The sequence below is a fragment of the Pristis pectinata genome, chromosome 6 (genome assembly GCF_009764475.1).
Source record: "Pristis pectinata isolate sPriPec2 chromosome 6, sPriPec2.1.pri, whole genome shotgun sequence".
Lineage (NCBI taxonomy): Eukaryota > Metazoa > Chordata > Chondrichthyes > Rhinopristiformes > Pristidae > Pristis > Pristis pectinata.
Window position 1 is genome coordinate 110,007,888 of NC_067410.1, and position 72,089 is coordinate 110,079,976.

The following is a 72,089-nucleotide window of genomic DNA, read 5'->3' on the forward strand; positions in this document are numbered from 1 at the left end:
GTGAAGGAGGCTGAAGGTTGACCTCAGAGGTTTATAAAATCACGAGGGGCGTAGATAGGGTGGATGGTCACAGCTGCTTGGGGTAGGGGGGGTCTAAAACTAGAGGGAGTAGGTTTAAGGTGAGAGGGGAAAGATTTAAAGGGTACCTGATGGGCAATGTTTTCCACACAGAGGGTGGTGGGTATATGGAACGAGCTGCCAACGTATGTGGTAGAGGCGGGTACAATTACAACACTGAAAAGACATTTAGACAGATACGTGGTCAGGAAAGGTTTAGAGGGTATGGGCCAAATGCAGACAAGTGGGACTAGCTCAGGCAGGCAACCTGGTCAGCAAGTAGAAGGGCCTGTTTCTGTGCTGTATAACTCTGACAGGACAGTGTAAAGGCCGATTCTCCTGTCACCAATGGCACTGGCTGCACATTCCAGGGGAGAAGGGGTTCACTTTCAGCTTAACACCATCCACTGCCTCCCAGAATCACTACAAACTAATTCATTTTTGAAAATACTGAAAGTGTTGCCGTTACAAGGAATGAATGCTTTTGTGGTAACCAGTTGCAAGGTCTCTTGGGTCTGACACATAATGCAGCCAAGACACACACGCATCAGGTATCGCATGGTTTACCACCTCTCATTTTGTTGCGACCAGCTCCTTCAGCATGGGTGAAATGCAGACGAGAGCTCCACCTGCATTGTCCCAAACACTCCCACAACAGGTACAACTCGAGATTCAAAGTGAAGATCCCACTCCGTCCAGACACACTCCATCAATCATGCTGTGATTACTCTCAGCAAGCTACAACTTGGCACTGACTGAGAGACGGCTTTGAACTGTGTGCTTACATCCAATAGGTGCTGGACTGAGACAGCTCACACTTAGCTGATACACAACCCTTAGGAGACATCGGTCCCATGAACCTGAGGTGCAGTTTAAGGAGCCCCGTAGGTGGAAGAAGGGTTTCAGGTTTTGAAAGTTTTTCCACAGTGCGCAAATTGACAGTAGCCACCAACAGGCAAGAGACCACGCTCATCCAATTAAAACCTTTCAACCTGATAAAACTCTTTTACTCCTTGCACTTAAAATGATATAACACACTCAACGAGATTTGGGTCAGTTGACCCGAGTGGCCATTTCAGTCAACAGTGATGCCGGAGGTTACGAAGGGTCCGTATGACCCGATTGTCAGTCCTCTCCCCCAGACGATTCTTCCTCTGCCTCTTTCAGCCATACGATGAACCTCTGCACCTAAAGAACAAAGGAGCCAGTATGAAAGGCGATCATGCAAGTCCCACAGTGCACCAATTCCCAACTGTTTCCAGGATGCTTGCTGTACACAATACAGACAGCCTTCCTAGTTCCAGACCAATTCAATCAATGCACGTGGTCACAGAATAAACATCAACTTTGCATATTATCAGCCGGGCACTATTGTTCGAGATCACACTGGGTATTATCTGTCCAAGGCCACAAAATCAGTGGAACTAATGGTTATCCCGACAGCTGCTTCCAAACAGTCCTTAAAACCCAAAGGTCAACTTTATTCCATGGTTGCTTATCCTCTTGAATTTTATTCCGCAAAAGGGGCCAATTCATTGCCCCTTATCCCTGAAGGCAGTGATTTATCCCTGCTACTCCCCTTGTTTCCTCCAGGGTTGCGAATTTCCCTCCTCCCCAACAGCACTGACACGCAGGCAAGCTCGATCCCACCCTTGTGTGATAGTCACCCGCACACAACTGCGGCAGGGATGTGGCTGCACTGGAGAGGGTGCGGAGGAGATTCAACAGGATGCTGCCTGGGGTGGAGAGCTCATGAGAGACTGGATCAGCTGGGATGGATTTCCTTGGCACGGAGGTAGCTGACCAGCAGACTGATAGAGATGCAGAAAATTATGAGGGGCATAGTTAGAGGAAACTTTTTAAAATCTGTCTAAAATCAGAGGGCACAGGTTAGGGGTAAGAGGTTTAGATGGGATTAGAAGAATACTGAGGGGGAACTTCTTCACTCAGAGGGTGGTGCGAGTGTGGAACGAGCTGCCAGTGGAAGTGGTAGGCGCGGGTTCAATTGTAACATTTAAGATAAGTTTGGATAGATACATGGATGGGAGGGGTTTGGAGGGATATGGTCTGGGTGCAGCTAGATAGGACCAGGCAGAAAATCAGGTGGCATGGACTAGATGGGCCGAAGGGCCTGTTTCTGTGCTGTTGAACTATGATTTCTCGCTGCCTCGGTAAAGCAGCCAGCATTATCAAAGACCCCACCCACCTCGGACGTTCTCTCTTCTCCCCCCTCCCATCGGGCAGAAGACACAAAAGCCTGAAAGCACGTACCACCAGGCTCAGGGACAGCTTCTATCCCGCTGTTATAAGACTACTGAACGGTCCCCTGGTACGATAAGATGAACTCTTGTCCTCACAATCTGCCTCGCTATGGCCCTTGCACTTTATTGTCTGCCTGCACTGCACTTTCTCTGTAACTGTAACACTGTATTCTGCATTCTGTTATTGTTTTCCCTTGTACTACCTCAATGCACTGATGTGATGAAATGATCTGTATGGACGGCATGCAAAACAAAGTTTTTCACTGTACCTCAGTACATGTGAAAATAACAAACCAATTTATGAAGCAAAGAATATAAGAACAGGAAGGCAAAGCGGGAATTGGTAGGTTAATTGGTAGAGCAGTGGATGTGGTGTATATGGACTTTAGTAAGGCGTTCGGTAAGGTTCCCCATGATAACTCATTCAGAAGGTTGGGAGGCATGGGATCCAGGGCAACCTCACTGTGTGGATTCAGAATTGGCTTGCCCATAGAAGGCAGAGGGAGGTTGGAGGTGGAGTGTATTCTGTCTGGAGGTCAGTGACCAGTGGTGTTCTGTGCAGGGATCTGCTCTGGGACCCCTGCTCTTTGTGATTTTTATAAATGACTTGGAAGTGGAAGGGTGGGTTAGTAAGTTTACAGATGACGCAAAGGCTGGTGGTGTTGTGAATAGTGTAGAAGGTTGTCGAGGGTTACAACTGGACATTGATAGGATGCAAAGCTGGGCTGAGAAGTGGCAGATGGAGTTCAACCTCGAAAAATGTGAAGTGATTCACTTTGGAAGGTCGAATTTTAAGGCAGAATACAGGGTTAATGGCAGGATTCTCAGCAGTGTGGAGAAACAGAGGGATCTTGGGGTCCACTTCCATTAGATCCCTCAAGGTTGCCATGCAGGTCGATAGGGTTGTTAAGAAGGCGTATGGTGCATTGACCTTCACTAGTCAGGGGATTGAGTTCAAGAGCCGCAAGGTAACGTTGCAGCTCTATAAAACCCTGGTTAGACTACATTTAGAATACTGTGTTCAGTTCTGGTTGCCTCACTATAGGAAGGATGTGGAAGCTTTAGAAAGGGTGCAAAGGAGATTTACCAGGAATCTACCTGGATTGAAGAACATGACTTATGAGGGTAGATTGAGCGAGCGAGGGCTTTTCTCTTTGGAGCGGAGGAGGATGAGAGGTGACCTGATAGAGGTCTACAAATGATAAGAGGAATAGATTGAACGAACAGCCAGAGACTTCTCCCCAGGGCAGAAATGGCTAACATGAGGGGGCATAATTTTAAGATGATTGGAGGATAGCACAGATGGAATATCAGAGGTAAGTTTTTTTTTTACACAGGGAGTGGTGGGTGTGTAGAATGGGATGCTGGTAGAGGCGGATACATTAGGGACAATTAAGAGACTCTTAGATAGGCACATGGATGATTGAATAAATTAGGACTGTTCTCTTTTGAACAGTGGAACTTAGGGGGAGATTTACAGGTGACCTCCATGTTACGGGAGGGTTGCATTCCTAAATAACCAGCTGCATCGTGATTTTTCATAACGTAAAGCCGCATCATCTCCACATGCGTCAAGAAACGAGAGTTTAAAAATTTACTTATTTACTTTTCCTCACATAAATTCTGTGAGGGAATTTCTTTCCACATCTCAAATTTTTGGGTAGTGACTTGTGAATTCTGAAAGGGCAAAATTTCCATTACCCAAGCTGCTGTAACATGGGGGTCACTTGTATTGATGTACATAAAATTATGTATAGTTAGGAAGGACTTGTTTCCCTTGCCAGAGGTGTCAAAGACATACATACATGTAAAGTAATTGGGAGGGTTAGAGGGGTGATGAGGAAAAGGTTTTCACCTAGAGGATGTCAGGAGTCTGGAACTCAGAAGGACTCCCTCCTGAGGGTTTAAGCAGGACATGGATGTGTTCTTGAAGAGCCGTGACCTGCAGGGCTGCAGACCCGGTGCTGGAAGGTGGGATTATGCTGGTACTTTCTCTGGACCGGCTCAGACTCAATGGGCCAAATGGCCTCCTCCCCTGTGCCATATGCTTTCTCCGATTCTGACACAAATTCAGGGACCTTGATAGAACGGGCAAATAGAAATCAGTCCGCAGGCAAGAGGGGAACCAGAGGGTGACAGGACTGTCAAGAAAACTTTACAAAATACTGATTGTTGCAGTCCTGGTCGACAATTAGTCGGAGGGACGTGATTATGCTCGGGGGAAGGATGTGGAGGAGATTCACCGGGGTGTCAGTTGTGGGGAATGGGTGGACTGCGCTTATTTTCTTTGGAGCAAGGGAGGGCCCGGGGCAGGGTTCACCTGATAGAAGTGTGTAAAATTGTGGGAGGCACAGATGGGGCAAATGGTTGAAATCTTTTCCCCCATGATAGGGGTGTTAGGGATGGGGTGGGCTGTGTGTGGTTGGGGGAGGAGTGGGAGTTTGAGGGGAACTTGCGGGCAAGTTTTTCTTCTTTACGCTTGGAGTCGTTGATACCAGGAACAGGCTGCCAGAGAAGTGGATGGTGCAGTCGGATAGAATTATTGCAGTTGGACAGACACTTGAGTAGGCAAGTCTCTGTGTGGGGGGAGTGGGATTAGTGTATACGGGGAATAAGGTCAGCCTGGACATGGTGAACTGAAGGGCCTGTTTCAATGCTGTACGACTGTATCCCTACAAGATCGACCAGGTGGGAAGTGAGATTTTTCTTTCTGAAAGCGGTGTCAGAGGTAGACAGGGTGGTGAAGAAGGCATTTGGCACGCTGGCCTTCATCATTCGGGGCATTGAGTATAGGAGTCGGGAAGTTATGATGCAGTTATACAAGATGTTGGTGAGGCCGCACTTGGGACCACTGTGTACAGATTTGGTCACCCTGTTATAGGAAAGATTTCCCAGGATGTTGCCTGGACTTGGGGGCCTGAGTTACAAGGAGAGGTTGTGTAGACTGGCACTTTATTCCCTGGAATGGAGGAGATTGAGGGGTGACCTGATAGAGGTGTACAAGATCACAGACAGGGTGAAAGCACACAGTCTTTTTCCCATGAAGGGGGTACTAAAAACAAGAGGGCGCTAAAACCAAGAGGGCATAGGTTTAAGATCACAGGCGAGAGATTTAAAAGGGACATCAGGGGCAGCTTCTTCACGCAAATGGTGGTGCGTTTTTGGAATGAGCTGCCAGAATTAGTGGTCGAGGCGGGCACATCAGCAACATTTAAAAGCCATCTAGATAAGTCCATGGATAGGAGAGGTGTAGAGGGCTATAGGCCAAACAACAGATGGAACTAGCTCACTGGGCAACACAGTCAGCATGGACGAGTTGGGCCCAAGAGCCTGTTTCTAAGCTGTATGACCCTATGACTCTAATAGCTTCCCAGCTTGCTGTCATTGGGATCATGTTGACTAAGGGTCATGGAAGCAAATCAAAACAGATCCGGAGGAAGGGGAAGCAATGGGAGCGGGCCAATGGATAATTGTTCAGAGGCAACATAGGCATAACAGGCTGAATAGCCTCTTTGTGCTGCATTTTTCCACAATATAATCTAATTAGAATGCACTTCCATAGAGAGAGTGGTGGGAGCAGAGTTGCCGAGAGCATTAAATATCTAGGTGAGTACTTGAATCGTCTAGGCGTTGGAGGCGATGGGCCAATTGCTGGAAGATGGGATGGATGCAGATGAACGCCCACTGGTCACTGCGGGCTGAATGGCCTGCTTCCCTGCTGTACAACTCTATAACCGCACAGCTCACCAAGGCGCAGTGAAGTGTGACAGTAGTGCACTCACCCCCTGATGCTTTCGAAGTCTTTTCGCCTTCTCTGTGTATGTGGTCTGAGAGAACCAATGGAGAACAGCCTCTTCTGCCAACACTTCCAGCTGATACAGGGTCATCAACACCTGAGCCGCAAACAGAGTAACTTTAGAATAAGTCTTCCTGCTCTGTACTTCGTTGCTCCTACATTTTTTTTGGTCTAGGCTCTTCTGTCTATGTTCTCTCTCTAACTGCTGCCATCACTCATTGGCCAGATAACCTTGGTTGCAGCATATCCCTCACGGTCACCCCATCAGAGACATTGCCCCACCCTCCCTACAGCTTAACAAGCTCCTTCTGTCTTCCCAGTTCCGACGAAGGGTCTTCGACTTGAAATGTTAGCTCTTTCTCCTCCCACAGATGCTGCCTGACCCGCTGAGTATTTACAGCATTTTTGGTTTTCATTTTAGATTTCCAGCATCTGTAATTTTTCTTTTAAGATTTCAACCCAAGAGATTGGGTTAAAGCAATTTGCAAACTATTTTGACTCCCCTAGAGCTTCACTGTCCATGTCTGATCTCATGGCAAATGCCCTTCATGTATCACCTGTGTTGGCCGATTTAAGTTGGAACATCACCTTGATTATAAAATTCTAAAATATAAGAGAGAAACAAAAGACTGCAGATGCTAGAATCTAGATGAAAAACATATACATATAAAATACAAGACTCATTCAGCACAGAAACAGGCCATTCATTCTTGATAATACTTAGAACATAGAACAATACAGCACAGTACAGGCCCTTCAGCCCACAATGTTGTGCCGACATTTTGTCCTGCTCTAAGATCTACCTAACCCTTCCCTTCTACATAGCCCCCTATTTTTCTATCATTCATGTGTCTATCTAAGAGTCTCTTAAATGTCCCTAATGTATCAGCCCCCACAACCTCTGCTGGCAGTGCGTTCCACGCACCCACCACTCTCTGTGTAAAAAACTTACCCCTGACATCCCCCTTATACCTTCCTCCAATCACCTTAAAATTATGTCCCCTTGTGTTAGCCATTGTCGCCCTGGGAAAAAGTCTCTGACTGTCCACTTGATCTATGCCTCTTATCATCTTGTACACCTCTATCAAGTCACCTCTCATCCTCCTTCTCTCCAAAGAGAAAAGCCCGAGCTCACTCAACCTATCCTCATAAGACATGCTCTCCAATCCAGGTAACATCCTGGTAAATCTCCTCTGCACCCTCTCTAAAGCTTCCACATCTTTTCTACAATGAGGCGACCAGAACTGAACACAATACTCCAAGTGTGGTCTGACCAGAGTTCTACAGAGCTGCAATGTTACCTCGTGGCTCTTGTTAGAGAATGTCTTGGGATCCTCCTTAATCCTACTTGCCATGGTCCCTTTTTGCCATCCTATGTTATTTCATACGATCTTTCCTCTGTACTCTATATTCCTAAAGAGACTCCCTCAATTCCACTTGCCTGTACCTAACATGATCTTTTCACCCCTGATCAAACTTTCAACATGCTTTGTCATCCAAGGTTCCCAAATATTGTCATCTTTGCCTTTCATCTTTACTGGAACATGCTGGCTCTGAACTTTTAACCAACTCTCTTTTAAAAGACTCCTACTCATCAGCTGTCGTTTTATCTGCAAGCATCTGCTCGTAGTCTATTTTCGGCAGGTCCTCTCTTCCACAATTGAAATCAGCCTTCCTTCAGTTCAAGACCTTAACTTGAGGAACATCCCTTTCCATAACTTACACAATTATGGTTACTGCACCCAAAATGCACCCCCCCACACTCCCACCACCTGCCCAGTTTCATTTCCCAAGACAAGGTTAAGGATGGCCCCGTCTCCAGAAGGACTCAAAAAAAACTTCCTTGGACACACTTCGACCATAAAACGATAAGATATAGGAGCAGAATTAGGCCATTTGGCCCATCAAGTCTGCTCCACCATTCAATCATGGCTTTTTTTTTAACCCCACTTTCTTGCTTTCTCCCTGTAACCCTTAACCCCCTCACCAATCAAGAACCTATCGATCTCTGCCTTAAATACACACAATGCTTGGCCTCCATGGCCCTCTGTGGCAACGAATTTCACAGATTCACCATCCTCTGGCTGAAGAAATTCCTCCTCAATACAGTTTTAAAAGGATGTCCCTTTATTCCAAGGCTGTGCCCTCAGATCCTAGACTCTCCCACTGATGGAAACATCCTCTCCACGTCCTCTCTATCCAGCCCCATCTAAGCCACTCGCACTAAGGCAGTCCCAGTCAATATAGGGAAAGGTAAAATCTCCTACTACAATTCTTGCTCTTACACCTTTCTGGGACTTGCTTACATATCAGTTCCTCTAAATCCTGCTGATTACTAGAATGCCTCTAATATATCCCCAGAAAAGTGACAGCCCCTCTCCTTTTCCTAGTTTCTAAACATACAGCCTTATTGGTCAATCCCTCAAGGATATCCTCTCTATGTACTGCTGTTACGTTCTCCCTAATCAGTAGTGCAACTCTCACCTTTCCATCAGGTTTGAAACTGTTATATCCCAGAACATTAAGCTGCCAGTCCTGCCCTTCGCTCAACCATGTTCCTGTGATTGCAATATCATAATTCCAAGTGCTGATCCATGTTCTAAGCTCATCGGACTTACCTGTAAGGCTCCTTGCATTAAAATAAATGAAATTGAGCCTGCCAGTCCTCCTGTGCTCCCTAAGCTGCCTGTGTCTCATCTTCCCACTGTTCTGCCTTGACTTATCCTCTACACTTTTCTCCCCAGCTGCTGCACTACTATTACGCTTCCCACCCCCACTGCCAAATGAGTTTAAATATTCCAGGTATCATTTGCTGCAGCTATACAAAACTTTAGTCAGACGGTACTTGGAGTATTGCGTGCAGTTCTGGTTGCCTCATCATAGGAAGGAAGTGGAGAGGGTGCAAGTGAGGTTTGCCAGGTGCTGCCTGGATTAGAGGGTATGAACTGTAAGGAAAGGTTGGACAAACATGGGTTGTTCTCCCTCGGAGCATCAGAGGCTGAGGAGAGACCTGATAGAGATCTTTTAAATTATGAGGAGGCATAGATAGGGTAGGCAGTCAGAAATTTTTTTCCCCAGGGTAAATGTCAAACAACGGAGGACATGCTTTTAACTTTTGGGGGGTGGCGGGGGGGGGAGGGGGGGTAGTGGTGGTGGAGAAAATGGAGTTTAGTGGTGATGTGAGGGTTAAGTTTTTTTTTAAACAGAGAGTGGTAGGTGTCTGGAATGGGTTACCAGGGGTAGTAGTGGAAGCAGGCAGTCTGGTGCAGTTTGAGAAGCATTTAGTTAGATACATGAACATGGAGGGAATGGAGGGGGAGGACATTTAGTATGAATTGGCATCGAGATTGGCACAAAATCATGGGCTGAAATAGCCTGTCCAAGTGCTGTACTGTTCCATGTTCTAATACACTTTGGAGATATCACACAAACACTGATACAGTGTGAAAATCACCATAACTTGTACAAGTCGTTGGTGCAGCCGCACTTGGAGTACTGTGTACAGTTTTGGTCAGCCTGTTATAGGAAAGATGGGGTTAAACTGGAAAGAGTGCAGAAAAGATTTGAGGATATTGCCAGGACTAGAGGTCCTGAGTTATAGGGAGAGGTTGGCCAGGCTGGGTCTTTATTCCTCAGAACATAGGAGAATGGGGGACGACCTTATACAAGTGTTTAAAATTATGAGAGGCATAGATAAGGTGGACAGTAACAGTCTTTTCCCCAGGGTAGGGGAGTCCAAAACGAGGGGGCGTAGGATTAGGGTGAGAGGGGAAAGATTTAAAAAGGGACCTGAGGGGCAACTTTTCCATGCAGAAGGTCGTGAGTATATGGAACGAGCTGCCAGAGGAAGTGGGTGATGCAGGTACAACAGTATCATTTAAGAAGCACTTGGATAGGTACATGGAGGGGTGGGGCTTGGAGGGATATGGGCTAAACGTAGGAAATTGGGACCAGCTGGGTGGACAATGTGGTTGGCATGGACTGGTTGGGCCGAAGGGCCTGTATGTGTGCTGTATTGCTCTTTGACTAAGCTGCTACCACCAGCCATGATGGACTTTAGCCCCAGCATTATTGAGAGAGTATTCTCAACAGGCATAAGCCAAGTTTGAAAGGGCAGAATCTAGAATGCTGAGGCTGAGAATTTCACTGCTGGTGGACACAAGACGGGCTTTCACACACTCGCAGTTAGTTTGTTTTTATGTTTACTTTTCCCCTTTCAACAACTTCCTCTCTCCCCCGAGGCTGCGTCGACTGCTTTACTAAGCTGCTGCTCGGCAGACTCCTTCACCTCTCAAAGATACCACACCCAAGTTTAAATGGTGCGAGGCAGCAGGGTAAGACCAGGAAATTCCAGGCAATTACTCAGAACAGGTCACAGGAAATGGCTGGCTGTCTCATAATCACAGTGCCAGTCTGACTGCTTAAGGTTGCTGATGTGAAACATTAACCATTTCTCCCTCCAAAGATGCTGCTTGGCCTGCTGAGTAATTCCAGAATTTTTTTGACGGACTGACAGCTCCAGGTGTTGACAGTGGTGACACTTTTCACTGCTAAACATGACTTCAACAGTAAACTTCATTTTCTGGATAAATTAGTACAATGCGAGGCAGGTCACAAGCTCTTAAGAGCACTACCAGGTGGCAACAACTAGAAGTGCCAAAGCGAAGAGCAAGCTCGTTCGCCAGACCTGAGGAGGACGTTACAATGGGCCTCAGTGTCCCACAGTTAGGAGTGGGAAATCTGACCAGCATTTGAACCCAATTCATAAATCGGCCATCGTACTTCCTATGGCACAACCGTAAGAATGTACATCGCTGACTGCGAAGCACTTTAGGAGATTGTGAAATAGCTAAAGGCAACATTTAGAAATGTATCTTCTTACTGGGCAGGGGAATCAGAATCAGGTTTATTATCACTGACATATGTCGTGAACTTTGTTGTTTTGCAGCAGAGGTACATCTCAACCACTTGGCAATGGGCTCTACTTCCTTAGGAGTTTGAGCAGATTCAGTATGTCACCAAAGACCCTTACAAATTTCTATAGATGTACGGTGGAGAGCATTCTGATTGGTTGCATCATAGCCTGGTATGGAGGCTCCAATGCACAGGATCGCAAGAGGGTTGTAGACTCAGCCAGCTCCATCACGGGCACAACCCTCCCCACCATCGAGGACATCTTCAAGAGGCGGTGCCGCAAGAATGCGGCATCCATCACTTAAGGACCCTCACCATCTGGGATATGGCCTCTTCTCATTACTACCATCGGGGAGGAGGTACAGGAGCCTGAAGACTCTCAGATTCAAGAACAGCTTCTTCCCCTCTACCATCAGAATTCTGAATGGTCCATGAACACTACCTCGTTATTCCTCCTTTTGCACTGAGCCCAGCTCCCCAATGCTGTTCTCCCATCACCTTCATCTCCAGCCCCCTCCTTTCCCTACCCATCATTTCTTCTATCATGCTTCCCGCTGCTTCTGGTTTCCCCCCCTGCTCCCTCCAGCAGTCCACACCGCAATGGACAACAACTGACAGGCGTCTTGCACACTGTTCGACCAGCCTGCCTCAATGGAGAGTTGAAAGTACACGGTTCCGTTAGCAGGCAAGCAACAGATCGGAAGTCGACCATACCTTGACGATGGCAGGCCAGAGCGCCTCGTGTTCGATGAAGAACTCCTCGATAGCAGCCAGGCAATTCTGATGATCAATGGCCCGCTTGATGTAATTCTTAAACACCTGTGACCACTTCTTCAAAAGCTGAAATGGGGGAAATAAACCAAAAATCACCTGCCTTGCTTGCTTTGTGCATGCAGTTGGTAGCTTGAATTTTAGCTGTTATTACTATACAAACCAGTGATTATCCAGTAGACTTTTTTTTGATCCCATACTCCGGCTGCCTGGGTTTGCAAAGGCAGTCTCCAGAAAATGCAATTGTTACAAAAGATATTCTGATCCAAACTCATTTCACCAATCTACCCCAAACCTGGGAGGCCATTTGGATCATTGCTGAAGCTCTTTCATAATCTGCCCTCAGCCTTTTGGACCAATGGTGTGATGCAACACTGTGCGCCAGGAAGATTCCATGTAGAGAAGCCCACAGTACAACCCGAGGGAACAAACCATCCTTAAACATCAGTCAGCAATCGTTAACAGCTTAAGAAACAACCTTGGAAGACATCACCACCGACCCTACAGATAAAAAGTTAAAGCTTCCTCATCATAGGACAAGATAGGTCCTAATCAGATCCTGGAGTACACTAAACACATGCTCTGGAGGAAATCTGTAGTCAGACTACAACTTATCTATACTGTCACACTGGGAATTCAAACCTGGACATCTCATTTGAATCTCGGCATTCAATTAGTTTTTCTATTGTCGAACAAAAGGAGTTGCGTATTATTTTGTTTTCAGCTAGTATTAGCACCCTCACTCCCATTAAAACCTTGTGCAATGAAAATAGTTAAGTATTGTACGGCCATGTCACCTGGTGTAATTCCCATTGAGAACATATTAAAAATTCTGGTCCTTGACATTATGCACAAGTTAATATCCTCCTGACTAGTTACATCTCCGTCTAAAACTATCCTCAACGAAGACGTGGTTGCAATTTTACTGCCCAGTGGCAAGCCTTCTTAAAGCATTGTAGTACACAGGAAGTTACTCCAACTTTGTCCCAGGATTTTAAACTCAGTATCAAGGGGAATAAATGGTCAAAATAGGTCCAAGTCAGGATGGTACCCAACTAGACAGGATCTCAGGAGGTGATGGTAATTCTATACACTGCTGCCCTTGTTCATCTGGCTGGTGGTGCCTTTGGGCTGGGAGGAGCTGCAATGGTTCTGGCAACTTGCTGCAGTGCATCCTGTAGATAAGAGCAGTCTGCAGGCAGGAAGCACTGGAGGTGAAAGGAAAGTGCTATCAATTGGAAAATTTGCCAGCACTGTACTGACAGAGCTCAGGCATACTGGAGGGGGGGGGGTACAGAATGAATTGATTCCATTTTCTTTCAATGACATCTAAACCCCTTTCTGTCTTCAACAAGCCTTAAATGGAGCTAACACGAGATACACACCTGCTGCTCTATTATCAACTCATTTATCACTGTGCCTTTTTGCAAAGAATCATTCTCCCTTGTTCAAATATTATTCCTTGGAATCGTTATTACAGGAATGTTCAAATCCTTTGTTCCAACTCGCAATCACAGCCCAATACTTAGCTGGCCCAACGAAAACAATTAAGTGAGCTGCAAAAGTCACCGAAAACTACAGAGGCACACTACCCTGTGGTAGGGTAAAGGATATCAGAGGCTCCACACCCAGGTTCACTCTTCCTGATAGTTTTACTGAATCTGTGCGTTAAGATGACAAGCCCAGAGTTTTTTGTAGAAAGCACTCTCTTGTCTCCATGTGCTGGGCACAAGTCTAGTCTCCCTGCCAATGACTATTCTGGTTTGAAAAGCCTACAAAACCCTCTACCACCTGGCAGGACAAGGGCAGCAGGCTCCTGGGAACGCCAACCCAACAAGTTTTGCCCGCCATCCCAATGCAGAAGTGCATCGCTATCTCTTCACGGACACTGGGGCCAAATTCTGGAACTCCCTAACACCATTAGGGGGATATGTTTATTGTACAATCTGCAGATCAAGATGACAATTCTCCATCTTCAAGAGCAATGAACAATGAGCAATAAATGCTGGCCTTGCCAGCAATACCCCTATCCTGCAAATAAGAGCACAAGATGACAAGGTGGCTGTTAGGTAAATTGGCCACGGTAAGTTACCCCTGCGGTTGGTGGGAGTTGATTGAGAGAGAACAGGTTAAAGGGAAATAAAGGGGGAAATGAGTAACTAATAATCTGCTGGAGGAGCTCCGCGGGTCAAACAGCACAGGTGCTGGAATCGGGAGCAACAAACAATCTGCTGGAGGAACCCGGTTTGCTGCTCCCAATTCCAGCACCTGTGGTCTCGTCTCTCCAAAAGGGGAAATGAAATTGCTCCAAGTTGCTAGTCAATGGGTCGAATGCCTTGTGTTGTAGAATGCACGGGAACATTTGCGTCAGTGTGCCTGCTTTGCCATTCAACAAGATTATTATTGATCTCTTACCCGAGCACTAACCCCATATCCCTAAATTCCCGTAATATCTTGTATGTTATAGATTAACTCTTGACCTCACAATCTAGCTTGTTGTGGCTCCTGCAACATTTTCTACCTCCACTGCATTTTCTCTGTAACTGTTAACACTATATTCTGCACTTAGTTATGGCTTTTCCCTTGCACTACCTCCATGTAATTCTGTTTTGAAATGATCTGTATGGATGGCTTGCAAAACTAAGTTTTTCCACTATATCTCAGTACAGGTGACAATAATACCAAAACCCCATCGACACAAGCCTCCACCTCAAAAGTCAGATGATCATAGGTTCAAATCCCACCCCCAGTACAAATAGAACATAGAACACTACAGCACAGTACAGGCCCTTCGGCCCACAATGTTGTGCTGACATTTTATCCTGCTCTAAGATCTATCTAACCCTTCCCTCCCACATAGCCCCCTAGTTTTCTATCATTCATATGTCTATCTAAGAGTCTCTTAAATGTCCCTAATGTATCTGCCCCCACAACCTCTGCCGGCAGTGCGTTCCACGCACCCACCACTCTCTGTGTAAAAAAACTCACCCGTGACGTCCCCCTTATACCTCCCTCCAATCACCTTAAAACTATGTCACCTCGTGTTAGCTATTGTCGCATTGGGAAAAATTCTCTGATATTCCCCGATGGCCACATCCCATCACCACACAACAAAAATGCAGTACGGGTATTAACAGAATACTACCCTCAAGGTGCCGTACTTGAGACAAGTCTTAAACCACTCAGAATCAGTCTGCATGATACACTGCCAACCTGGTTAGGTATAACTCACAATAGGTACTGCACGCATGTGCAGTTCCCAAGGTTAGCTTTCAGTTCTAGCAGTGCCTATCGCACCTCAGTAACAGCAAATGTTATCTTTTCATCTGTTGTTCCTCTACAGACAGGACAATATGCCAACTTCTCACATCTTGCAGCATTTGGCAACTTAGTCTGGCTGTTCCCAGTCAAGTTGAACTCCAGCACCTGTTGTGCTCACTGGAGCCTCTCTTTGCTCCTTGAGTTGAATACCGTGCCTGATACCCTTGTGCCTTCCAAAAGATGTTCTATTTATACTTCAGATTCTCAGCATCCAAAAGCTGTGCAGACAGAAGCAATAAGTCACAGTATGGGATAATTGCATAGGGTTTGAGAAAGGCAATTTGGAACATTGTCTTAACTTTGAGAACTAAGGAGCTGCAAAGCATTTAGGCGTCCAAAAAAATCATCACGGACGCATTATAAAAGGAATCAGAGCCTGATAGAATAATTTCTTCCTGAGGCCAGGCCACATGTCAAGTCCAGCATTCTACTCTGGTACTGCACTCACTGTAGATTTATCTAGACCAATATTACAAAAAAAGGGTTAAATTACGAGGATATAACCTTAGTTTTTGCGTTCCCTTGAGCTTAGAAGCACAAGGGATGCACTGATCAAGGTAGTTCAAGTGATAAACAGATTCAATGCAGTAGAGACAGAGGAACAAGTTCTCCTCATGGGAAACTAAAGAATGACCTTAAATGATCCATGAACCCATGAAAACTATGTTATTCCTTTTTTTACACTTTCAAAGCACAGAGGAAACCTGGAATTCTTGCCTCAAAAGCTGTGGATGGTGAAGTCAACAGTGATTTTCAAAACTGTGGTTGACACAATTTTATTTGGCAAGGATAGGTATCAAGAGCAGCCAAATGAAGTCCAGATCAGCTACGACACAGAAGAGCCTTAAATGTCTGGGTGACCTTCATGCAGAGGGTGGTGCGTATATGGAACCAGCTCCCAGGGGAGGTGGTTGAGGTAGGTACAATAAAGCATTTAAAAGATACTTGTACAGGTACATGGATAGGAAAGGTTTAGAGGGGTATGGGCCAAACACAGGCAAATGGGACTAGCTTAGATGGGCATCTTGGTCAGCATGGACCAGTTGGACTGAAGGGCCTGTTTCCGTGCTGTATTACAACTCTATGACCTACTCTTATCCCTGTGCACTTCCTGAATTCCCTTTAACCACTGCCCCGTTTCCTTAAAGCAGCATTTGAGACCAATTGTGGCTCACTTAATAGGTAATAACATAGGGTGCATCCTTGTTCAATATATGTCCACTTTCGTGTTTCTCTTATGTTCTCTCACCTCCCCCCCCCCCTCAGCAGAAAGTGGGACAAACCACCCATCCCCACCACAACCCTGTCTATGATGGCAGGCAGCACCTTGTGTGGATACACAGAGTGAAGGCCTCAGCTAACAAGACACTGAACCATCCACCACATGCTCCAACAATACTAGCCCTCTGCCAACTGCCAGACATTGTGCACTCTCTGCTCTGCAGCTACCAGCTCCCCCCCACCCCCTCATCACCAATGGTATCAGGGCTCAGTCTGGTAGTTCCACCATCTTGTGGGCCATCCATTCGGCTTGAATACTCACAGAGATGAGAGCGTTGCCGTACTGTGCAGCAGAGATTTCAGGTCCGTGCTGTTGGAGGGGCATCTCCAGGACCACCTTAGTGGTGAGCTGTGTCACATCCTTCATGGTGATGTTGTAGGCGTACCTAGGGAGAGGAACTTACACTTATGCAGAGAAAAGCAAAGAAGATATAGAATGGAAATGTTTTATAAGTCCTAGAAATACTCAGGCAGCATCCGTGGAGACAAACACAGAACAAAGAACACTACAGCACAGTACAGGCCCTTTGGCCCACAATGTTGTACCAACATTTTATCCTGCTCTAAGATCTATCTAACCCTTCCCTCCCACATAGCCCTCCACTTCTCTATCATTCATGTGTCTAAGAGTCTCTTAAATGTCCCTAATGTATCTGCACCTCCCCCACACCCCACACCCCCCAACTTCTGCCAGCAGTGCATTCCACGCACCCACCACTCTGTGTGTGGAAAACTTACCCCTGACATCCCCCTTATACCTTCCTCCAATCGCCTTAAAATTATGTCCCCTCATGTTACCATTGTCACACTGGGAGAAAGTCTCTGACTGTCCACTCGATCTATGCCTCTTATCATCTTGTGCACCTCTATCAAGTCCCCTCTCATCCTCCTTCTCTCCAAAGAGAAAAGCCCTAGCTCGCTCAACCTATCCTCATAAGACATGCTCTCCAATCCAGGCAGCATCCTGGTGAATCTCCTCTGCACCCTCTCTAAAGCTTCCACATCCTTTCTATAATGAGGCGACCAGAACTGAACACAAACAATTAACTTTTCAGGTCAACGACTTTGTTTTAAAAAATTTTGTACACAGGATGTGGACATGACTGGCAAGACCTGCATCCTCGCTCATCCCTGTCTCCTCTGAGCTGGCCAACTAACCAATATCAGAACACAAGTTAGTCACAAAGGTAATATGGAAGAGGCATTCAGCCCCTCAAATCTAAGGTAGCTCCATGCTAGAGCTATCTAGCTCATCAACAGTCACCAACATATTTGTTACCTGGAGTCACCTACAGGCCAGACTAGTTAAGTATGGCAGATTTCCCTTCTCCCGCCCTCATGACCTGCCCATCTATTCCCCACCTCCTTTCCTTTATTCCATGGTGTACTGTCCTCTCCTACCAGATTCCTCCTCCTTCAGCCCTTTGCCTCTTCTATCTATCAGCTCTTAGCTTCTTACATCTCTCCCTTTCATCCCCCCTCCTCTACCCACCTTCCCCCTCTCACCTGGACTCACCTATCACCTGCCAGCCTGTGCTCTTCACCTGACCTCCTTATTCTGGCTTCCTTTCCAGTCCTGATGAAGGGTCTCGACCTGAAACATTGACTGTTTATTTCCCTCCATAGACGCTGCCTGACCCGCTGAGTTCCTCCAGCATTTTGTGTGGGTTGTTAGTGAAGCAGATGGCTTTTTGTGGCAATTGGCAGTTTTGTGGTCATGGTTAACTGCACCAAGTTTAATACTTTACAGAATTAATTACTTGTATTTAAATTCCCTATATGCCATGCTGAGGGCAGGCACAGTAGTGGTTAGCGTAACGCTATTACAGTGCCAACGAGCTGTGTTCAATTCCAGCCACTGTCTGTAAGGAGTTTGTACGTTCTCCCTGTGTCTATGTGGGTTTCCTCCGGGTGCTCTGGTTTCCTCCCACATTCCAAAGACATACAGGTTAGGAAGTTGTGGGCATGCTATGTTGGCGTCGGAAGCGTGGCGACACTTGTGGGCTGCCCCCAGAACACTCTACATAAAAGATGTATTTCACTGTGTGTTTTGATGTACATGTAACTAATAAAGATATCTCATCTTAGATTTGAACTCACGTCTGCAGATCAGTAGTTGAGAGGTCTGGATACTGATAAAGCCAATTAATCACTGTTACCACACCCTATTAAAAACTGACCGTTTCTCCCTCCATATAACCAGCCCAAACAGCATTTATTCATTTTTTATTTTACATTCATACGACACCATTAATGTACTTGGATGATCCAAATAACTTCACAGCAGCAAACAGTCAGGGCCATGTAAAAACGTCATGGCTAATGAGATCACGAGGTAGATTTTGAGGGTTGAAGCACCGGGGTTTAGGGAGGGAATTCCTGACCTTAGGACCTACTGGCTGAAATCCAATGGTGGAACAAGGAAAATCAGGAATGTGCAGGAGGCCAGAATTGGAGTGGAAGGATCTCTGAGGGCTGAGGAGGGAGAGCTTGAGGTCAGAGAAATTTGAATCAAAGGTTGAAATTTTAAAACCCAGGCATTGTCAGATAGGGAAGCAAAGCTGGTAACAATTGAGAGGGGTAATAGCTGATCAGGACTTAAGTTGGAAGTTTACAATAGCCTCAAGGATGGAAAGACAGTAAATGGTGTAGAGATTGTAGAAGAAAGTTAAAATCATGCTTTGGATGACATGCTAGATCAGGGCTCTATTTGCAAGAGCTATCTAGTCAAAAAGATTTTAAAGACCCTCCTGCACTAAATCACAAAGTTGGATTTTCAATGACCTTGGCAGCAAGTTTCTGTCACTCCATAGCGTAAAAGTCTCCTGAACTACCATCCACTTCACAGAGGCAACTTGCTGCACACTAAATGACTTTTCAGTTCACAAATCTACTTACATCGTACAATTCACGTGATAGATGTTTTGGGATGCTATCAAGCAAAGACACTCTTTAAACATGCAGGGTTTGAACACCGAGGGGCTGACAATTACTCACTTGAGAGAGTTGATCTCCAGCACAAGGTGATCACAGGAAATATTTTCCTCCAACCCCCGTTGCAGTGTGCCAAGAACTTCATTCTGAAATACTGTGGGAGGGAAAAAATGTGGAAGATGTCACATGTGAAAGGCACCGCATAACGCAGAATTAAATCACCACACTGCCCTGCCGTTAATACTACAGATTAAAACAAAGCAACTTGGACATTTCAGTAACTGAAGCAGAATGATTTAGCTTTTCTCCTCTCCCTCTAAGTGCAGCAGTCAAACTTCCACCCGGGTAAGGTTCTGCAGATGCTGCTACCCAAATGACCCCGAGGTCAATGTTCCCTTTCCCTAACCCAGGTTAATTATGGAGAAGCCAGGCCTTGACCTCAGTCAGCTGATGGTGACGAGTCAGTATTCTTCTTGTGGAGACACGGGAGACGGCAGATGCTGGAATCTGCAGCAACCCAAAAAGCGCTGGAGGAACTCAGTGGGTCAGGCAGCAGCTATGGAGGGAAATCTGGACCTCAACCTGACACGTCAACTGTTCATTTCCCTGCACAGGTGCTGCCTGACCTGCAGAATTCTTCTAGTCCTCATGGAAGCATTCCTTTTACAGCCATATATAACTGCATTATCTGCTTTAGTTCAGATTATCTGTCATTTATAGGCACCAGAGCCTGCTGTACTCAGCTGAGAACTGTACATATTTTATATAATACCACCGCCTGATTGTGATATGCATGCCCTGACACAGATAACCTCACACACATACACTACAAATTTAAAACATCAAGTTAAAATACTCTTGTTTGGAGACTAGAATGAAGCAGCTCAACTTATTTATCCAGTGAAAAGCCAAGTCACCACGAACAGGAGGTGCCAGACTCTGATCCACGTAATCACAGAAGGCTGATTGGGTGGAGCAGTTTAGATATGCATCTATGGAGAAATAAAATAATTCACTCAACCCTTATACAATCCCATGGCACTTTTTTTGCCCATGTTGTTTTATTTGGAAGCTCCCTTAAAGCAAAATTCACTTCTTATGACAGGACATTTCCAATATTAATCCTCAACCTGGGCCTACTTAATCTACTGGTTTTCGTATATTATTGTCACTTGTACTGAGGTACAGTGAAACACTTGTCTTGCATACCGATCGTACAGGTCAATTTAATCGTAATTTGTGTGGAATTTAATCAAATGCCCTGTTGCCAGGGCATAAGCCAGCAAGGTTGCATTTATTGTCCAGCCTTACATGCCTGAAGTGACACACTCCTCCATCTTGTATTGCAGTGGTATTCACAGTGGTCTAAAAGGAGTGAAATTCCAGGAAAAATGACCCCAAGACAATGAGGAAAGGTCCATGTGTGTCCACGGTGGAAGGTTTGGCTTAAAGGAAGAGCTGCTCGCCCCTTCCCCCCCCCCAACACTGCTGCACTTTTGGTGGTTACTGGGGAAGGGAGGCATATCAGCGATAAACTGTAGAGTGCACCCTATAGTCTGCACACATTGCAGGGTCACTCTGTTGAATAATAGGGGTGGGGGAAGCAGGATTTCAAATCTAGCAGTATTTAATTATTCTCTGGAGCCAAGGGATCCGAACCCTTACAGTTCCATCTTTAGTTAAATCAGCACAGTCTGGGAACAACAACTGATTAGTCAGACTGGATCTAACCTGCCTGTGGTAAGTTGCTAACCAAAGCCAGATCCAGTACATATAGAACATAGAGCAGTACAGCACAATACAGGCCCTTCGGCCCACAATGTTGTGCTGACCTTTAAACCTCGCCCAAGACTATCTAACCCCTTCCTCCCACATATCCCTCTATTTTAAATTCCTCCATATGCCTATCTAGTAATCTCTTGAATTTGACCAATGTACCTGCCTCCATCACCGCCCCAGGCAGCGCATTCCATGCCCCAACCACTCTCTGGGTAAAAGAACCTTCCTCTGATATCTCCCTTGAACTTCCGACCCATTACTTTAAAGCCATGCCCTCTTGTATTGAGCATTGGTGCTCTGGCTGTCCGCTCTGTCTATTCCTCTTTTGTACACCTGTATCATGTCTCCCCTCATCCTCCTTCTCTCCAAAGAGTAAAGCCCTAGCTCCCTTAGTCTCTCCTCATAATGCATACTCTCTAAACCAGGCAGTATCCTGGTAAATCTCCTCGGCACCTTTTCCAACACTTCCACATCCTTCCTATAATGAGGCGACCAGAACTGGACACAAGTACTCTGTGTGGTACCATGTACTTCCACCAGTCCAAGGTTAGCTGTGAGACCTCACCTTTTGCGTCATCCATCTGAGGTGAGATACTTCTGCTCTCTTCCTCTTGTGAGCAGAGACTCATTTCGCTCTCACTCTCGCTCCTCGACTGAGGCTTCAGATTCAGACCTGCATGAGGATTGAAAAGATAAGATTTCTTTAATAGTCACATGTACATCAAAACACACAGTGAAATGCGTCTTTTGCGTAGAGTGTTCTGGGGGCAGCCCGCAAGTGTCGCCGTGCTTCCAGTGCCAACATAGCATGCCCACAACTTCCTAATTTGTACATCTTTGGAAGGTGGGAGGAAACCAGAACACCTGAAGGAAACCCACACAGTCACGGGGAGAACGTACAAACTCCTTACAGACAGTGGCGGGAATTGAACCCGGGTTGCTGGCGCTGTAATAGTGTTACGCCAACCGCTACACTACCGTGCCTCATCACAAACCCTCATCACTTCTGGGAGAAGCGGTGTATAAATTGGACATTTACCTGCTGACGCATCATGAGAGCTGCGATCATGGGCTGCTTGCTGTGGAAAGTCGGAGAAAAACTTCCTAGAGCTCGTTCTGAATTTGGCCCGTTTCCCCTGTTCCCACACTGGGATACTGAGGAAGCACTGATGGGCTAAATGATCTTCTGTCGTCTCACACCACTCTCTGAACCAGTAACACTCAATAAGCCGCCATCCAGCTTAACTGGAGGACTTGGAGGTTGCCTGACCAATGCAACACGAACATGACAAAATTCTCAACAACTTCATAAGAGTAACTCAAGTACAGAAGAAGCCACTTCAGGTCATTGTAACAAAGCCACAGCAAAGCTATTTGTTCCAATCTGCCTCTTTAATATCATTCCTCTGCTATTTAAATGCTGTGATTGACTCAACTTCAATGGTCATACAGTCAAGAGTACCGTAAAACCATAGAACAGTACAGCACAATACAGGCCCTTCGGCCCACACCGTTGTGCTGACCTTTAAACCTCGCGTAAGACTAACTCCTTCCTCCCACATATCCCCCTATTTTAAATTCCTCCATATGCTTATCTAACAATCTCTTGAATTTGACCAACGTACCTGCCTCCACCACCACCCCAGGCAGCGCATTCCATGCCCCAACCACTCTCTGGGTAAAAAACCTTCCTCTGATATCTCCCTTGAACTTCCCACCCATTACTTTAAAGCCATGCCCTCTTGTATTGAGCATTGGTGCCCTGGGAAAGAGGCGCTGGCTGTCCACTCTATCTATTCCTCTTATTATTTTGTACACCTCTATCATGTCTCCTCTCATTCTCCTTCTCGCCAAGGAGTAAAGCCCTAGCTCCCTTTAGTCTCTCCTCATAATACATACTCTCTAAACCAGGCAGCATCCTGGTAAATCTCCCCTGCACCCTTTCCAACGCCTCCACATTCAGAGTCAGGCCCTTCGGCCCACTGACTCTGTTCTGACCATTTACATTAATCCTACACTAGCCCCACTTTTTGTTCTTCTTTTATTCCCCATCAACTCCCCCTACAGATTCTTGTGTGCTTTATACCATACTAACTTCCAGAAATAAAATCTCTCTTAAGCTTGTTCTCTTCCTAAATTCATATCTTCCCTTGCTACTGATATCCATTGACTAGTGAAAATAACCTTTCATTATTTAGTCTCACAAATCCTTTGATAATTTTAAATAGTTTGATAGTCTCTGCTCCAGTGAACACAGCACAAGCTTTGCAAGTCTCTCATTATAATCCATAATCCTCTTAACCCCAGAGTCATCACATTGAATTGACAGCATTGGACGCAGCTTTGGGTTACAGAGTAAAAATGTTTCTCTTTCATTTTGTTTCACAGCTCATTCGTGTAACGGAGCCCCTCCTGTACCTTGGGAGGCACAAGAGACTGCAGACACTGGAATCTGGAGCAACAAACAATCTGCTGGAGGAACTCAGCGGGTCGAGCAGCGTCTGTGAGGGGAAAGGAATTGTTGATGTTTTGGGTCAAAACCCTGCATCAGGACTTGTCGAAGAGCCGGAGGGTCCTTTGCAGGGTTTCGTCCTGAAATATCGAGAATTCCTCTGCTCCCACAGATGCTGCTTGACCTGCTGAGTTCCTCCAGCAGATTGTTTGTTGCTCCTTCCTGTATATTACTTAAGTCTGCTGAAACCCTTACGCGAAAACAAAATACTGGAAATACTCAGCAGGTCAGGCAGCACCTATGGAGGGAAATAAACAGTCGAAGTTTCGGGTCGAGACCCTTCATCAGGACCATAGATGCTGCCTGACCAGATTTCCTCCAGCATTTTGTGTGTTTTTTTTTAAAAAGCAATGATGCTTGTCGGGCAAATATTGGACAGGACTGTGAGAATTTATTTTTAAAGGTTGACAGACACAGCATAAATTCCAAAGGTTATTGAACTCCCCTTTTCTTTTTCAACACAGTTGCATCAAATTCTGAAAGCACAGATGGTCTCATTTTTTAATGTCTCATCCCAACAATGGCAGTTTTTTTAAAAAAAAGGCTACATAAGATCATGTTCCAGATAAAATCGTGCATGTTTCTGGAAAGATTAGAGGAACTTTAATTAAGCTAATCTAATTGAAGGATTCAAATCCACAACCATTGAGACGATAAAATGGGAATGAGAGTGTCTCTGTATGTGAAATAATCACATTGATGAAACCAGACAGAGAATGAAGGTAATTGGCACAAGAACAGAAAAGGTCACACAAGGAAAAACTCTTTGGACAGAGAGTGTTTAGCATCTGGAATATACTGCCAGGGAATGTTAAAAGGGGACGGAAAAGTACTCGAACAGAAGAAAACACAGGCCCCACAGGGAGTGGGCAGGGAGCATGCTTAGCTGGATTGTTCTTGCTGAGCCAGCATAGGCTCAGTGGTCCAAATGGCTTCTGTCCATGCTGAGACCTTTTGCGAGTGTTGAAAAAGTGGAGTCAATCTCGAAATTTTTTGACCTTGCTCATTTGCAAACTCTTACGCCTAGCAAGAGGCTCCTTACCCCACATATCTCGCACCGGTTCATCCTCTTCATCCTCTTGCTCAGCAGGGACCTTCCATATATACCCCACACCCTCCGATCCCACTTCGTCTGAGTTGTAGCCTGTGTAACAAAAGGCAGAATCAGTACTATTTGATTTATTGTGAGATGTATTACAATGTAGTTCTCCAATGCACAGGATCGCAAGAGGCTGCAAAGGGTTAAGATAAGATTTCTTTATTAGTCACATGTACATCAAAACACACAGTGAAATGCATCTTTGCATAGAATATTCTGGGGATAGCCCGCAAGCGTCGCCACGCTTCTGGCGCCAACATAGCATGCCCACAACTTCCTAACTCGTATGTTTTTGGATTGTGGGAGGAAACCGGAGCACCCGGAGGAAACCCATGCAGTCACTGGGAGAACGTACAAACTCCTTACAGACAGCAGCCGGAATTGAACCCAGGTTGCTGGTGCTGTAATAGCGTTATGCTAACCGCTACACTACTGTGCCTGCCCCCGGTTGTAGACTCAGCCAGCTTCACCGCCTGGTATGGAGGCTCCAATGCACAGGACTGCAAGAGGCTGCATAGGGTTGTAGACTCAGCCAGCTCCATCACAGGCACAACCCTCCCCACCATCGAGGACATCTTCAAGAGGTGGTGCCTCAGAAGGCAGCATCCATCACTAAGGACCCTCACTATCTGGGACATGTCCTCTTCTCATTACTACCATCGGGGAGGAGGTACAGGAGCCTGAAGACCCACACTCACCGATTCAGGAACAGCTTCTTCCCCTCTGCCTTTGGATTTCTGAACAGTCCATGAACCCATGAACACCACCTTTTTATTCCTTTTGTTTTGCACAATTTATTTTTGTAATTTACAGTAATTTTATGTCTTTGCACTGTACTGCTGCCGCAAAACAACAAATTTCATGTCATCTAAGTCAGTGATAATAAGTCTGATTCTGATTCCTATAGCAGGGATTTAAAGATAAAACTCGAGAGCTAGAGTTTGTAATAGGTGCGGCTATTTTGGGAGTCAGCTGACAAAAACTCCAGCAGCTAGCTTAAGTCCTGATAGCTGCTGGATGCAGAAGCTCAAGTGACCCTTTGTTCTGACCGCAATGTATCTGAAAATCAGAGGATGTGTGAGATAACGTAATTAGAACAGAGGGCCAGAGAAATCTGAAAACAAAGTTGAGGATTTTAAAACATTCTCAGACTGGGCCAAGTACGGAGAGAGGGATGGAGCCTGCCTCATCTGGTCTGATGCATAAATGGGATCGGAGTGAGAGGAGTATCAGGGTGTAAAATAACGTGCAACTAAACCAAGCCTCAGCTTCCCCCCATCCTCATTTTATCCGCCCATCATCCTTCCCTTCTTACCTTCCAGCCTCAATCTCTACCTTCCCCCATCCAGCTCCACCTGCCCATTGTCCCCCTCCTCAACTGGTTCCACCTATCACCCTTCAGCCCCCATGTCATCCCTCCCTCTCACCTCAGTCCTGACGCACTGTCTTGACCCAAAACGTCAACCACTCCTTTGTGTCTGCAAATGCTACTCAACCGGCTAAGATCCCCCAGCAGTTTGCTTTTTGCTCCGGATTCCAGCATCTGCCGTCTCCAGCTCAGTATCTCTGACTGGGGCTTGCTAACATGACATGTTTCCAGACTGACCCCTGGATCTCCAAGACCTGATCAAAGGGCCAGGAGTATTAATGGGAAAAACAGGACACAGGTCTACATTTCTTGTTCTGTCTACCCTTGTCACTGCCTTGGTAAAGCAGCCAACATAATCGAAGACCCCACCCACCCCGGGCATTCTCTCTTCTCCCCCCTCCCATCGGGTAGAAGATATGAAAGCCTGAAAGCCTATTCCACTGTTATAAGACTAATGAATGGTCCTCTTGTCCGATAAATGGACCCTTGACCTCACAATCTACCTCATCGTGTCCCTGCACCTTATTGTCTGCCTGCACTTCACTCTCTCTGTAACTAACACTTCATTCTGCATTCTGTCATTGTTTTCCCTTGTACTACCTCAATGCACTGTGTAATGAAATGATGTGTATGGACGGTATGCAAGACAGGTTTTTCACTATACCTCAGTGCATGTGACAATAATTAACCAATTTACCAGGTGGAGGACATCCAAGGACAATAATGTAAAAAACAAGAGCCTGTCAACTCCTGGTTTTGTTTTTACATTCAGCATCTGTTTTACTGAATCTATTCATGGGTATTAGCAATTAGAATATTCAATGCCAGAAATTCTCACCTCTCCCCAGCTATCCAGACATTAGCACTTCTGTATTTGATAATGGCACACAATATACCATCCCCTCTTTCTTTTGGTCAGTCTTACAACTTTTATCTTTCACCTCTGTTTGGGCACTGCTAGATTATAATACTACCTAGGCAAGAGACTACAAGTAATTCCTTGACAGGTGCCGACAACAATTGGACTGACTACTGTTTAATATTCAGCAACAGAAACATTACCACAGCTAAATCAATGCTGAAAATCTCAGGGACTTTCCAAAGAAAACTCTTCACTGCCTCCTATATTCACACCCCCCTCTCCCCCAACTTGCTCCATCTGTATTTTTTCTTTTTGCTCTCTCCTTGTCTGTCTCTATCATTCACCTCTCAGTCTTCCAACTCCACCCCCACTCACCTCCCCGACCTGCCTGTCATCTTACACCCTTCCTCAGTCCACCAATTGCCTCAGACTCCTTTCTTGCTACCCCCCTTTCTCCTCTCTGTGCTGGCCATCTCATCTCTCCACTCTCAGTCCTCATGCAGGGTTTCGACCCAAAACGCTGACAGTTCCTTCCCTCCCAGAGATGCTGCTCGACCCGCTGAGTTCCTCCAGCACATTGTTTGTTGCACTTCCAAGATAGAGCCTCACAATCATACGACCCCAACCAACGGGAACCGCAGAGTATCCACAGCATTGAGAATGGCACCACAATGAGCACCTGTGAAGAGCCTCTTAGCTTCTCCAATAGAATACGGAAGGTACAAATAGCCTCAGCCCTTCAGTAGGGTTAGAGGAATGATTTCCTCACACTCTGCTTGCCTTTCCCCTATGTGAACCTGGCTAGTGAGTGCCAGTAAGATGATACACTTGGGGTCTGTAGTGGCGCAGCAAGTGCAGCTTAGAACTGATGCAGGGTTTCGACCCGAAACATTGACAATTCCTCCACCGCCCTCCCCCCCCCAACAGATGCTGCTCGACCCTCTGAGCTTACAGATTGTTTATTGCAACTACTGTAAGCTGCTGCCTAAAAGCTCCAGTGATAGAGTTCAGTCCTAAACTCCGGTGTTGTCTGTGTGAGGTTTGCACGTTCTCCCTTTGACCGCGTGGTTTTCTCCAGGGACTTGCACATCCCAATGACGTGCTGGTTGGTAGGTTAATTGTCCCCTCTTGGGGAAGCTGATGGAAATATGGGGAGAATTAAAACAGAATTAGTGTAAATGGGTGTTTGTTAGTCAGCATGGACTAAATGGACCAAAGGACTATGATTCTGTGACTCTATAACTCCTGGCCTTCCTTCTACTCTCCATGAATTTGTCACTAAATGCCTAGCCACTACATTCTACCTACACCAGATCCCATTCAGCCACCATCCCAGAGTTTACAACACTGGCACCCAGTTCAACAATACATCGATTTTCACCCTTCTTTTCATTTTCCCTAAACATCCTCTCTTCCCAATTCCAAAACCTCCGTACTCTTGCTCATTCTGGAACTTGGTCACATCATCGGCAGCTGTGCCTTCAACTGCCAAGGCCCTAACCTCTGGAATCCCCTCCCTAGCCCTCTCCACCATTTTACCTCATCTCCTCCATTCATGGTGCTTGAAGCCCATCCCTGACCAGTCTTTTGATAATCTGCCCTAATAATCTCATGCAGCTTGCAATCAACTTTTGTTTGAACAGAGATGTGGAGGAATTTCTTCAGCCAGGGGGTGGTGAATCTGTGGAATTCATTGCCACAGAGAGTTGTGGAGGCCAAGTCATTGCGTGTATTTAAAGCGGAGGTTGACAGGTTCTTGATTAGTAAGGGCATCAAGGTTACAGGGAGAAGGCAGGAGAATGGGGTTGAGAGGGAAAACTAAATCAGGTCTATACTTCTTGCTGCCTCAGTAAAGCAGCCAGCATAATCAAAGACCCCACTCACCCAGGACACCCTCTCTCTTCTCCCCTCTCCCATCAGGCAGAAGACAGAAAAGCCTGAAAGCACGTACCACCAGGCTCAAGGACAGCTTCTATCCCGCTCTTATTAGACTATTGAACAGTGAGTATTGAATGGTTCCCTAGTACGATAAGATGGACTCTTGACCTCACAATCTACCTTATTATGACCTTGCACTTTATTGTCTCCCTGCACTGCACCTTCTCTGTAGCTGTGACACTTTACTCTGCATTCTGTATTGTTTTACCCTGTACTACATCAATGCACTGTGTAATGAATTGATCTGTACAAATGGTATGTAAGATAAATTCTTCACTGTACCTCGGTACGTGACAATAATAAACCAAGCCAAGATTGAATGGCGGAGCAGACTTAATGGGCCAAATGGCCTAATTCTGCTCCTATGTTTATGGTCTAACCCTACTACAAAGCATTCAGGTCATTTTGCTCCATTAAAGTTATCTTCAAGCGCCTGCCTGGCTTTCTGACTTGGGTGAAAATAAGCCAAACTGATACAAGCCTACTTGGAACCACCAGCACTCACTCACCTTTCACCTTTGCTTTCAGTGGTGCATGGTTCACTCCTGCATCATCGCTGAACTCATCCTCATCTTCCTCTTCATCTGGCAGGTGCATCGAGACGACAGTTCCCTCAGGAAGGGATATATTCGGCCCCACAATCACCTTAGAAAGAGATTACATTGGCTATTGGTCAATCACTGATGGTGAAGCTCAGCTGTAAGATGGGAATTGTTCAATGAAAGCACAACGGTAGCATCATCCGACTCAAGCACCAGCCACGGCGGGAAACAGGAAACCGATGGAAGAATTTTCAGGTTATTCCTGCATAGAAGAGGCTAATGGAGAACACGCTGGGCAAGTCCCCCCTCCCCCCCCCAACACCCCACTCCCACCGCTCCACCCCCACCCCCCCGAGGAATGGAACGAGTTGCCAGAGGAAGCGGTAGACGCAGGTACAATTACAACATTTAAAAGACATAGAACCATAGAACACTACAGCACAGAAACAGGCCATTTGGCCCTTCTAGTCTGTGCCAAAACTTTATTCTGCTAGTCCCATTTACCTGCACCCAGTCCAAAACCCTCCAGACCTCTCCCATCCATGTATCTATCCAATTTATTCTTAAAACTTAAGAGTGAGCCCACATTTACCACGTCAGATGGCAGCTCGTTCCACACTCCCACCACTCTCTGAGTGAAGAAGTTCCCCCTAAACCTTTCCCCTTTCACCCTAAAGCCATGTCCTCTCGTACTTATCTCTCCTAATCTAGGTGGAAAGAGCCTACTCGCGTTTACTCTGTCTATACCCCTCATAATTTTGTAAACCTCTATCATATCTCCCCTCATTCTTCTATGCTCCAAGGAATAAAATCCTAACCTGTTCAATCTTTCCCTGTAACTCAACTCCTGAAGACCCGGCAACATTCTAGTAAATCTTCTCTGTACTCTTTCAATCTTACTGATATCCTTCCTATAGTTAGGTGACCAGAACTGCGCACAATACTCCAAATTTGGCCTCACCAATGTCTTATACAACCTCACCATAACACCTCAACTCCTATACTCAATACTTTGATTTATGAATGCCAGGATGCCAAAAGCCTTCTTTACAACCCTGTCTACCTGTGACGCCACTGTCAGGGAATTATGTATCTGAACTCCCAGATCCCTTTGTTCCTCCACATTTGGACAGGTACACGTGTAGGAAAGGTTTAATGGGATATGGGCAAATGGGACTAGCTCAGGTAGGCACCTTGGTTGGCAATGGACGAGTTGGGTCAAAGAGCCCGTTTCTGTGTTGTGTAACTGTATCCAAGCTCCTTTCAATAGTCAATTGTACTTACATTAAATGCTAAAACACAGTGCGCATTGAGTTTGACTCCAGGCTTAACTTCCACCTGGCTGCACACAACTGATCTGCAGATTTCCACTCCATTTCCGATAGAGATGTTATTCCATATATAGGCTTGGTCGAGTTTCACGTTATCTCCTACAGGGAAGTGGACAAACACGGTTCATTTGCACCCCAGTGAGGCTTTCACACGTTTTTCCCCATCCCCATCCTCTCAAATTGTCCAGCAGCTCAAACTGTCAGCTCTGATGAAATGTCTCAGATGTGAAACGTTAACTGTTCGTTTCCACAGACGCTGCTGGCCTGGCTGAGTGTTTCAAGCATTGTCCTGTTTTTAGAGAAACAAAGAGCTGCAGATGCTGCGATTTAGATGAAAAACACGATGATGCTGGAGGAACTCAGCAGGCCAGGCAGCATCCGTGGAGAAAAGCAGGCGGTCAACGTTTTGGGTCAGGACCCTTCTCCAGGACTGAAGATAGGAAAAGGGGAAGCCCAATATATAGGAGGGAAAAGCAGAGCAGTGATAGGGTGGCAAAAGAGGGGAGGTGGGGTGGGCACAAGGTGGTGATAGGTAGATGCAGGTAAGAGAAAGTGATAGGCAGGTGTGGGGGAGGAGGGGAGAGCAGATCCACCGGGGGATGGGTCAAAGGTAAGGAGAGAGAGGGAAAAAAGGTAGAAATAAAGAGGTTAGGAAAGGGAAGAAGAGAAGAAGCTTGGTGGGGGAAAGGGTTGAGGATTACTTAAAGTGGGAGAATTCAATGTTCATGCCGTTAGGCTGCAAGGTTCCAAGATGGAAAATGAAGTGCTGTTCTGTCCTGTCATGTTTTTATTCATAATTGCCCAATGCTTGGTTCCCAGCCAGTAGTTCGGCCAAGATGCTGCTACTGACGGGAGTGTGGACAGCAAGACCAAGCGCAGGGAAGGAAAAATGCTCGTGTCCATCACCGATCCAAAACAGCAACCTGTCACTGTGCAAAAGGTGTGACTGGATACTGAGAGAGAATGGTAGCAGATGCTCTGCTCTTTAGCCAGTGCCCTCAGGATGTCTCGAAACATTTCACAGTCAATTAGGTTCTTTTCAAGTGTAATCACCATTGTTATTCAGGGAAAGGTCATTCTGAATACACTCAAAAGTGCCTACTCATAGCAACATGATATTCTGATTTTATTAAAAAATGGAGGTATTAGTTCAGGGATAACTACTGGCCAGAACATCATAAAGAACTCCCTGTTCTGTGGAATATTTTATGTCCACCTAAGGAAGCTGGGCTCTCAGTTAAACGTCTCCCTTGAAAGATACAACTCACTGAACGTACAGTACTCCTTCAGTACTGACATGGAGTGTCACCCTACTGCTCAAGTCTCTGGAGTGGAAACCACAACTTCTCCGATTCAGAAGAGAAAGTGCTACCTACACCCCAGATACAACTGCTTTTCGGCAAGGTCTCTGATACAAACTGTGACACTAGCTACAACACAGTAGAAACCATCACCCAAAAATATTGCACTGGCTTTAAAAGCCTTCATGTTTTGAGATTAGGTATGTAGCTAATTATCCTTGTTGCTAACGCTTTTGTGACTTTGGCCCGGCACTGCTGTTTCATCGATTTCAATTCCCATCTGTAGATGGTGTTATGACTTGGACATCAGCTGCATCCTGCATCGTCAGCGGCTGGCCCTAGCTCCACCTTAGAGTTTGTATTCTCAAATTATCTTCATGCTTCTCAAAATCTTTAAACATACAAGTGACTGAAGCACTTGCATCTTGCTTGATGGAGGTGCCTCACAACTGAATGAATCAACTAGCATTACCACTATGTACCACTATTACCACTGTGATAAGACTATTGAACAGTTCCCTTATACAATGACATGGACTATGACCTATGACCTCATGACCTCACGATCTACCTTGTTGTGACCTTGCACCTTATTGCACTGCACTTTCTCTGTAGCTGTGACACTTTACTCTGTACTGTTACTGTTTTTACCTGTACTACCTCAATGCACTCTGTACTAACTCAATGTAACTGCACTGTGTAATGAATTGACCTGTACGATCGGTTTGTAAGGCAAGTTTTTCACTGTACCTCAGTAGAAGTGACAATAATAAACCAATACCAATACCAATGAAGGTAAAAAAAAACACCTGCAGGTGCTGGAAATTTGAAATAAAAACAAAATGCTAGAAACACTCAGCAGGTCAGGCAGCACCAATGGAAGGGGAAACAGTTAATGTTATAGGTCTGGGACTTTGTCAAGTATGTTTGTTTTGCCATTACTATGAATATTGTTTTTCATGTTCCCAATAGTGCATTTAAAATAGAAATAAATGGCACGGATCAGCTGCTCGAATCTGAACATCCACCTCCTCCTGCCCACAACTCTCATTGGACATGCTCAGACATGAACACATTAGAGACCACTCAGATATACAATTAAAACCTAATGTCTGCCAACCAGAACCTGCATTCAGCCCTGCCCATCACCATAAATACAACATTCTGAAACAAGGTCAGGAAGGGTCCTGACCTGAAACGTTGACCACCTGCTTTTCTCCACAGATGCTGCCTGGCCTGCTGGGTTCCTCAAGCATCATTGTGTTTTTCAACTAGGTTCCAGCATCTGCAGTCCTTTGTTTCTCGGGACATAGAGGGATGTGGGCCAAATGCAGGAAATTGGGACTAGCTGGGTGGGGCTCTGTGGTGAGCATGCATCCGTACTGTGTTGCTCTACGATTCTATCACATTGCTCTTTGTGGGGGCTTGCTCTGTATAATTACTGAAGTATTATCTATTTATAATGCACAGGTACGTAATTGGGTATAAAGGGATGGGAATATCTCAGTAAATGTAAGTGTTTTGTTTTTTATTCCTTTTTTGCATGGAAGGGTGAGAGAAATATGGAACCCTCTTCTCAACTCCTCCTCCTTACCCCAAAAACCAGGAGGCAATTATTTTTTTAAACTCAGATCCATAGAATAGGTGGGTGTGGAAATTGCAGATAAAGAAGGTTAAGTATAATTCAATGGCAGAATAGGCTTGAGGGGCTTAATGGTCTTTTTTTTCATTGTACTAACTGGTACATTCTTTTCTATAAATGCTCATTAACACCTTTGATGATAATTTTAAAGTACTTCTATTCACAATTCTACTGCAATAGTCTATTGAATCTCATGTGGTGGGTATAGACACTCAGGCAATCTTGTTTAACTTCTATATATTATCAGCATTTCCCAACGTCATTCCTGAAGGGAATGCCTAATGTGTCTCATTAACCTGAAAAAAGATGTAGTAATATTAGAGGCAGTGAAAAGGGGATTCACCAGGCTCATACATTCTTCCGTGTCTGCGCGGGTTTCCTCCAGGTGCTCCAGTTTCCTCCCACATTTCAAAGATGTATGGGTAGGTTAATATGGGGGTTTAAAATGGGCCGCGCGGACTCGTTGGGCCAGAAGGGCCTGTTACCACGCTGTAAATAAAATTTTTTTAAAAATTCCTGCGATAAGAGTTGTGCTACCAGAGGCTTAATAGTTTGGCTCCATGTTCCTTGTTGTTTAGAGGAACGGGGGGGGGGGGCGGGGAAACATGACCTTATTCAAATACACAAGGGGCTTGAAGTCCTACACCACCAGGTTCAAGAACAGCTGCTACCCTTCAATCATTCTGTTCTTGAACCAACTAGCAAAACCCTAATCACTACAGTTTAGCAACACCATGACCACTTTGATCACTTTGCACTAAAATGGACCTTTTTTTATTCTAATTGTATTCTTTCTTGTAAAAATTGTGTATGATTTATGTTTACGTTTCTCTTGTGAATGACGCTATGTGCCTGTGATGCTGCTGCAAGTAAATTTTTCACTGCACCTGTGCATACATGCACATGCATATTAGGAGATTACAGTCAGTGCAGATCAGTAACAACATCCCCTTGATGACAGTCAACACAAGCGCACCTCAAGGATGTGTGCTTAGCCCACTATTCTACTCTCTCTACACTCATGACTGTGGGTCAAAGCACAGCTCAAATGCCATCCATAAATTTGCCGATGTACCAACAGTGGTGTCAATCTCAGATGGCGGAGGCGGCGTACAGGAGTGTGATAGATCAGCTGGTTGAGTGGTGTCCCAACAACAACCTCACACTCAACGTCAGCAAGACCAAGGAATTGACTGTGGACTTCAGGAAGGTGAAATCAGGGGAACACACACCAGTCCTCATTGAAGGGTTAGCAGTGGAAAAGGTGAGCAGCTTCAAGTTCCTGGGCGTCAAAATTTCGGAGGATGTATCCTGGGTCCAACACATTGATGCAATCACGAAGAAGGCACGCCAGTGGCTCTACTTCGTTAGGAGTTTGGGGAGATTTGGTATGTCACCAAAGACTCTTGCAAGTTTCTATAGGTGTCCAGTGGAGAGCATTCTGACTGGTTGCATCATAGCCTGGTGTGGAGGCTCCAATGCACAGGATCACAAGAGGCTGAGGAGGGTTGTAGACTCAGCCAGCTCCATCACAGGCACAATCCTTCTCACCACTGAGGACATCTTCAAGAGGCAGTGCCTCAAGGCGGTGGAACCCGTCATCATCCGGGACATGCCCTCTTCTCGGGGAGGAGGTCCAGGAGCCCGAAGACCCACACTCAACGATTCAGGAACAGCTTCTTCCCCTCCGCCATCAGATTTCGGAACAGTCCATGAACACTACCTCATTATTCCTTTTTTTCTACACTATTTTGTAATTTATAGTAATTTTATGTCTTTGCACCGTAGTTGCAAAACAACAAATTCCACAACATCCAAGTCAGTGATAATAAACCCGATTCTGATATGACTTGGACTTCTTAGAGTAGATGCTGGGATGTCTTCCCTGGAGGGAGAATCTTAAACAAGGGAACATAACCACATTACAAGGGGCTGGTCATTTTAAAGTGACGTACATGGGAATTTCTTCTTGCTGAAGCTGCCAAATCTCTGGAATTCTCTGCCCAGGCGGGTGGTGGAAGCTGGATCAAGTGTTTAGGGTGAGGTGGATATATGTTTGATAGCTCACGTAATAGAGGGGTGTGGAGAAATGGCACAGAAGAGAAGTGGAGGCGTGCATAGATCAGCTATGATCATATTAAATGGCAGGGCAGACGACGGACTACCCATGAAACCATAAGGCATAGGGGCAGAGTTAGGCCATTCGGCCCTTCGAATCTGCTCTGCCATTCGATCATGGCTGATTTATTTTTCCCTCTCAAAGCCATTCCCCTGCCTTCTCCCCATAACCTTTGACGCCCTCACTAATCAAGAACCTATCAACCTCCGCTTTAAATACACCCAATGACTTGGCTTCCACAGCCGTCTGTGGCAATGAATTCCACAGATTCACCACCCTCTGGCTAAAGAAATTCCTCTTTTGCATAGAAATACTCCGCTTCTATTTTTTTGTGCTCGAGTCTCCTAGCCCTCAATGCCAAAAACAGTTGTAAAAGATTCCTTCATCTACCCTTGCTGTAGGAGATCAGCTGGGAGGGCATTGACAGAATAAATCATTATCAAAGCAGTACTTCCTCAGTACTGGTACTGCAGAGTATTGGCCTCTACATTGCCGACTCCAGCACAAGCTCCAAACGGACAGCTGCCAACTGTGCTGTGCTGGAACACGTAGAATCATACAGAAAGTGGAAAGGCTCTTGTCTGAGGTTTAATGAAAACACAAAATACCCAGAGGAACGCCCTGGCAGACAGGGTGGTGAAGGTGGCTTTTGGCACACTGGCCTTCATTCAGTCGGGGCATCGAGAATTGAATTTGGGACGTTACGTTGCAGTTGTAGAAGACGTTGGTGAGGCCACATATTGGAATATTGTGTTCAGTTTTTGCACCCTGCTATAGGAAAGATGCCATTAAGCTGGAAAAAAAGTGCAGAAAAGATTTATGAGAATGTTGCCAAGACTTGAGGGACAAAGTTATAAAACAGTTGAAAAAGGTTCCTTCTTCTCCCCTTACCGTAGGAGATCAGCTGGGAGGGCACTGTCAGAATAAATTATTAAGATTATCAAAGCAGTACCTCCTCAGTACTGGTACTGCAGAGTATTAGCCTCCACATTGCCGACTCCAGCACGAGTGCCAACTGTGCTGTGCTTGAGGTCGAGCAGGCTAGGACTTTATTCATTGGCATGTAGGAGAATGAAGGGTGATCTTATACAGGTGTATAAAATCATGAGGGACACAAGGTGAATGCACACTGTCTTTTCCCCCTCATGGTTGGGGAATCAAGAACTAGAGGGCACAGGTTTAAGGTGAGAGGGGAGAGATTTAATAGGAACCCGAGGGGCAGCATTTTCTCCCAGAGGGTGATCCATATATGAAATGAGCTGCCCGAGGAAGTGGTTAAGACAGATACATTAACGACATTAAAAACAGAGACAAGACACTGCAGATGCTGGAACCTGGCACAACAACAAACCTGCTGGAAGAATTCAGCGGGTCGAGGAGTATCTGCGGGAGACGAGGAAAGAGGAGGACCTTGGGTCCTGATGCAAAACGTCGACAATTCCTTTCCTCCCACAGATGCTGCTCGACCCGCTGAGATCTTCCAGCAAATTATTTGTTGCTCAACATTTAAAAGGTATTTGGACAGGTACACAGATATGAAAGGTTTAGAGGGATATGGGCCAAATGCAGGCAAATGGGACCAGCTTAGTCAGCATGGTCCAAAGGGCCCATTTCCATGTATGACTCTATAATAGCGACAAACAGACAAGCCCATAACTAACTTCACCCCAATGAATTAAGCAGGTAAAAAATGATGATGCCTGAAGAACTCAGCAGGCCAGGCAGCATCCGTGGAGAAAAGCAGGCGGTCAACATTTTGGGTCAGGACCCTTCTTCAGGACTGAAGGTAGGAAAAGGGGAAGCCCAATATGTAGGAGGGAAAAGCAGAGCAGTGATAAGCAGGCAAAAGAGATCAGTGATAGTATGGTAGGGGGAGTTGAAGTGACCTATCCACCTATCACTGCTCTGCTTTTCCCTCCTATATACTGCGCTTCCCCCTTTCCTATCTTCAGTCCTGAAGAAGGGTCCCTGACCTGAAACGTTGACCGCCTGCTTTTCTCCACAGATGCTGCCTGGCCTGCTGAGTTCCTCCAGCATCATCGAGTTTTTCATCTAGATTCCAGCATCTGCAGTCCTTTGTTTCTCTAGAATTAAGCAGGTAACCTGACTGCTCTGAATATGAAGAGGAATCATATACCAAGTGGTGCACAGCCCACTGAAATCATAAACTGCAGAATGACCTACCTATAACGCAGTTGTGACCAATGGTGGTGTTTGTAATAAAGCAGTTCCTTCCGATGACAGTGCCTTTGCCGATGACGACATTCTCTTCCACCACACTGCCCTGACCCAGGCTGACTTCTGAGCCCCGGTAGACGTTGTGCCGCAGATGGACACTGAAACCTCTCTCGTCGTCTGTGAAGTTCATCTCTGGGGTTAAGGGGTAGACCCAGCGGCGAATGACATCAGAACACACTGCTTCATACGTGAGTAGGTTGGAGACCCTCACCCCATATTCATCCGCTGTCACGTTCATATGAATCTGATTGCCTAATATCTAAAATACATGTCAATACATCTCAGCATACAAGTCAGATCAAACAAAAAGCAACAGTGGAAAGATATATTCAGAGAATCTAAACATATGACAGTGGGTGAAGGGTCCCCATAATGGTAAACTAGGTAACGAGTGTCAAAATACCAGCCTGGCTTGGCATGGAATTGAATTTCATCATAGATCATAGAACAGTACAGCACAATACAGGCCCTTCAGCCCACAATGTTGTGCCGACCTGTAAACCTCGTCTAAGACATCTAAGCCCCTCCTCCCACATATCCCTCTATTTTAGATTCCTCTAAAATATGGTATGCTTATCTAGCAATCTCTTGAATTTGACCAATGTCCTGCCTCCACCACCGCCCCAGGTAGCGCATTCCACGCCCCAACCTCTCTCTGGGTAAAAAACCTTCCTCTGATATCTCCCTTGAACTTCCCACCCATTACTTTAAAGCCATGCCCTCTTGTATTGAGCACTAGTGCCCTGGGAAAGAGGCACTGGCTGTCTGCTCTATCTATTCCTCTTAATATTTTGTACACCTATCTATTCCTCTTAATATTTTCATACACCTCTAACCGTTGGACAGATACCATCAGGGAAAAAAAAGCACACAAAAGATCAACAGAAAATGGGATACTTTCTAAAACTGAGCGCTGTTATGTTAAGAGTGCATCTTGTGAAAGGACAATGCAAACGCAGTCAATCATAACATTCAAAGAACTGGATAAATACTTGAAGGGTAAACATTTGCAGGGGCTGTGGGGGAAGAGAGCACAGGAATGGGATTAATTCAAGAGCACTCGTGAAGACCAAACACAGAGACGATGGACCGGAAAATCTCTCTCCATGCTGCAAGGTTCCACGATATACTGAGTGGTGCACTGTCCACTTCTGACACAATATTGACCAGAGCCAGGCATGTTGATTTGCCAACAATACCCTTGCCACTCACAGCCTGATAACCTGTGCTGACGAAGAGCCTTCCCACAAAAAAAGCTGCTGCATTGCAAGAGGGAAAAGAGGCAAAAGAACTGCAGAAAATGCAATTCAGATGTCTAAAACTACTGCTACAGGAGGGGTAGAAATATTAGAGTTGGACCCAAACTTGAAAAAGACTCAAGACTAAACAAAACAGAAAACCCACCTCTTCGTTTACAAGAATCCCCCGCACAAAGTCATCTCTGGTTTGATAATCGAAGTTATCTGTGAACAGTTCTGCAACCTGAAAATTAAACAAAATTAACTGTGAACAGCTCTGCAACTTGGAAATCCACATGAGAGACAGAAAACTGGCCAGGTGAACTATCCAAACACAAGTCTTGAACAGAGAACTGAACTCAAGTTGAAACAAAAAAATTATCTCTTTTCAATGACAAATCTGCTGAGATTTGGTGACATGGTGTAAGGAGTTTGTACGTTCTCCCCGTGCATCTGCGTGGGTTTCCTCCGGGTGCTCTGGTTTCCTCCCACATTCCAAAGATATGCAGGTTAGGAGCTGTGGGTGTGCTATGTCGGTGCCAGAAGAGTAGTGACACTTGTGGGCTGCCCCCAGCACATTCGCAGTAACACAAAAAGACTCATTTCACTGTGTGTTTCGATGTACATGTGACTAATAACTAGATATCTTATCTTGTTTCCTTTATTGTCTGTATTTTCTTATCCAGGTCCCTATCCAAATTACCCACTAGTATATGAAAAATATTTTTAAAAATGCAGATGCTGGAAGTCTGAAATAAAACAGAACTTGCTGGAAAGATTCAGCAGGCCAGGAAACATCTGTGGAAAGAGAAACAGAGTTAATGTTTCAAAGCAAAGTTAACTGTGTTTCTCTTTCCACAGATGGTGCCTGACCTGGTGAGCATTTTCAGCAACTTTTGATTTTGTTACTCACTATCCTGATTAAGTAATTTCCTGTCTTCATTTTGATTGGGTCAAAATGCCAGAACTTGCTGCCTGAGATCACTGTGGGAACACCTTCACGACATGGATAATATCTCCTCCTCACTTGTCATCAACACAGGTGCACCTCAAGGCTGCGTGCTTAGCCCCCTGCTCTGCTCTCCTAACACCCACGACTGTGTGGCTAAGTACAGCTCCAATACCATCTACAAATTCGCCAATGACACCACTGTTGCTGGCCAGATCAGGGGTGGTGATGAGTCAGTGGACAGGAGTGAGACAAAACATCTGGTTGAGTGGTGCAACAATGACAACCTCATGCTCAACGTCAACAGAACCAAGGAGCTAATCCTTGACAAAGGAAAATGGGAGATCGTGTGCCAGTTCTCACTGGTGGGTCAGAGGTTCAGAGAGTCAGCAGCTTCAAATTCCTGGACGTGAACATCTTGGACGTCCTGTCCTGGGCCCAGCACACAGATGCAATCACAAAGAGGGCACATTAATGCCTCTGTACTTTCTCAGAATCTTCAGATTTGGTATGTCACCAGATACTCCAACAATCCTCTACAGATGCACTGTTGGAAGTATCGTGACTGGTTGCATCATGGCCTGGTACAGTAATTCCAATGCACAGGAATACAAGAGTCTGCAGAGAGAAGTGCACACAGCGCAGTCCATCACGGGCACAGCCCTCCCCACCACTGACATCACACACAAGATGCATTGCCTCAAGAAGGCAGCATCTATCATCAAGGATCCCTAACATCCAGGTTGTCCTCTTCTCCCCAGTGCCATCAGGCAGGAGGTACAGAAGCCTGAAGTCCCACACCACCAGGTTCAGGAACGGCTACTTTCCTGCAACCATCAGGTTCTTGAACTAACCCAAACAACCCTAACCGTATCTCAGCGATGAAACACTATGAACCACCTCTTGCACCACAATGGACTTGTCTGATTGTGTCTTTATTTTTGTACTAATGATTTTGCAATTTTTCCTGCTCTTTCGTATCTTTTATAATTTATGTACTATTTATAATCTGTGTGTTGTCTGTACCTACGTGCTCGTGATGCTGCTGCAAGTTTTTCATTGTACCTGTACCTCACCACACTGTTACACATGACAATAAACTCAACTTGAGAGCAGTAGTTTAAAATGGCAGCTCACCAGCAAGGTTCAAAAAGGTGGCTATGGAGATGGTGTTCTTGTGTGTGGAACGGTTCAAAATGAAGGAAGATACATAAGAGATTATTGTTAATAAATTTAAATAGAGCAAGCAGGAAGAACATCTTTCCCCAAGAGGGCGATGAGCTTATAAGACTCACTCCTACAGGAAGCAAATGCATTGATAGACCTATTACTGTGCTGTAAATAGTAACAGATTTAAATGCAAGTCTTTCTGTACCGATGAGCTAAGAATGCAAAATACAAGCTTTACGGGAACCACGGTGGAGAAACAGGATGTCACTGAACCTTTCTTGTGAAATAATCTTACTGACCTGTGGGGAACAGATGCTGATGTGACAGTCAAGCAGATCATGCCGGATTTCAATCTCGTCATTGTTACTGTGGAAGACGTGCTGGGGAAAACAATGAGGAGCATTTAGGCAAATCTTGTTACATTAAAAGCCATGGATAGTTTCTGGCTCTGCTGCCTCACTAGTGGATGAAGCTGACTACCAAGAGTATCAGCAGCCAAAGATGAAAAGAAATTATTTAGCCACTGATACAATACCACAAACATTCAGTTAAGAAAACACATCATAATAGTAAAAAGCCCAATGACGATTAAACTAGAATCTCAATGAAGTACAACCTCAATAAAATACAATTATTGGGCTCAATTCCATCATTTGAGGGTCTCAGTAAAGAACATTATGTGTCGAGGATTTCAGGAATGCTAGTTTCATTTCAGAATAATGCTTCTAAAGCCTTGTCTGGTTAACAGATCCCTGTGCTCCATTCCAGGAGTGAACATTCAGTGCCTGAATCATCTCTATGGCCTCTGTTCTGGCTAAAAGGAAGCACTTGGGAAACAGAAATGGAGCACAGCAGCAATGGATGGAAGTTGGTGGCAGTACAAAGCTGGATACAGGTCTGCATTTTAAAGGGAAGAGTATTCATGAGCACAAGTCTGTCATGATCCGAGATGTTAGTCTTTAAATCAAGTTGGTTAAAATAATCCACGAGATCATGGAGTCCACAGAAGTTGGCTCACCATCATCTCAAAGGCAAGCTGGGATGGGCAATAAATACTCAAATTGCCAGTGACATCCACATCCCATGAATAAATAAGTTATGTGATTCATCAGTGACATAATTTTGTATTTCCAGCTTTTTTTTTAAAAACATATTAACGATACTTTTAGCTGGCAAAACTCTATCAATTACAGACTTGAAGTCTATTGCTGTGTGGACAAAACTTTCCCCACTTTTTCCAGTCTCTGCATGCAGAAGCGTTTCCGAATTTCATTCTCAAAAGGTCCGGCTTGATTTTTCGATCATTCCCACTCATCCCAGGCTGTACCAGCAGCAGAAATACTTCTTCCCTACTTACACTGTCATTTCCCATTAATTGCCCTGAAAACATCAATCAAGTCATCCTTTATCCTTCTCAATTCAAGGGAGTATCATCCTAGTTTGTGCAACAGTGCTTAATTATCGAGAACACATAGCATTTTGGTAAGGATACTTCTCATTCCCTCCAAGGTAGGTGCCCAGAACTGCTCAGATGTCAAGGAGTGGTCTAACCCTAGGTCTTCCCCAGATCACAAATGCCTGACTTATGGATAGCCCGTAGTTACGGATGAGTGTTTGGAGACCAGATTTGCCTGCTACTGCAGGCATCTTCTGCCGAATGGGAATAGGGCATTTTCACCTGCCTTCTCTCCCCAACCATTGAGCCAAGCAGAGCTGGGGGCGCTGAGCAGACTCACTAGCTAAGTTGGTGTTGTCGGCAGGCGGCCACTCTTCCCGCGCCTGCTCACTCTCCCGTCACAGCTGTTTCTGTTCATCTCTGACTTGGGAACAGTTTGGGTTATGAACATTCCTCAGCAACAGAACCCTGTGTAACCTGGGGACTTCCTGCATTGTACAATTGTATTCTTTATTATATTAATTAATAGACAACTTAAAAGCTCCCTCGTTTTAAAGGGATGTGAGCTTCCCAGGCTGAGCCAGCATTTAATTCCACCCCCAATTCCCCTTGAGGTGGTGGAGAGGTGCCTTCTTGAACTGCCACAGTCCTCAAGGTGTGGGTAGATCCACAACGCTGTTGGGGAGAGTTCCAGGATTTTGACCCAGTGACAGTGAAGGAATGGCGGTGTACTTCCAAGTCAGGATGGTGTGTGCCTTGGAGGGCACCTTCCAGGGGGTGGTGTTCCCCGTGCTTTTGCTGCTCTTCTAGCCGGTGGAGGTAGTGGGTTTGGAAGGTGCTGTCTACAGAGTGTTGCCAAGTTGCTGCAGTACATCCTGTAGAGGATACAAACTGCTGTTACGGTGCATCGGTGGAGTTAGTGAATCACTCTGGATGGGATGCCTATAAAGTGGGCTGTTGTGTCCTGTATGGTGTTGAGCTGCTTGAGTGTTATTGAAATTGCGAGTGGAGAGTATTCTGACATGAGCCTGGTAGATGGCGGGCAGGTTTTGGGGAGATAGGAGGCGAGGTACTCGCCACAGGGTTCCTAGCCTCTTACCTGCTCTTGTGGCCACATTGAACTGGAGTAGTCATAAAAACAATTTCTGGACAATGATAACTCCCAGGATGAATTTTGTACAATCCAACTGCCTCCCTCAGTTGTTAACAGTAAACCTCCATCAGCTGCTCAACCTGTTCACAATTACCTGCAATAACTCACAGAAGCTTCCAACATCAGGCAGCTCTTCATATTTTGGATTTAATCACCCCACATGCAGTGAAGAGTTGTACCCACGATAGGTAACAGGGACCACAGAGTACAGGGGAAATGTTTCTGCGAATGGGGATTAATTACAGCATTATTCCAATACAAGGGATCGTACCATAGGAAATCGGAACTTCTTCAGCTTGCGGGCTTTCTGATAGTGCAGCAGGCGGCTGGTCTTGCTGTTCACGGCTGCAATGATGTCATCCTCCTGACTCCTTGTCCTGTGACCTGGTGATGACTGCTTGAAAATCATTGTCATGACAGACACGTTCTTCTCCAACTTCCGTCGAGCCCTACGAAACAGAGTGTCAGAAGGTCACAAGATGAGCAATAGTGGGTGAAGACGATTCGTCTGACTGCCCAGTGGATTCTACCCCCGAGGTTGGGACGTCAGAATGGATAAGGGCAATACAATTTAGGCATTGTATAATACTTTTTTAATACAACCTGAGGCATCTAGAGATAGGCACTAACAAACTGTTGAGTGAGTATCTAGAAATATACACTTAAATTCTGTCTCAGCTAAGCCCCTTGCAGTAAGGCAATGCCAGTCAATACTGGGAAAGTTCAAATCTCCCACTACTATTACTTTATTGCTCTTACATCTTTCTGCGATTTGCTTCGATATCTGCTTCTCTAATTCCTGCTGGACTATTGGGAGGCTTACAGTATAACCCCAGCAAAGTGACTGCCCTTCTCTTATTACTAATTTCTACCCACATGGCCTCATTGGAAAAAAAAATCGCTCCAGGATATCATCTCCAAGTACTGGCATTATCTTCTCCCTAATCAGTAGTGTCTTATATCTTTTGCATCCCCCTGTCACGCCCAAAACTTCTTTACCCTGGAACATTTAGCTGCCCGTTCTGCCCTTCCTGTGACAATTTACTCTACTGTTATTGTTTTTACCATCAATGCACTCTGTACTGACTCAATGTAACTGCACTGTGTGATGGATTGACCTGTACGATCGGTTTGTAAGACGAGCTTTTCACTATACCTCGGTACAAGTGACAATAATAAACCAATCCCACATTCCCAAGGGCTGATCCATGCTCTCAGCTCACCTGCAAGGCTCCTTGAATTAAAGTAAATGCAGTTCAGCCCCACCAGCCTTCCAGTGCTCCCTCACCTGCCTCTGCCCACTGGACTTGCTTGATTTATCCTCCGCATTTTTCTCCCCAGCTGCCACACTGCTACTCCGCTTCCAACCCAAGAAAGTAGATGAAGGTTTGCTCGGGAGGGAGTTTAAATCCTCCTGAGTAAACCTTCCCCTCATGATATTGGTTCCCCTTCAACCCACTCTTCTTGCACCCACACTGAAGCAATACCAATGATCCAAGTACCTACAGCCCTCCCTCTGGCACTAGCTCTTCAGCCACACATATCTGTCCTATCCCCCGATCTCTATCCTCTCTAGCATGTGGCATAGGGAGTAATCCTGAGATCACGATCCTAGAGGTCCCGCTTTTTAGCCTTCTGCCTAACTCCCCTAAACTCACTTTACAGGACCTCATCCCACTTTCCACCATTTGTCATTAGCACCAATGCGTACTATGACTTCTGGCTGTTCTCTCGTTTTCATTTTTTTTGCACTAATTTATTTATTTTGTAATTTATAGTAATTTTATGTTTTTGCACTGTACCGCTGCCACAAAACAACAAGTTTCACATATACCAGACAGTGATAATAAACCTGATTCTGATTCTCCCTCTCCCTTCGGAATGTTCTGTACCTTTGTATTTTATGGTTATTAAGGAAAAGTATAACTGTACATAAATGTACAAGGTCAAAAAGCCTACCTGGACTCCATTACTAGGCAAAATAATTTTCATCCTTTGTAAGCTTAAATTCAGCTGCCTGGGCCACAAGCCCAGGAATTCCTTCTCTAATCCTCGCCTGACTCCTTTAAGATGAACCATAGAACACTACAGCACAGAAAACAGGCCATTTGGCCCTTCTGGTCTGTGCCGAAACTTTATTCCGCTAGTCCCATTGACCTGCACCCAGTTCATAACTCTCCAGACTTCTCCCCTCCATGTATCTACCCAATTTATTCTTAAAACTTAAGAGTGTGCCCACATTTACCACATCAGATGGCAGCTTGTTCCACTCTCCCACCACTCTCTGAGTGAAGAAGTTCCCCTTAAAACTTTCCCCTTTCACCCTAAAGCCATGTCCTCTCGTACTTATCTCTCCTTCTAAACCTATTCTTTAACTTCTAAACCTATTTCTTTGACCATTCCCCCTCCTGACTCCTCATGTGGCTCAGTGGCAAATTACTCTCCTCTGAGAGTGGGTATCCTGGATGCCTAACTACGCTAAAGGTGCTGTGTAAATGCAAGTTATTGTGGGCACCGAGTAAGCATGGGACACTCCGCACTGCCGGCAAGGAAAGCATATTTAAAGCTCAAATAATGAAATCGACTTTGTGGAAGATAATAGCCTTTTGTAGAGCAAAAATCAACAGAAGGATACCAGAGTCAGCTGAAATATAATGCAGTCCAACAGGATTTATGCAGTAGGAAATTAATGAACATAAGTGAACGAGTAGGCCACAATATTCAACACACAAGGTATAACTCACTTGTGTTCCTCCAACGCTTTGGTCACATTGATATTGGATACAACATCTCCATAAATTAATATGAAATCTGAGCGGACAAGCGACTTTGCATCTACGTCCCTTAACACGTCCCCCAAAGACCGATAGGACTCGGAACTCATGACATGGATGGTATTTGGAGAGGTGGGACGGTTCCACTTTGATTTCCTGAAGAAGAATGAACAAGGAGATAACGAACGACTTGCGTTTATATAGAGACCATTGCAACGTTCTACGTAGAACACTGGACTAGGCCATTCAGCTCACGATGTTGTGCTGATCTTGATGCCAATTTATACCAAATGTCCTCTTTCTATGTATCATCCATATCCCTCCATCGAGGCATAGACAGACAGGTGGTATCTTTTTCCCCAAGGTTGAAATGTCTAATACTAGAGGGCATACATTTAAGGTGAGAGGGGGTAAGTTCAAAGGAGATGTATGGGGCAAGTTATTTCTCCCCCCCACAGAGTGGCAGGTGTCTGGAATGCGCTGCCAGGGGTGGTGGTAGAAGCAATTAGGATAAGAGGGGTTTACAAGGCTCTTCGACAGGCACATGAATGTGGAGAGAATGGAGGGATATGGACATTGTGTAGGCAGAAGGGATTAGTTTCGTTAGGCATTTAACTACTAGTTTATTTAGTTCGGCACAACATTGTGGGCCAAAGGGCCTGTTCCTGTGCTGTTCTGTTCTAACATTTATTATATACACATCCTTTTTCAGGTGTCACCTCTGCTGGCCAGAAGGTGCAACTGCAGATGGCAAGCATATACAAGCTTTGCATTACACAAATGCACAGAAGTTTTCAAAATAAAACAATACCCCTGTTACCAAGACAAGGATTGTCTTGTAAAGACAGCTTTAGGGATAGGATATCTTGCCCTTCCTGCATGTCAGAGGTGCTCCCCAGCCAATGGATTACTTCTGAGCACTCACCACGAACGACTTCATCTATAAAACTCCTGGGCGTGTTTATGCTTATAGTGCAGGGATTCAAGGTTGTTAAGGTGGGCAGATGAGATTTTCCAAGTATCAACCTTGGCCCAGGGCTACCATACTTGCTTCGAAAGATCAGCCCCATAATCAAGACTGACAGCCTGAGTGCTCTAATTGAGAGTGCACTGCCCTTTAGGATAAAACACCCGCTCTCAAAGGTAAAGGAATACATTGGTTCACCGTAGAGTCACAGAGCAATACGGCACGGATACAGGCCCTTCGGCCCAACCAGTCCATGTCGACCAAGGAGCCCATCCAGCTGGTCCCAATTTCCAGCATTCGGCCCATAGCCTTCCAAACTCCGCCCCTCCACGTACCTATCCAAGTGCTTCTTAAATGATACTATTGTACCTGCCTCACCCACTTCCTCTGACAGCTCGTTCCATATACTCACCACACTGTGTGAAAAAGTTGCCCTTCAGATCCCTTTTAAATCTTTCCCCCTCACCCGAAATCTGTGCCCCCAAGTTTTGGACTCCCCTACCCTGGGGAAAAGACTTACCATCCACCTTATCTGTGCCTCTCATAATTTTAAACACCTCTATAAGGTCGCCCCTCATTCTCTTGCGCTCCAAACCTTGCACCTCATTTCACTGCACTTTCTCTGTAGCTGTGACACTTTACTCTGTACTGTTATTGTTTTTACCTGTACTACATCAATGCACTCTGTCCTAGCTCACTGTAACTGCACTGCGTAATGAATTGACCAGTATGAACGGTTTGTAAGACGAGATTTTTACTGTACCTTGGTACAAGTGACAATAATAAACCAATACCAATACAGACCTAGCCTGGCCAACCTCTCCCTATAACTGGTCCTGGCAACATCCTCTTAAGTCTTTTCTGTACTCGTTCCAGTTTAACCACACCTTTCCTATAAAAGGGTGACCAAAACCATACACAGTCTTCCCAGTGCAGTCTCATGGACGACTTATACAACTGCAACATAATGTTCCAGCTCCTATACTCAATGCCCTGACTGATGACCAGTGGCTTGTGAATTTTCTCCCTGAATTTGAGTGTAATAGGGAACACTGAAGACAACAGTAAATAAAAATATTTTAAAAACTGCGTAAATTTGAATCTGAATATAAAACAAAAATATTGTAAATACTCAGGAGGTCATACAGTATATGTAGAAAGAGAAGAGATAACATTTCAGTCTGAATACCCTTCATCAGAATGGATCAACAACTAGAATCAATGTGTTATCCAACTTGATTCTAAGTTGGAAAAGCAGCAAACTGTTCCGATAAGAGGTCAATCTTAAATGTTATCTGAAATCTCCACGGCTGATGCCTAATCAGGTGAATATTTTCAGCAGTCTGTGTTTTCATTCTAAGTTCAGTGCAGGGTATCTTCTGCAGGGTAATGGGGAAAAGGTGGTGCGAGTAGCTTTCTGAGAGGACGTATGTGCACAAGGGATCCTTTCTGTGGTACAAGATTCAGTGTTACAACATACAGATGTTTGATTGCCTTGCAATGGCATAGTTCATTATGTAAGCCCCAAGAAACAATTCTTTAAATCATCATTACTGAATGTGCTCCTTGATTTTCTGGGCCATCCAACAGCAGAAAACGAAGGTTTCTTGGACACCAGTCGCTGTTAGAAACTCCAAGCTGTAATCGATCAGCGCTACATTAGCGAGGGGGAGCAGAGCCTGCAGCAGAACAGAGAGCAGTTACAATGAGCCCAGTGTGAGCATCACAGCCAACTCTACCTGTGGGCAAATGCAACATTAACAAGCCAAATACAGGCGCTCCCTGGGTTATGCAAGGCTGCTGTTCCCAAGAACAGTAAACCGATTTTTTTTTCTTAAGCTGGAAACTAACATTTTCTCAGTAACGGAAAATAAGTAGGCAACAGGAATAACAACAGAAGTTCGCTCATTTGTAGCTAGTCACCGCAGGTACAGTCAGTAAACAGCCAGAGCTCAAGCAGAGGCAACAAAATTCCAACAGTAATCAAGCCACAGTTGGATGTTTGCCCATACAGACATTTTTGGCATAAATTATTCAATGTCATTTTAAATTTTGAAGACTCTATGACAAACATCCATGATCAGGTACAACTGACAAGTTTGTTTATACGGATTTAGAGATCTATGGGAGAATTTGAATGAAGTCAGGTCTTGCATAACCCATGGAGCCCCTGGTACCAGTAAAGCCACACACAACCCAGGACAAATGTTTGGAATACCAGCATGGTTAGACCACAAGACTCTTAAAGCTGGCTCTGACATTCTGTAAGACAATGGCCGATGCTTGACTTTAAATCCACTATTCTGTCCATGCCTCCTAAACCCAGTTATACAAGATGTTGACTAGATGTACAAGACTACCTCAATGCACTGTGTAATGAATTGATCTGTACGATCGGTATGCAAGACAAGTTTTTCACTGTACCTCGGTACAAGTGACAATAACAAACCAATACCAATTCCACGTTGGTGAGGCCACATTTGGAATACTGAGTTCAGTTTTGGCCACCCTGCTATAGGAAAGTTGCCATTAAGCTGGAAACTGAGGAGATTTACGAGCATGTTGCCAGAGCTCGAGGGACTGAGTTATGGAGAGAGGTTGAACAGGTTGCGACTTTTCTCGTTGCAATGTAGGAGAGTGAGGGATGATCTTATAGAGGTGTACAAAATTTGAGGGGCACAGATAGGGTGAATACACACAGTCTTTTTCCCAGGATTGGGGAATCAAGACCTAGAGGATATAGGTTTAAGGTGAGAGGGGATAGATTTAATAGGAACCTGAGCGGTCAGTATATGGAACGAGCTGCCAGAGGAAGTGGTTGAGGCAGGTACATTAACAACATTCAAAAGGTACTTGGACAGGTACATGGATAGGAAAGGTTTAGAGGGATATGGGCCAAACGTGGGCAAAGGGGACTAGCTTGGATGGGAATTTTGGTCAGCATGGACCAGTTGGGCCAAAGGTCCTGTTTCCATGCTCTATTACTGTATGACCTTGAATATCCTTTTTGCCCAAGAATCCTATTGATACTTGTCTTGAATGTACTCAATGACTGAGGTAATTCACAAGACCATGTGAAGAAATTCCTCTTCATCTCAATCCTAAACTGCTGGTCCCTTATTTTGAGAGCAAGCCATGTGGTGGACAATCAAGGAAACTTACTCTCAACAGCTACTGCCTTAGAACAGAACCTTATCCTTCAACGAGATCACCTCTCATTCTTCTAAACTCCAGTGCGTGTTGGACACGCTGTTGAAAAAATTCCAAGTTCTATCAGAAAGGTGGTGATAGGACTAATAATTGGCATTAGCACACCTTCCTGTGTTAGAACAGTAACACCAGCCAGAGCTCCTGTTGACTATGACCCTTGTTAGAAGCCATTGTTAGAGGGTTTGGGAAGAGAATTAAGTTTCACAGTGGTGTGATTCTTGCTGCAGGTGAATACAATGCCAATAGTTGCTAGGCTCACACTCAAATTACCACTCAGTTACTTGGAAGGAAATGAACGACCAGCTTCTAACAATGAATCATCCCTTTAGAAAAAGAGAGAAAGAAACCAAAGCATCCATAACAGGACTGAGGATTTGCTACAAGCTTAGTAAACTGGAAACATGAACTGGGCAAGGGGGAGCGAGGAAGGGTAGGGTATGGGAGGCGAGGGGGTGATGAGGTGAGGGAGGGGGGATGGGGGAGGTGAGGGAGGGGGATGGGGTGAGGGAGGGGGATGGGGAGGGGATGGGCTGAGGGAGGGGATGATGAGGGGAGGGGAGGGCAAGGGGAGGGTGAGAGGGGTGATCGGGTGAGGGAGGTGAGGGAGGGGAGGGGTGAGGGAGGGGACGGGCTGAGGGAGGGTGGGGGAGGAGGGTGAGGGGAGGAGGGTGAGGGGAGGAGGGTGAGGGGAGGAGGGTGAGGGTGGGGATGCGCTGAGGGGAGGGTGAGGGTGGGTGAGGGAGGGTGAGGGAGGAGATCGGGTAAGGGGAGGAGGGTGAGGGAGGGTGAGGGAGGGGATGTGCTGAGGGGAGGGTGAGGGTGGGTGAGGGAGGGGATGCGCTGAGGGGAGGGTGAGGGTGGGGGTGAGAGTGAGGGAGGGTGAAGGTGAGGAGGGTGAGGGAGGGGATACGCTGAGGGGAGGGTGAGGGAGGGGGAGGGTGAGAGAGGGTGAAGCTGAGGAGGGTGTGGGAGTGTGAGGGAGGGGATGCGCTGAGGGGAGGGTGAGGGTGGGTGAGGGAGGGGGTGCGCTGAGGGGACGGTGAGGGTGAGGAGGGTGAGGGGAGGGTGTGAGGGTGAGGAGGGTGAGGGTGAGGGGACGGTGAGGGGAGGGTGAGGGTGAGGAGGGTGAGGGGAGGGTGTGAGGGTGAGGAGGGTGAGGGTGAGGGGACGGTGAATGTGAAGGGAGGGTGAGGGGAGGGTGCGAGGGTGTGAGGAGGGTGAGGGTGAGGAGGGTGAGGGTGAGCAGGATGAGAGTGAGGGTGAGGAGAGTGAGGGGAGGGTGTGAGGGTGAGGAGGGTGAGGGTGAGGAGGGTGAGGGTGAGGAGGGTGAGGGTGGGGTGAGGGTGAGGAGGGTGAGGGTGGGGTGAGGGTGAGGGGAGGGTGAGGGTGGGGTGAGGGTGAGGGGAGGGTGAGGGGGGTGAGGGTGAGGAGGGTGAGGGGAGGGTGAGGGTGAGGGGAGGGTGAGGGGAGGGTGAGGGGGAGGGGAGGGGGAGGGGAGGGGGAGGGTGAGGAAGGTGAAGGGAGGGTGAAAGTGGAGAGGGTGAGGGTGAGTGCGAGGGTGAGTGCGAGGGTGAGTGCGAGGGTGAGTGCGAGGAGGGTGAGGGGAGGGGGAAGGTGAGGGGGGTGAGGGGAGGGTGAGGAGGGTGAGGGTGAGGAGGGTGAGGGTGAGGAGGGTGAGGAGGGTGAGGGGAGGCTGAGGGTGAGGAGGGTGAGGGGAGGGTGAGGGGAGGTTGAGGGTGAGGAGGAGGGTGAGGGGAGCGGGAAGGTGAGGAGGGTGAGGAGAAGGTGAGGGGTGGGTTAGGGGAGGGTGAGGGTGAGGGGGAAGGGGAGGGGGAGGGGAGGGGGAGGGGAGGGGGAGAGGGAGAGAGGGAGGGGGAGAGGGAGAGAGGGAGGGGAAGGGGAGGGGGAGGGGAGGGGAAGGGGAGGGGAGGGGGAGGGGAGAGGGAGGGGGAGGGGGAGGAGGGGGAGGGGAGGGGGAGGTGGGGGAGGGGAGGGGAGGGGGAGGTAGGGGGGGAGGTGGGGGAGGGGAGGGGGAGGAGGAGGAGGGGAGGAGGAGGAGGGGAGGGGAGGGGAGGGGAGGGGGAGGGGGAGGGGAGGGGGAGGGGGGGAGGGGAGGGGGGAGGGGAGGAGGAGGGGAGGGGGGAGGGGAGGAGGAGGGGAGGGGGGAGGGGAGGGGGAGGGGAGGAGGGGAGGGGAGGGGGAGGGGAGGAGGGGAGGGGGGAGGGGAGGGGGAGGGGAGGGGGGGAGGGGGGGAGTGGGGGGGGAGGGGGAGGGGGGGAGGAGGGGGAGGGGGAGGGAGGAGGGGGAGGGGGGGGAGGGGGAGGGGGAGGGGAGGGGGAGGGGGAGGGAGGAGGGGGGAGGGGAGGGGGGGGAGGGGGGGGAGTGGGGGGGGAGGGGGAGGGGGGAGGAGGGGGAGGGGGAGGGGGGGAGGGGGAGGGGGAGGGAGGAGGGGGAGGGGAGGGGGGAGGGGGAGGGGGGAGGAGGGGGAGGGGGAGGGAGGAGGGGGAGGGGGGGAGGGGGAGGAGGGGGGGGAGGGGGAGGGGGAGGGGAGGGGGAGGGGGGAGGGGGAGGGGGGGGAGGGGGAGGGGGAGGGGGAGGGGGGAGGAGGGGGAGGGGGAGGGGGGGGAGGGGGAGGGGGAGGGGGGAGGAGGGGGAGGGGGAGGGCGGAGGGGGAGGGGGGGGAGGGGGGGAGGGGGGAGGGGGGGAGGGGGAGGAGGGGAGGAGGGGGGGGAGGGGGAGGGGGAGTGGGAGGGGGAGGGGAGGGGGAGGGGGAGGGGGAGGGGGGGGAGGGGGAGGGGGAGGGGGGAGGAGGGGGAGGGGGAGGGAGGAGGGGGAGGGGGGGGAGGGGGGAGGGGGGGAGGGGGAGGGAGGAGGGGGAGGGGGGGAGGGGGAGGGGGGAGGGGGGGGAGGGGGGGGGAGGGGAGGGGGGAGAGGGGAGGGGGGGAGTGGGGGGGAGGGGGAGGGGGGAGTGGGGGGGGAGGGGGAGGGGGGAGGGGGAGGGGGGGAGGGGGAGGAGGGGGGGAGGGGGAGGGGGAGGGGGAGGAGGGGGGGGACGGGGAGGGAGGAGGGGGACGGGGAGGGGGGACGGGGAGGGAGGAGGGGGACGGGGAGGGGGGACGGGGAGGGAGGAGGGGGACGGGGAGGGGGGAGGGGGACGGGGAGGGGGGACGGGGAGGGGGGGGGAGGGGGAGGGGGAGGGGGAGGAGGGGGGGAGGAGGGGGGGGGGAGGGGAGGGGGAGGGGGAGGGGGAGGGAGGAGGGGGAGGGGGAGGGGGAGGGGGGGGAGGAGGGGGAGGAGGGGGGGGAGGGGGAGGGGGAGGGAGGAGGGGGAGGGGGGAGGGGGAGGGGGAGGGGGAGGGGGAGGGAGGAGGGGGAGGGGGGGGGAGGGGGAGGGGGAGGGGGAGGGGGAGGGGGAGGAGGGGGGAGGAGGGGGGGGGGAGGGGGAGGGGGAGGGGGAGGGGGAGGGGGAGGGGGAGGGGGAGGAGGGGGGGGGGAGGGGGAGGGGGAGGGGGAGGGGGAGGGGGAGGGGGGGGGGGGGGGGGAGGGGGAGGGGGGGGGAGGGGGGGGGGGAGGGGGAGGGGGAGGGGGAGGAGGGGGGGAGGAGGGGAGGGGGAGGGGGAGGGGGGAGGAGGGGGAGGGGGAGGGAGGAGGGGGAGGGGGGGGAGGGGGAGGAGGGGGGGGAGGGGGAGGGGGAGGGGGAGGGGGAGGGGGAGGGACGAGTTGAGACCCAACGGCCGGCGGCTGGACCCGCAGCCTCTGCCCTGCCGGCCGCCGCTCACCCGCGGCTGGTCCTTGGTGATGGGGAAGAACCTCCGGTTGAAGCTGTCCGCCACCAGCACCGCCTGCAGCGGCACCGACTGCTCGGCCTCCTCGGCGGCCGCCCGGCCCGTCGCCGCCGTTCCCGCCGCCCGCCGGCCCCCTCGCTGCTTCGACGCCATCTTTGTGAGGGCGAGAGTGACGTGCCGGACTCCAGCCCCGCCCCCTCGCACTTCCGCGGGCCTGCGCGCCGCCATCTTGGTAAGGGCGCACATTCAGCCTGGACCCGTGACCCTGCTGCATTTGCCCAGTACTCCTCCGCCATCTTTGTGAGGACAAACATGACGCGAGATACGTTGGTCTCCCCCCCCACCTCGGTCCTCTCCGGGTCCCATCTTGGTAAGGGCAGATGGACGGTACCTCACAAGGTGTCAATGAGACCGCGGTACCATTTCAAAACATGTCATTTAAGCCAAATGTGATGCAGTGCCCAGAGCTCGGATACAAGTCCAGCTACAACAGAAACACAACCTGCTGGAAACATATAACAGCTTTACGCAGAACTAACCCCAGCTTTCTGATTGCTGAACTTTTCGTCATTTGTGATGGGCTCTCGATAGACGACTGCTCATTGGATTGACACCCAAATTGCTAGAGTAACTCAGCGGGTCAGGCAGCATCTATGGAGGGAAATGGACAGTTGATGTTTCAGGTTGAGACCCTTCACCCAGGGCAGATTGAGGGGCCAGGTGGCCTACTCCTGCTCTTATTTGCTGGTGTTCTCGATGCAGAGGTCGGATCAGCCATGATTTTATTGAAAGGCGGAGCAAGCTCGAGGTAGATCATCCTACCCCAGCTTCTATCTATTACAATTGTCTCAAATCACCTCTCAGTCTTCTAAACTCTAGAGAGTATTGGGGCAGTCTCCCCCATCTCTACTTACACATTAACCCCTTCATCCTGGGAAGCAATGGGTGAACCTTCTCTGCATTGCCTCCAATGAAAGTATATCCTTCCTTAAGTAAGGAGACCAAAACATATGCAATACTCCAAAGCTGAGTTTATTGTCATCTGCACAAGTCCATGTGTGCACAGGTGCAATGAAAAACTTACTTGCAGCAGCATCACAGGCACATGGCATCAGATAAGCAGCATTCACAAGAAAAACATACATCAAACACAATTTTTACAAGAAAACATAATTTGAACAAAAAAACAAAGTCCATTTTAGTGCAAAGTGATCAAAGTGGTCACAGTGTTGCTAAATTCTAGTGATTAGGGCTGTGCTTGTTGGTTCAAGAACTGAATGGTTAAAGGGAAGTAGCTGTTCCTGAACCTGGTGGTGTGGGACTTCAGGCTTCTGTACTCCCTGCCCGATGGTAACTGTGAGAAGATCCATCGAGTCTGCTCCAAGGAAAAGGGAAAAAGAAATGAGAAATGGGGAATGGGAAAAAAAACCCTATTCTAATCCCAATTTCCGGCCTTATCCCCATATCCTTTGATATCCTGACTATTTAGATATCCACCTATCTCCTCCTTGAACGCCCCCACTGATCTGGCCTCCACTGCTGTACGTGGCAAGGAGTTCCACAAATTCACCACCCTCTGGGTAAAGAAATTTCTCCTCATCTCTGTTTTGAAACTGTACCCTCTAATTCTAAGATTGTGCCCTCTGGTCCTGGACTCACCCACCAAGGGAAACAGCCTAGCCACATGTACTCTGTCCTTTCCTATCAACATTTTAACTGTCTCTATGAGGTCCCCTCTCATTCTTCTGTACTCCAGTGAGTACAGTCCAAGAGCCGACAAACGCTCATCATACGTAAGCCCTTTCATTCCTGGAATCATCCTCGTAAATCTCCTCTGAACCCTCTCCAACGTCAGCACCTCCTTCCTAAGATGTGGGGCCCAAAACTGCGCACAATATTCCAAATGAGGCCTCACTAGTGCCCCGTAGAGCCTCATCAACACTTCCTTACTTTTATACACTATACCTCTCGAAACGAATGCCAACATAACATTCGCTTTCTTTACTACCGATCCGACCTGGTGGTTAACCTTTAAGGTATCCTGCACGAGTACCCCCAAGTCCCTTTGTACTTCCGTACTTTGAATTTTCTCTTCTTCTAGATAATAATCTGCCCATTTATTTCTGCTTCCAAAGTGTACAACTGCACATTTCTCAACATTGAATCTCATCTGCCATTTCCTTGCCCATTCTCCTAAACTGTCTAGGTCCCTCTGCAACCTTCCTATCTCCTCAATACTCCCTACTCCTCCACCTCTCTTGGTGTCATCTGCAAACTTAGCCACAAAACCATTTATTCCATTATCTAAATCGTTAATGTACAAGGTAAAAAGGTGCGGTCCCAACACCGACCCCTGCGGCACACCGCTAGTAACTGGTAACCAACCAGAACGAGATCCTTTTATTTCCACTCTTTGCTTCCTGCCAACCAGCCAATGCTCCACCCATTCTGTTATCCTACCTGTAATTCCATGACCTCTCATCTTATTAATCAGTCTCTTGTGAGGCAACTTATCAAAGGCCTTTTGAAAGTCTAAATACACAACATCTACCGCCTCTCCCTTATCCACCCTACCTGTGATTTCTTCAGAAAACTCCAATAGGTTGGTCAGGCAGGATCTTCCCTTCACAAAACCATGTTGGCTAGGACCTATCTTGCCTTGCGCCTCTAGGTATTCCGTAACCCCATCCTTGAGGATAGATTCCAATAATTTTCCCACCACTGACATCAGACTAATAGGTCTGTAATTTCCTTTACGCTGCCTCCCACCTCTCTTATACAATGGAACTACATTTGCGACCCTCCAGTCCTCCGGAACCATGCCGGAATCTATCGATTCCTGGAAAATTATCACCAATGCTTCCGCTATCTCTAAAGCCACCTCCTTCAGAACCTGGGGATGCATCTCATCCAGTCCGGGAGACTTATCAGTCTTTAGCCCATTTAGTTTTCCTAGCACCTTCTCCCTAGTATTCTTAACTGAACTCAGTTCCATTTTGTGAGACTCCTGACTAACCGGCACATTGCTGATGTCCTCCACGGTGAAGACCGATGCAAAATATTCATTCAATTCCTCTGCAATCTCTCTATCATCCATTATAATATCTCCTGCACCGTTATCAATTGGTCCTATATCAACCCGTGTCTCTCTTTTACTCCTTATGTATTTAAAAAAACTCTTAGTATCCTTTCGAATGTTATCCGCCAACTTCCTTTCATAATTCATCTTTTCTTTCCTAATGACCTTCTTAGTTTCTCTCTGCAAGTTTTTAAAAGCTTCCCAGTCTTCTGTTTTCCCACTAATTTTTGCTTCTTTGTACGCCGCCCCTTTTGCTTTTATTTTAGCCTTCACCTCTCTTGTTATCCACATTTGTGCCTTTTTTCCATTCAAAACCTTCTTTTTTCTATCCTACATTTTCATATCCTACATACGTAGGATATCTATCCTACATTTTCCTTATTTCCTGTAGAAATTCCTTCCATTTCTCCTCCGCCGTCCCTCCAGCTAGCTTACTCTTCCAATCAATTTGGGCCAACTCTTCTCTCATACCATTGTAATTTCCTTTGTTTCACTGAAATATCGATACACCAGTTATCAGTTTCTCCTTCTCAAACTTGAAACTGAACTCAATCATATTGTGATCACTGGTTCCCAGTGGTTCCTTTACCTTTAGTTCCCTAATCACCTCCAGTTCGTTACACAGCACCCAATCCAAAACAGCCAATCCCCTGGTGGGCTCATCAACAAGTTGCTCTAGAAAAACATCCCTTAGACATTCCACAAACTCACTATCCTGAGTTCTACCGCCTTGCTGGATTTCCCAGTCCACCTTCATGTTAAAATCCCCCATAATTATCTTCACATTGTCATTCTGGCATACTTTTTCTATCTCAAACTGCAACTTATCGTCCACTTGCTGACTGCTATTAGGGGGCCTATATATGACTGCTACTATTGTCCTTTTACTCTTGCTATTTCTTAGCTCCACCCATAAGGATTCCACCTCCTCTGACCCAATGTCCTTCCTTTCTATTGATTTTATATCACTACTAACCATCATGGCCACACCTCCCCCTCTGCCTACCCGCCTGTCCTTCCTATACACTGTGTACCCCTGGACATTCAGTTCCCAATCACATCCATCATAAAGCCATGACTCGGTGATTGCCACAATGTTGTATTTATTAACCTGTAGTTGTGCCACTAGGTCATCTACTTTATTCCTAATGCTACGTGCATTTAAATATAGTACGTTTAGTCCGGTATCTGCTATTGATTTTGTTGTACTTCTATTGTTCAGCAGATTATCCTGACTTTCCACCTGTCTATCCTTCTTACCATCTTCACTACATACTATCTTAGACATGTTCCTATATACCTCATCCCCTATCCTAACATCCTGTATCCTAACATCCTGATTTGTTGTACTTCTTTTATTCAGCAAATTATCCTGACTTCTCACCTGCCTGTCCTTCTTGCCATCCTCATTGGACTTGTTTCTATAAACTTCCTCCCTTACCTTAGCATCTTGTAACCTAACATCCTGGTTTCCATCCCCTTGCCAGATCAGTTTAAACCCTCCCCTACAACTAAATTAAACATTCCCGCCAGGATATTGGACCCTTTGGAGCTTAGGTGCAACCCATCCTTAGTGAATAGGTCATGCCTCCCCCAAAAAAGGTCCCAATTATCCAAAAATCTGAAGCCCTGCCCCCTGCACCAGTCACTCAGCCACACATTCATCTGCCAGAGCTTTCTATTCTTCCTATCATTGACATGTGGCACAGGTAGTAATCCTGAGATTACTACCCTTGAGGTCCTACTTCTCAACCTTCTCCCTAATGCCTTGTATTCCTCCTTCAGGACCTCTTCTCTTTTTCTACCTATGTCATTGGTACCTACATGTACCAAGACTTCTGGCTGCTCACCCTGTCCCCTCAGAATATTCTGGACCCGGTCCGTGATATCCCGTACCCTGGCACCAGGGAGGCAACACACCATCCGAGACTCATTGTCGGTATCGCAGAATCTGCTATCCGTACCCCTTACTATAGAATCCCCAATAACCACTGCATTTTGCTTCCTCCGCTGGACCACAGTACCAGGCATGGTGCCACGGTCCCGGTTGCTGAGGTCTTCCTCTATCAGGTCATCCTCTCCAACCGAATCTAAAATGAGATATCGGTTTTTGACGGGGACCGCCACAGAGGTGCTGTCTACAAACTCTTTATAACTCCTGTCTATCTCCTGCTCACTCTCCCTAACCAACCGGTCATCGAACTGCAGCTCCAGACTCTCAATACGTGCCTTGAGGAGCTGCATCTCGGTGCACTTTGCGCAGATGTAGTTATCGGGGGAGTCTGGTAGTCTCCCAGGGTCCCCACGTCTGACACTCCAAACATAAGACCAACCCCAGATGCATCTTGCTGAATACCACTGAGTTCAACAAATAAACTAATAACTTACCCCTCTCTATTAGTCTCACCTCTTTCCCACTCTCACCGAAGCCCGTTGAGCCAAAGCCCAACCCACTCTGCTCCCTCTCACTCAGCTGCCCGCTCCGACGCTGCCCGCTGGATATGGTGGTCTGCCTTTTAAATCGCCCGCGCGCTTCCGAGTGACGTCACGCGCCTGCACAGTCACTTGCCGCTATCCCGAACGCTAGAAAGAAAAAAAAACTCGCTCCTCGTTAATTTCCGGCACTCTCCGCTCTCTGGTCGCTGGAAAGAAAACTGAAGGTAAACCTCCGACTTTTAAATCACCCGCGCGCTTCCGAGTGACATCACGCGCCTGCATGGCCCGGATGGTGGGGACCTTTGATGATGGATGTTGCCTTCTTGAGGCAGCGCCTCCTGTAGATGCTCCCGGTGACGATGTGCTTTCACCAATGTTTCGTAAATTTGAATGCAAAATTCCCCACTTTTATACTCTGTACGTCTTACAAAAAAGAGCAAAATTTCATTAGCCTTCCCAATTACGTGCTGTACCTGGACACCAGCACTTTGTGCTTCCTGTACTTGAATCCCCAATTCCTTTGAACAGCAACATTTTGCAGTCCCACTCAAACAATAATTTTCTTTTTCAGTCATCTTTCCCAAGTGAATAACTTCAAATTTCCCACATTATACTCCACCTGTCAACTTCTTGCCCATTCACGACCTATATGGCTCCTTGAGTCTCCTACACAACCTGCTAACCTATACGTCACTGTATCATCCATCAGTAAGTTTAGCTACAGTACCTTCATTCAAATCATTAATGTAAATTGTAAATAGCTGAGGCCCCAGCACTGATCCCTGTGTCACCCACCAATTACTGATTACTGATCTGAAAATGACCCAGTTATCCCACCTCTATTTTTTCTAATATTTAGTGAACCCTTAGGTCCCTACGTCCCCTGACTTTATTATCTTTTGCAGTAATCTTGGATGTTTAGCGATTAGTGCTAAACTAATCCCAACCGCTTGCACATGGTCTCTATCCCTCCATTCTCTGCCTGTTCATGTGCCTGTCTAAATGCCTCTTAAATGTTCCTCCTGTATCTGCTTCTACCACCCCTGGCAGCCCGCTCCAGGCACCCACCAATCTCAGTATAAAAAAAATTGCCTCATAAATCTCCTTTAAACTTTCCCCCTCTCACCTTAAACCTATGCCCTCTAGTATTTTACATTTCCATCGTGGGAAAAAGACTCCAACTATCCACCAAATCTATGCTGCTCATATACTTCTACCTACTGCCTCAGCCTCCGACGCTCCAGAGAAAACAATCCAAGTTTGTCCGACCTCTCCTTATAGCTAGTACTCTCTAATTCAGGCAGCATCCTGGTGAACCTCTTCTGCACCCTCTCCAAAGCCTCCACACACTTCCTGTAATGCAATGACCAGAACCTGCACACAATGCTCCAAATGTGGCCTAACCACAGTTTTCTACAGCTGCAATATGACTTCCTGACTTCTGTACTCACTGCCCCAACCAATGAAGGTAAGGATGCCATACGCCTTCTTTACGTTTGATTCTGACCTCTGGCACTGGCCGTCTGACATTTGCACATTCTCCCTATGACCGAGTGCATTCCCCCACATCACTGAGATATGCTGGGAGGTTAGTTAGCCCTTAGTGTAAGTTACAGAGTCATACAGCATGGAAACAGGTCCTTCAACCCATTGAATCTACACTGACCATCTCATGTCCCAGTGCTCCAGCTATTCTACAAACCAACTTAATTCTCTGGAGTGTAAAATCTCCAAATCCACTGGAAAAATGAGCAAAGCTACGTCAGTGTCCTCTCCAAAGCCAAACATTCCCACCACTGAAGCCCTAATTGGTATTGGTATTGGTTTATTATTGTCACGGGGAAGGGACTGATTCAGGTGTCTACCTCAGGTGAACATTGAGGCCACGAGCAAACAATAGCAGGATCTCAGCGCTTCCCAAACAAACCCACCCATTCACCCCATCGAACACCATCTGCAAATCCCACAGAGGAAGCTACAACCACCTCCGAACGCAGAGAACGGGAGCAAGGTTTAGTCACCCTCCACCCCTGAGGGACTGCCTGAGAAGAAACACTGAAAACCACTCCCAGCCACTCTGGACTTCCATCCGCGAATCATTCAACTGAAGGATGTGATTAAGCTAGAGAGGGTGCAGAAGTGATTCACAAGGACGTTGCTGGGACTGGAGGGCTTGAGTTATGTGGAGAGACGGAACAGGCTGGGACAGTTCTCCCTGGAGCGAAGGAGGGTGAGGGGCGACCTTATAGAGGTTTATAAAATTGGTGGACATAGATACCACAGATAGCCAGTCTTTTTCCCAAGGTAGGAGTTTAAAACTAGAAGACATAGGTGCAACGGGAAAGGTTTAAAGGGGACCTACCTGATGGGCAATTTTTTCCACACAGAGGGTGAGACAGGGGACTGCAGGTGCTGAAACCTGGAGCAACACACAAAGCACTGGAGGAACCCAGCAGGTCAGGCAGCATCTGTGGCGGGAAATGGACAGTTGACATTTTGGGTCGAGACCCTTCATCTGGACTGGAAAGAAAGAGGGGAGATAGTGAGTATAAAAAGGTGGGAGGAAGGGGTGGAGCAAGAGCTGGCAGGTGATGGGTGGATCCAGGTGAGGAGGGGTGATGGGCAGGTGAGGGCGGGAATAATGTCAGAAGTTGGGAGGTGTACCCACCCACAGAGGGTGGTGGGGATGTGGAACGAGCTGCCAGAGGAAGTGGTTGAGGCAGGTACAAAAGACACTTGGACAGGTACATGGATAGGAAGGGTTTGGAGGGATGTACTGGTATTGGTTTATTATTGTCACTTGTACCGAGGTACAGTGAAAAACTTGTCTTACAAACCGATCTTATAGGTCAATTCATTACACAGTGCAGTTACGTCAAATTAGTACAGAGTGCATTGATGTAGTACAGGTAAATACAATAACAGTGCAGAGTAAAGTGTCACAGCTACAGAGAAAGTGCAGTGCAATAAGGTGCAAGGTCACAACAAGGTAGATCGTGAGGTCAGAGTCCATCTCATTGTATAAGGGAACTGTTCAATAGTCTTTATCACAGTGGGGTAGAAGCTGTCCTTGAGCCTGGTGGTACGTGCCCTCAGGCACCTACCCGATGGAAGAGGAGAGAAGAGAAATGTCCCGGGTGGGTGGGGTCATTGATTATGCTGGCTGCTTCACTAAGACAACGACAACGATGTGGGCCAAATGCGGGCAAATGGGACTAGCTTGGATGGGAATCTTGGTCGGCATGGACCAGCTGGGCCGAAGGGCCTGTTTCCGTGCTGTATAAATCTATAACTCTGTTTCTGAACAGGCATAAGCCAAGTTTGAAAGGGCGGAATCTAGAATGCTGCGGCTGAGAATTTCACTGCTGGTGGACACAAGACGGGCTTTCACACACTCGCAGTTAGTTTGTTTTCATGTTTACTTTTCCCCTTTTAACAACTTCCTCTCCTCCCCCAAGGCTGCGTCGACTGCTTTACCGAGCTGCTGCTTAGCAGACTCCTTCACCTCTCAAAGATACCACACCCAAGTTTAAATGGTGCGAGGCAGCAGGGTAAGACCAGGAAATTCCAGGCAATTGCTTAGAACAGGTCACAGGAAATGGCGAGTGTCTGTTGGTCAGGATGCAAATCTGTCTGCTTACAACTCTTCTACTTTTTGAATAATATCTTTATTAGTCACATGCACATCGAAACACACAGTGAAGTACATCTTTTTGCGTAGAGTTGTCTGGGGGCAGCCCGCAAGTGTCACCAAGCTTCCGGCACCAACATAGCATGCTCACAACTTCCTAACCCGTACGTCTTTGGAACGTGGGAGGAAACCGGAGCACCTGGAGGAAACCCACGCAGACACGGGGAGAACGTACAAACTCCTTACAGACAGCGGCCGGATTTGGACCCAGGTCGCTGCCTCTGTAAAGCGTTACGCTAACCGCTACACTACCGTGCCTGCCCTAACATAGAGCCACAGAGTAATACAGCACGGAAACAGGCCCTTTGGCCCAACTTGTCCGTGTCGACCAAAGTGCCCATCTAAACTAGTCCCATTTGAACACATTTGGCCCACATCCCTCGAATCCCTTCCTCTCCATGCGCCTGTCCAAATATTGTTATTGTACCTGCCTCATTGACTTTCTCTGGCAGCTTATTCCACACACCCACCACCCTCTGTGTGAAGAAGTAGCCCCTCAGGTCCCTTTTAAATCTTTCCCCTCTCACCATAAGCCTATGCCCTCTAGTTTTTAGTTCCCCTTCCCTGGGAAAAAGACTGTGTGCATTCACCCTATCTATGCCCCCCCTCATTGTTTTATGCACCTCTACAAGGTCACTTCTCAGTCTCCTCCACTCCGAGGAATAAAGTACTAGCCTGTCTAGCCTCTTCCAGTAGGATAAGATATCTTTATTAGTCATATGTACATTGAGACACACAGTGAAGTGCATCAAGCTCAGGCCCTCGAGTCCTGGCAGCATCCTCGTAAATCTTTTCTGCACTCATTCCCGTGACCTTCTTAGAACAGGGTGACTAAAACTGAACACAATCTTGCAAGTGCCATCTCACCAACGTCATGTACAACTGCAACATAACATCCCAACTTCTGTACTCAATGACCTGACTGACGAAGGTGAGCATGCCAAACGCATTCTTCACCACGAAGTCTATCTATGATGCTGCTTTCGGTGAACTATGTATTTGTACTCCAAGGTCCCTCTATTCCACAGCACTCCCCAGGGCCCTACCATTCACTATGTAAGTGCTACCCTAGTTTGACTTTCTGGAATACAACACCTCCCATTTATCAGGATTGAAAGCCATTTGCCATTCCTTGGCCCACTGAGCCAGCCGATAAAGATTCCCCTATCAGTCTTCCCATTGAAAGCGATGGAGCACAGCTGTACTGGACCGTAAGTCAGCATGGACGAGTTGGGCTGAAGGGCCTGTTTCTGTGCTGTATAACGATGACTCATTCAACAAGTAGACAGTGTAGATGGTAAGAAACCTTTCCCTGTGGCAGAGGTGTCTAAGTCCAGAGGGCATCGGTTTAAAGCAAGGACTAAGTGATTTACAGAGGATCTGAGGAGGAAGATCTTCCACTCAAGAGGGTGGTTGCAATCTGGAACGCACTGCCTGAGGGGCTTTTGGAAGCTTTTGGACGAGCACTGTTCTGCTGCCACAAAACAATAAATTTCATGTCATCCAAGTCAGTGATAATAAATCCGATTCTGATTCTGAATTGGTATTGGAATTGGTTTATTATTGTCACTTGTACCGAGGTACAGTGAAAAACTTGTCTTGCATATTAATTGTACAGGTCAATTCATTACGCAGTGCTCTGAGGTACTACAGGGTAAAAGCAATAACAGAGTACAGAGTAAAGTGTTACAGTTACAGAGGAAGTGCATTGCAGATAGACAATAAGGTGCAAGGTCAAACAAGGTAGATTGTGAGTTCAAGAGTCCATCTCATTGTATAAGGGAACTATTCAATAGTCTTATAACAGTGGAATAGGAGCTGTCCTTGAGCCTGGTGGTATGTGCCCTCAGGCTCCTGTAGGCGGCGAGAGGTATAGACAGAGTCCATGGAGGGGAGGCTGGTTTCCGTGATGGGCTGGGCTGTGTCCACACTCTCTGCAGTTTCTTGCGGTCCTGGGCAGAGCAGTTGCCGTACCAAGCCGTGAAGCATCCAGATAGGATGCTTTCTATGGTTTATCGATAAAAGTTGGTGAGTGTCAAAGGGGACAAGTCAAATTTCTTTGGCCTCCTGAGGCGTTGGTGAGCTTTCTTGGCCGTGGTGTCTACATGGTTGGACAGGCTATTGGTAATGTTCACTCCCAGGAACTTGAAGCTCTCGACCCTCTCGACCTCAGCACCATCGATGTAGACAGGTGCATGTTCACTGCCCCCTTTCCTGAAGTCAATGACCACCTCTTTTGTTTTGCTGACATCGAGGGAAAGGTTGTTGTCATGACACCATTTCACTAAGCTCTCTATCTCCTTCCTGTACTCCATCATTATTTGAGATACGGCCCACTATGGTGGTATCATCTGCAAACTTGTAGATGGAGTTAGAGCAGAATCTGGCCACACAGTCATGAGTATATAGGGAGTAGAGTAGGGGGCTGAGGACGCAGCCTTGTGGGGCACCAGTGTTGAGAATAATCGTGCTGGAGGTGTTGCTGCCTATCCTCACTGATTGCGGCCTGTTCCCAAGGCTTAGAATGGGATTAGTATAGCTAGGTTCTTGATGGGCGTCATAGGTTACAGGCACATCCCTCCCCACCATCGGTAGTATCTACATGAGGCACTGCCTCGAGAAGGCAACATCCATCATCAAAGATCCCCACCATTCGGACTGTGCCATCTTCTCGCAGCTCCCATCAGGCAGGAGGTACAGAAGCCTGAAGCCCCACACCACCAGGTTCAAGAACAACTATTTCTCTTCAACCATTCAGTTCTCAGTAGAGCAACACTTGCTTCTTGAACAGACTGGCAAAACCCTAATCACTACAGTTTAGCAACATTATGGCCATTTTGATCTCTGCACTAAAATGGACTTTTTTTTTGTTCTAATTGTATCCTTTCTTGTAAAAGTTGTGTATAATTTATGTTTAATTTATGTTTTTCTTGTGAATGCTGTTTATCTGATGCTGTGTGCCTGTGATGCTGCTGCAAGTAAGTTTTTCATTGCACCTGTGCACACATGGACTTGTGCATCTGACAATAAACTCACCTTTGACTTGGAGACACGGTGGGCTAAGGGACTTGTTTCCGTGCTGTAGATTTTTGGATACTTGGGATCTCTTCTGGGGAAGGTGGGACCTGTACAGAGAGGACGGGTTACACCCAAACCTGAGGGGGGCCAATATCCTTGCGGCCAGGTTTGCTAGGGTGGTTCAGGAGGGTTTAAACTAGATTGCGAGGGGGAAGGGAACCGGAGGAGTAGTCAGGAAGGGGATGGGGAAAAGGCAGATCTGACAGGTAGAGAGGCTTTGAGGAAGGAGAAGCAGAGTACAGGCTACAAAAGTAGTAAGGTGGATGGGCTAAAGTGCATTTACTTGAATGCGAGAAGCATCAGGAATAAGGGAGATGAACTGAGAGCTTGGATAAGTACAAAGGACTATGATATTGTGGCTTTTACAGAGACATGGCTGACATTGGGGCAGGAATGGATATTGAATATTCCTGGGTTTCAGTGTTTTTAAAGGGATAGGGAGGGGGGGGAGAAGAGGACGAGGGGTGGCGATACTGGTCAGGGACATTGTTACAGCTGCAGAAGGCGTGGATAATGTAGAAGGATCCTCTCTAGAGTCTATCTGGGTGGAAGTTAGGAACAAGAAAGGGGCAGTTGCCCTCCTGGGAGTATTCTATAGGCCCCCCAGTAGCAGTAGGGATACTGAGGAGCAGATTGGAAGGCAGTTTTTGGAGAGATGCGAAAATAACAAGGTTATTATAATGGGAGACTTCAACTATCCAAGTACTGACTGGCACCTACTTAGTGCCAAAGGTTTAGATGGGATGCAGTTTGTTAAGTGTGTCCAGGACGGATTCCTGACACAGTATGTTGACAGGCCGACTAGAGGGAATGCCATATTAGATCTAGTTTTAGGTAATGAACCGGGTCAGGTGACAGATCTTTCGGTGGGTGAGCATTTGGGGGACAGTGACCACTGCTCCATAACCTTTAGAATTGTCATGGACAGGGTTAGGAGCAAAGAGGACGGGAAGATATTTAATTGGGGAAAGGTGAATTATGAGGCTATAAGGCGAGAACTTGGGAGTGTAATTTGGGATGACATTTTTGAAGGGAAATGTACTATGGAGATGTGGTTGATGTTCAGGGATCTTTTGCAGGATGTTAGGGATAAATTTGTCCCGGTGAGGCAGAGAAGGAATGGCAGGGTGAAGGAACCGTGGGTGACGAGAGAGGTGGAACAACTAGTTAGGAAGAAGAGGGCAGCATACATAAGGTGTAAGCAGCAAGGATCGGACAGGGCTCGTGAGGAATATAGAGTAGCAAGGAAGGAACTTAAGAAAGGGCTGAGGAAAGCGAGAAGGGGACATGAAAAGGCTTTGGCGAGTAGGGTTAAGGAGAATCCCAAGGCTTTTTTCTCGTACGTAAAGAGCAGAAGGATGGCTAGGGTAAAGGTAGGTCTGATTAAAGACAAAGGTGGGAGGATGTGCCTGGAAGCTGTGGAAGTGGGTGAGGTTCTCAATGAATACTTCTCTTCAGTATTCACCAAGGAGAGGGGTCTTGATGATGCTGAGGACAGTGTTGGTAAGGGTGATGTTCTAGAGTATGTAGATATTAAGAGAGAGGATGTGTTGGAGTTGTTAGAAAATATTAGGACAGACAAGTCCCCAGGGCCTGATGGAATATTCCCCAGGCTGCTTCGTGAGGCGAGGGAGGAGATTGCTGAACCATTGGTTAGGATCTTTGAGTCCTCGTTGTCAACAGGGATGGTACCGGAGGATTGGAGGGTGGCGAATGTGGTCCCCTTATTCAAAAAAGGTAGTAGGGATCGTCCAGGGAATTACAGACCAGTGAGCCTTACGTCTGTGGTGGGTAAGCTGTTGGAAATGATTCTAAGAGATAGGATCTATGAGCATTTGGAGAAACATGGTCTGATTAGGGACAGCCAGCATGGCTTTGTGGAGGGAAGATCTTGCCTCACAAGCCTGATAGGGTTCTTTGAAGAGGTGACCAGGAAGGTTGATGAGGGTAGTGTAGTGGATGTGGTCTACATGGATTTTAGTGAGGTGTTTGACAAGGTTCCGCATGGTAGGCTTCTTCAGAAGGTCAGAGGCCAAGGGATCCGGGGAAGATTGACCATGTGGGTTCAAAATTGGCTTGCCTGTAGAAAGCAGAGGGTTGTGGTGGAGGGAATGCATTCGGATTGGAGGGCTGTGACTAGTGGTGTCCCACAGGGATTGGTTCTGGGACCTCTACTTTTTGTGATATTTATTAACGACTTAGATGAGGGGGTGGAAGGCTGGGTTAGCAAGTTTGCAGATGACTCAAAGGTTGGTGGTGCTGTGGATAGTGTGGAGGGCTGTCGAAGCCTGTAGAGGGATATTGATAGGATGCAGAGCTGGGCTGACAAGTGGCAGATGGAGTTCAATCCAGTGAAGTGTGAGGTGGTACACTTTGGAAGGACAAACTCCAAGGCAGAGTACAAGGTAAATGGCAGGATTCTGGGCAGTGTAGAGGAGCAGAGGGATCTGGGGGTTCATATTCACAGATCACTGAAAGTTGCCTCAGAGGTGGATAGGGTAGTTAAGAAAGCTTATGGGATGTTAGCTTTCATAAGTCGGGGGATCGAGCTTAAGAGCCGAAGTGATGACGCAGCTTTACAAAACTCTGGTTAGACCACACTTAGAGTACTGTGTCCAGTTCTGGTCGCCTCATTATAGGAAGGATGTGGAGGCGTTGGAAAGGGTGCAGAGGAGATTTACCAGGATGCTGCCTGGATTAGAGAGTATGGATTATGAGGAGAGACTAAAGGAGCTAGGGCTTTACTCATTGGAGAGAAGGAGGATGAGGGGAGACATGATAGAGGTATACAAGATATTAAGAGGAATAGATAGAGTGGACAGCCAGGGGCTCTTTCCCAGGGCGCCAATGCTCAAAACAAGAGGACATGGCCTTAAGGTAATGGGTGGGAAGTTCAAGGGAGATGTCAGAGGGAGGTTTTTCACCCAGAGAATGGTTGGTGCATGGAATGTGCTGCCTGGGGTGGTGGTGGAGGCCGATACATTGAACAAATTCAAGAGATTGTTAGATAAGCATATGGAGGAATTTAAGTTAGAGGGATGTGTGGGGGGAAGGGGTTAGATAGTCTTAGGTGTGGTTTGAAGGTTGGCACAACATGGTGGGCCGAAGGGCCTGTGTTGTGCTGTATTGTTCTATGGTTCTATGACTCCACGATGTCCAGATGCCACTCCTGCAGCTGTGAGAGGAAAGGAATTATGAACATTTCAGGTCGAAAACCTGCATCAGGACTGAATGCTGCTCGAACCGCTGAGTTCCTCCAGCAGATTGTTTGCTGCTGTTGTTGGTGGAAAGGGCAGGCAAGCGGCAGATGAATTTTACTGTTGTAGGAGGAATGTGGAGAAGCAACATCCTGTTCTAGAAGGGGTGTCGAAGCATAGGGACCTGGGGACATTTGTACACAAGCCAATAATTATTTATTTGGTTGATAGTTCATGTACAGTTCTAGGCTTTATCAATAGAGATATAGAGTATAAAAGCAGGGAGGGTATGTTGAACCCTTAAAAGATAGTAAATTGGTAAATTGGTTTATTATTGTCACATGTACTGAGGTACAGTGAAAAACTTTGTTTTGCATGCCATCCATACAGATCATTTCATCACATCAGTGCATTGAAGGAGTACAAGGGAAAACAACAGAATGCAGAATAATGTTTTGCAGTTACAGAGAAAGTGCAGTGCAGGCAGACAATAAGGTGCAAGGTCATAACAAGGTAGATTGTGAGGTCAAGATTTCATCTTTATTTTTAGAGATGCACCATAGAAAGCACCCTCTCTGGAAGCATCACGGCTTGGTACGGCAACTGCTATGCCCGAGACTGCAAGAAACTGCAGAGACTTGTGGACACAGCTCAGCACATCACGGAAATCAGCCTCCCCTTCATGGACTCTGTCTGCACTTCTCGCTGCCTCGGTAAAGCAGCCAACATAATCAAAGACCCCTCCCACCCTGGACATTCTCTCTTCTCCCCTCTCCCATCGGGCAGAAGATATAAAGGTCTGAAAGCACGTACCACCAGGCTCTAGGACAGCTTCAATCCCACTGCTATAAGACTATTGAATGATCTTCTAGTACGATAAAATGGACTCTTGACCTAACAATCTACCTCGTTATGACCTTGCACCTTATTGTCTGCCTGCACTTTATTCTGCATTCTGTTATTGTTTTCCCTTGTACTCCCTCAATGCACTGTGTAATGAAATGATCTGCATGGACAGCATGCAAAACAAAGTTTTCCACTGTAGCTTGGTACATGTGACAATAATAAACCAATTTAACAATTTACCAATTTCATCGTACCAGGCGATTGTTCAATAGTCTTCTAACAGTGGGATAAGACTCTAGTCTGGTTTCAATGGAGTATTGTGTCCAGTTCTGGTCACCACGTTATAGGAAGGATGTGGAAGCTTTAGAGAGGTTGAGGGGATGGTTCCTGGGATGATGGACTACAGTTACAAGGACAGATTAGAGAGGCTGGGTCTGTGGAGAAGAGAAGGTGCAGGGGAGGTGTGTAAAAAGATGAGGGGATTGGACAGACAGTGGAGTGGGAGGGTGTTCCCAGTGGAGGGGTTGAAGGCCACAGGTCACAGGTATAAAACAAAGGGGATGCGAATTAAGAGAGACTCGAGGAATAACTACTTCTTTTCCACTGTGTGTGGTTGGAATCTGGAGTGCACAGCCCAGCCTATCACAAAAACCAGCTTCCCCTCCATGGACTCTGTCTACACTTCCCGCTGCTTCGGTAAAGCAGCTAACATTGGTCAGACCACACTTGGAGCATTGTGTCAGTTCTGGTCGCCTCCTTATAGGAAGGATGTGGAAGCTCTAGAGAGGGTGCAGAGGAGATTTACCAGGATGCTGCCTGGATTGGAGAACATGAGGATAGGTTAAGTGAGCTGGGGCTTTTCCCTTTGGAGAGAAGGAGGATGAGATGTGACTTGATAGAGGTGCACAGGATGATAAGAGGCATAGACTTAGTGGACAGTCAGTGACATTTTCCCAGGGCGACAATGGCTAACATGAGGGGGCATAATTTTAAGGTGATTGGTGGAAGGTATATTGGTATTGGTTTATTATCGTCACTTGTACTGAGGTACAGT

General features: G+C 47.1%; 1 protein-coding gene across 1 annotated transcript; it reads right to left on the reverse strand.

Annotated features, from left to right (window-relative positions):
• Nucleotides 1–1,029: 1,029 nt before the first annotated feature.
• On the reverse strand, nucleotides 1,030–54,878 carry eif2b5 (eukaryotic translation initiation factor 2B, subunit 5 epsilon). The gene is made up of 16 exons (XM_052018792.1): nucleotides 54,703–54,878; nucleotides 49,269–49,393; nucleotides 46,718–46,903; nucleotides 44,245–44,422; nucleotides 41,724–41,804; nucleotides 39,472–39,549; nucleotides 38,014–38,326; nucleotides 30,721–30,866; nucleotides 29,404–29,539; nucleotides 24,669–24,770; nucleotides 21,680–21,787; nucleotides 19,399–19,489; nucleotides 16,664–16,787; nucleotides 11,743–11,868; nucleotides 6,101–6,211; nucleotides 1,030–1,245 (listed from the first exon to the last, which is right to left on the reverse strand). Exons 1-16 carry the CDS (start codon nucleotides 54,859–54,861, stop codon nucleotides 1,183–1,185), a joined length of 2,127 nt encoding a protein of 708 aa, XP_051874752.1. The 5' UTR covers nucleotides 54,862–54,878; the 3' UTR covers nucleotides 1,030–1,182.
• Nucleotides 54,879–72,089: the final 17,211 nt, after the last annotated feature.

Coding starts and splice junctions, on each gene's coding strand:
- eif2b5 (XM_052018792.1), bottom strand. CDS start 54,861: ATGGCGTCGAAGCAGCGAGGGGGCCGGCGGGCGGCGGGAACGGCGGCG. Junction 41,805..44,244: donor AGAAGTTCCGATTTCCTATG/GTACGATCCCTT, acceptor TGTTTTCCCCAG/CACGTCTTCCACAGTAACAA. Junction 1,246..6,100: donor GACTTCGAAAGCATCAGGGG/GTGAGTGCACTA, acceptor TTTGTTCTTTAG/GTGCAGAGGTTCATCGTATG.